We start from the raw sequence: 72,089 nt of genomic DNA, 5'->3' as shown, positions 1-72,089 counted from the left end.
AAATGGTTCATTGTCTCCCAGAAAACAGAGGTAGCAGAAGAATTGGCTCAGTTAAAACTTAAAAGAGAAGTTTGGAAATTGAAAAAAACAAAAATCATACAAAATTATGCAATCTAGATGGTTTCAGCACCGATCCCAGTTGCAGCTGTCCCTAGCTGGCTCTAAACCGAGAACTAATCAATCAAAGACCACTAATCGCTCGGACTGCAAAGAGCAGATGACTGTCAGTCTCCGGCTCTCTGCTCTGCCCCTCCAGTGCTCACTGGAGCACTGGATTGTGGAGGGGGCAGGAGCAGCTGGCTCAGACTCTCAGCGGCATACTGATAGGCTGAACCTGCTGCTGGTTAGGCTTCTGGGCAGATCTCAACATTAAGATTGGGATTTTTCCAGAGTCTGGACCAGTTGTGTGATGTCAGCCAACATCAGGCTTTAGAACTAAATGCACAGGAGAAAACTAAATGACCCACAGGAGAAGTAGGGCCAAATGATCTTTGGCCCTACTTCTCCTTTAATAAAGCAATGAGTCCTAATGGTAGTCATCCCAGATTTCTAAAAAAACTTCAAAGTATAGTTTTTGGAGCATTAACTGATCTTTTTATGCAATCTTTTCTAACAGGAGATGTTCCCCATGAATGGAGAATATCGAATATTGTACCTATCCACAAGAAGGGTAGCAAGGTAGAAACTGGCAATTAAAGGGCCAGTGGGTTTAACATCTGTTGTGGTCAGGTGAAAGTGGTTGTAAGGGAAGATTTTTATTTTACCTTCTCTGCAATAAGGCTAAAAAACCTTCTGTGTCCAGGATCCCCAACCCCCCCCCCCATACTAAAATGAGCTCAATCTCGATCCAGCGCTGTCTACAAGAGCAGTAGCCCTCTCCGCTCTTTCTCTTCACTGGACATGGAGGGAGCAGCAGGGACAATTGTCAATCACAGGCTGTAAGATGCTGGTTTTATCGCATCATGCAGCTCCCTTTTTTTGTGAACTTTATTTAAAGTCTACAAAATGGCACTTCATTTATGTCACTACACAGCAGCGGGGTGCTCAGTGCTTGCCATATGGTGACCTCCAGGGCCATTCAGAGCTGTACGATATTATGCAAACATGCTGCATGATGCTTTCTAATATGCAATTCACAAACAATATAACCAAACATGTAAACAAGAAACCAAGATCACAAAAATTCAAAACAAATGATAGGCTGCAAAAGAGACAACCCTCCAAAATTATTTAAAAATATTAACAGTAAAAAATTAGGTCTGAGCATGGTGGCTGGGGACAATGAGAAGGCTAATCTTTTAAATATCTTCTTCAGCTCTGTGTATACAAAGAAAAATAGTGGAACTCAAGCAGGGGCGGACTGACAACTCATGGGGCCCTCGGGCAATAGGGGATCATGGGGCCCCTGTGTCCTTGCCCAAACTCAAAAAAGCCTATGGAAAAGGTACCAGAGGCGTTTCATGGGGCCCCCTACTGACCCCGGGCCCTCAGGCAGTGCCCGAGTTTCCAAATGGTCAGTCCGCCCCTGAACTCAAGTCCATAATGGGGAGATTATTGCCAAGAACCACGAACAAACCATAATAGCACAAAATTCATATGGTCCAGAAACACTGAAACAAAATACAACTGAAAAAAGCACCTGGAATAGACGGTTTGCATCCAGTGGCATAGCGTGGGTTGTCAGTGCCTGGGGAAAGGCAAGTAATTTGCGCTCCCTAACCCATGGACTTTTAGCACTCCCTGAGTCCCTTCCACTAGTACAGTATTAAACCCCTTACCCCCTAAGCACATGTATTGTATTTTAAGAAAATACTGATATAATTAACGTAAAATGTTTCTAGTACTAGTATACCCAAATTTCAATACTAATGTTAACTGGAGTAGGTGAATGTACTGTTGGTATTCACCATCATGTAGGGCAGTGTACAGAGGTCAGCAGTGTGTAGGACAGTGTATAGAGGTCAGTAGTGTGTAGGGAAGTGTACAGAGGTCAGTAGTGTGTAGGGCAGTGTACAGAGGTCAGTAGTGTGTAGGGCAGTGTATAGAGGTCAGTAGTGTGTAGGGCAGTGTACAGAGGTCAGAAGTGTGTAGGACAGTGTACAGAGGTCAGTAGTGTGTAGGGCAGTGTACAGAGGTCAGTAGTGTGTAGGACAGTGTACAGAGGTCAGTAGTGTGTAGGGTAGTGTATAGAGGTCAGTAGTGTGTAGAGCAGTGTACAGAGGTCAGTAGTGTGTAGGGTAGTGTATAGAGGTCAGAAGTGTGTAGGGCAGTGTACAGAGGTCAGTAGTGTGTAGGGTAGTGTATAGAGGTCAGTAGTATGTAGAGCAGTGTACAGAGATCAGTAGTGTGTAGGGCAGTGTACAGAGGTCAGTAGTTTGTAGGGCAGTGTACAGAGGCCAGTAGTGTGTAGGACAGTGTACAGGGGTCTGTAATGTGTAGGACAGTGTACAGAGGTCAGTAGTGTGTAGGACAGTGTACAGAGGTCAGTAGTGTGTAGGACAGTGTACAGAGGTCAGTAGTGTGTAGGGCAGTGTACAGAGGTCAGTAGTGTGTAGGGCAGTGTACAGAGGTCAGTAATGTGTAGGACAGTGTACAGAGGTCAGTAGTGTGTAGGACACTGTACAGAGGTCAGTAGTGTATAGGGTAGTGTACAGAGGTCAGTAGTGTGTAGGGCAGTGTACAGAGGTTAGTAGTATGTATGACAGTCTACAGGGATCAGTAGTATGTAGAGCAGTGTACAGAGGTCAGTAGTGTGTAGGGCAGTGTACAGAGGTCAGTAGTGTGTAGGGCAGTGTACAGAGGTCAGTAGTGTGTAGGGCAGTGTACAGAGGTCAGTAGTATGTAGGACAGTGTACAGAGGTCAGTAGTGTGTAGGGCAGTGTACAGAGGTCAGTAGTGTGTAGGGCAGTGTACAGAGGTCAGTAGTGTGTATGACAGTGTACAGAGTTCAGTAGTGTGTAGGGCAGTGTACAGAGGTCAGTAGTGTGTAGGGCAGTGTACAGAGGTCAGTAGTGTGTAGGGCAGTGTACAGAGGCCAGTAGTGTGTAGGACAGTGTACAGAGGTCAGTAGTGTGTAGGACAGTGTACAGAGGTCAGTAGTGTGTATGACAGTCTACAGGGATCAGTAGTATGTAGAGCAGTGTACAGAGGTCAGTAGTGTGTAGGGCAGTGTACAAAGGTCAGTAGTGTGTAGGGCAGTGTACAGAGGTCAGTAGTGTGTAGGGCAGTGTACAGAGGTCAGTAGTGTGTAGGGCAGTGCACAGAGGTCAGTAGTGTGTAGGGCAGTGTACAGAGGCCAGTAGTGTGTAGGACAGTGTACAGGGGTCTGTAATGTGTAGGGCAGAGTACAGAGGTCAGTAGTGTGTAGGACAGTGTACAGAGGTCAGTAGTGTGTAGGGTAGTGCATAGAGGTCAGTAGTATGTAGAGCAGTGTACAGAGGTCAGTAGTGTGTAGGGTAGTGTATAGAGGTCAGAAGTGTGTAGGGCAGTGTACAGAGGTCAGTAGTGTGTAGGGTAGTGTATAGAGGTCAGTAGTATGTAGAGCAGTGTACAGAGATCAGTAGTGTGTAGGGCAGTGTACAGAGATCAGTAGTGTGTAGGGCAGTGTACAGAGATCAGTAGTGTGTAGGGCAGTGTACAGAGATCAGTAGTGTGTAGGGCAGTGTATAGAGGTCAGTAGTTTGTAGGGCAGTGTACAGAGGCCAGTAGTGTGTAGGACAGTGTACAGGGGTCTGTAATGTGTAGGACAGTGTACAGAGGTCAGTAGTGTGTAGGACAGTGTACAGAGGTCAGTAGTGTGTAGGACAGTGTACAGAGGTCAGTAGTGTGTAGGGCAGTGTACAGAGGTCAGTAGTGTGTAGGGCAGTGTACAGAGGTCAGTAGTGTGTAGGACAGTGTACAGAGGTCAGTAGTGTGTAGGACAGTGTACAGAGGTCAGTAGTGTGTAGGACACTGTACAGAGGTCAGTAGTGTATAGGGTAGTGTACAGAGGTCAGTAGTGTGTAGGACAGTGTACAGAGGTCAGTAGTGTGTAGGGTAGTGCATAGAGGTCAGTAGTATGTAGAGCAGTGTACAGAGGTCAGTAGTGTGTAGGGTAGTGTATAGAGGTCAGAAGTGTGTAGGGCAGTGTACAGAGGTCAGTAGTGTGTAGGGTAGTGTATAGAGGTCAGTAGTATGTAGAGCAGTGTACAGAGATCAGTAGTGTGTAGGGCAGTGTACAGAGATCAGTAGTGTGTAGGGCAGTGTACAGAGATCAGTAGTGTGTAGGGCAGTGTACAGAGATCAGTAGTGTGTAGGGCAGTGTATAGAGGTCAGTAGTTTGTAGGGCAGTGTACAGAGGCCAGTAGTGTGTAGGACAGTGTACAGGGGTCTGTAATGTGTAGGACAGTGTACAGAGGTCAGTAGTGTGTAGGACAGTGTACAGAGGTCAGTAGTGTGTAGGACAGTGTACAGAGGTCAGTAGTGTGTAGGGCAGTGTACAGAGGTCAGTAGTGTGTAGGGCAGTGTACAGAGGTCAGTAGTGTGTAGGACAGTGTACAGAGGTCAGTAGTGTGTAGGACACTGTACAGAGGTCAGTAGTGTATAGGGTAGTGTACAGAGGTCAGTAGTGTGTAGGGCAGTGTACAGAGGTTAGTAGTATGTATGACAGTCTACAGGGATCAGTAGTATGTAGAGCAGTGTACAGAGGTCAGTAGTGTGTAGGGCAGTGTACAGAGGTCAGTAGTGTGTAGGGCAGTGTACAGAGGTCAGTAGTGTGTAGGACAGTGTACAGAGGTCAGTAGTGTGTAGGGCAGTGTACAGAGGTCAGTAGTGTGTAGGGCAGTGTACAGAGGTCAGTAGTGTGTATGACAGTGTACAGAGTTCAGTAGTGTGTAGGGCAGTGTACAGAGGTCAGTAGTGTGTAGGGCAGTGTACAGAGGTCAGTAGTGTGTAGGGCAGTGTACAGAGGCCAGTAGTGTGTAGGACAGTGTACAGAGGTCAGTAGTGTGTAGGACAGTGTACAGAGGTCAGTAGTGTGTATGACAGTCTACAGGGATCAGTAGTATGTAGAGCAGTGTACAGAGGTCAGTAGTGTGTAGGGCAGTGTACAAAGGTCAGTAGTGTGTAGGGCAGTGTACAGAGGTCAGTAGTGTGTAGGGCAGTGTACAGAGGTCAGTAGTGTGTAGGGCAGTGCACAGAGGTCAGTAGTGTGTAGGGCAGTGTACAGAGGCCAGTAGTGTGTAGGACAGTGTACAGGGGTCTGTAATGTGTAGGGCAGAGTACAGAGGTCAGTAGTGTGTAGGGCAGTGTACAGAGGTCAGTAGTGTGTAGGGCAGTGTACAGAGGTCAGTAGTGTGTAGGGCAGTGTACAGAGGTCAGTAGTGTGTAGGGCAGTGTACAGAGGTCAGTAGTGTGTAGGGCAGTGTATAGAGGTCAGTAGTGTGTAGGGCAGTGTACAGAGGCCAGTAGTGTGTAGGACAGTGTACAGGGGTCTGTAATGTGTAGGGCAGTGTACAGAGGTCAGCAGTGTGTAAGACAGTGTACAGAGGTCAGTAGTGTGTAGGGCAGTGTATAGAGGTCAATAGTGTGTAGGGCAGTGTACAGAGGTCAGCAGTGTGTAAGACACTGTACAGAGGTCAGTAGTATGTAGGGCAGTGTACAGAGGTCAGTAGTGTGTAGGGCAGTTTACAGAGGTCAGTTGGATGTATTGCAATGTACAGAGGTCAGTAGTGTGTAGGGCAGAGTACAGAGGTCAGTAGTATGTATGACAGTGTACAGAGTTCAGAGTTCAGTAGTGTGTAGGGCAGTGTATAGAGGTAAGTAGTGTGTAGGGCACTGTACAGAGGTCAGTAGTGTGTAGGGCAGTGTACAGAGGTCAGTAGCGTGTAGGGCAGTGTACAGAGGTCAGTAGTGTGTAGGGCAGTGTACAGAGGTCAGTAGTGTGTAGGGCAGGGTACAGAGGTCAGTAGTGTGTAGGGCAGTGTACAGAGGTCAGTAGTGTGTAGGGCAGTGTACAGAGGTCAGTAGTGTGTAGGGCAGTGTACAGAGGTCAGTAGGAAGTAGGGCAGTGTACAGAGGTCAGTAGTGTGTAGGGCAGTGTACAGAGGTCAGTAGTGTGTAGGGCAGTGTACAGAGGTCAGTAGTGTGTAGGGCAGTGTACAGAGGTCAGTAGCATGTAGGGCAGGGTACAGAGGTCAGTAGTATGTAGGGCAGTGTATAGAGGTCAGTAGTGTGTAGGGCAGTGTACAGATGTCAGTAGTGTGTAGGGTAGTGTATAGAGGTCAGTAGTATGTAGAGTAGTGTACAGAGGTCAGTAGGAAGTAGGGCAGTGTACAGAGGTCAGCAGTATGTAGAGCAGTGTACAGAGGTCAGTAGGAAGTAGGGCAGTGTACAGAGGTCAGTAGGAAGTAGGGCAGTGTACAGAGGTCAGTAGGAAGTAGGGCAGTGTACAGAGGTCAGTAGCATGTAGGGCAGTGTACAGAGGTCAGTAGCGTGTAGGGCAGTGTACAGAGGTCAGTAGCGTGTAGGGCAGTATACAGAGGTCAGTAGTGTGTAGGGTAGTGTATAGAGGTCAGTAGTATGTAGAGCAGTGTACAGAGGTCAGTAGGAAGTAGGGCAGTTTACAGAGGTCAGTAGCATGTATTCCAATGTACAGAGGTCAGTAGGCTGTAGAGCAGTGTACCAAGGTCATTAGCATGTAGGACAGTGTACAGGGAACACTAGGGCAGAGGACAGGGGATAGCACGGCAAAGGACAGGAGGTAGCAGGGCAGAGGACAGTGTACGAAGGTCAATGGGATGTAGAGCAGTGTACAGAGGTCATTAGAACATAGGGCAGTGTACAGGGACCAGTAGCGTAGAGCTGGGTGTCAACAGGGCAAAGGACTGGGCGTCGGCAGGACAGAGGACTGAGCATCAATAGGGCAGGGGACTAAGGTCAGAAGGGAAGTGCACAGGGGTCAAGGGGGCACAGTGCAGGGGCTGAGTCACCATGGCCACCAAGTAAAGGGGGTCAGGAGAGCGCTGGCGACAGTGCAGGGAGTGAGGAGGGCAAAGTACAAGGGGTCAGCAGGGGGGTTGGGTGGGCATATTACAGGGGGGGTTGGGAGGGCACAGTATGTGGGGGGGGGGGGGTCGGGAAGGTACAGTACTAAGAGGGGGCACACAACAGGGGGTTGGGAGGGCACAGTACAAGGGAGAGTAAAAAACCTAGGGGCAGTGACAACCCTTAAAGAACCCATTTCTCACAGTGCTGCATGAAAAATGAGATGACATTTTCCCATTTCTCAGCTAACAGCACTTGTATGCTGAGTTGCAGTAACTGAGCAGACCTAGCATAGAGGTGCCTGCATGCTAATCCATCATGTACTGTTGACTGAGTTTCCCTCCAGACACACTACCTCTTGCTCGGCTCCCTCTGCTCAGCCTCAGTTCACTGTCACACGGGCGTGATTTCATAAGTCGTCACATTCCCCTTCCCGCCCACTCAAACAGCGGTAACCAGGATGCTCCACCTCAGGGATGTACCTTTGTTTCTGCAGGACAGCACCTAAAGAACTGCTGGAGGAGCAAGTTAGGGGGGTACAGGGGGTGGAGATTTCAGTCCTGATGTGCAGACAGTGGATAGCAAAACATTATACTGAGAAAGCAGTGATCCGTAAGTGGGTCCTGTGCCCCTTTAAATGTTGCATCAGGGGCGACTGCACTGGCTGCCCCCACTGCTACGCCACTGCTTGCACCCACATGTCCTAGAAGAGTTAACCTTTGTTAATTTAAAATGATTATTTCTAATTTCAAGAAACTCTTTATTGACTGGCTTGGTACCAATGGATTGGCACAGGGCCAATGTAGTGCCTTTATTTAAAAAGAGATCACAGTCTTTATCAAGTAACTACAGAACAATTAGTTTAACGTCTATAGTCGGGAAGATACATGAGAGTTTGATAAAGGACCACATAGAAGAGTTTTTTGCTAGAAAACAATATTATACACCCTGTTCCAAATTATTATGCAAATTCTATTTAAGTGTCACAAAGATTAAATATTTTGTTTTTCAGTTTAACTCATGGATGGTGATCACTGAAAACAATCTCGGACACCTGTGATAATTAGATTGGCAGGAGAGCCCAATTTAAGGAAAAACTACTAAAGGAGGGTGTTCCACATTATTAAGTAGAGCACCATTTTCAAGCAATATGGGGAAGAAAAAGGATCTCTCTGCTGCTGAAAAGAGTGAAATAGTTCAATGCCTTGGACGAGGTATGAAAACATTAGATATTTTACGAAAACATAAGCGTGATCATCGCACTATTAAGAGATTTGTGGCTGATTCAGAGCACAGACGGGTTTGTGCAGATAAAGGCCCATTGAGGAAGATTTCTGCCAGATCCATGCATCGGATCAAGACAGCAGCTGCTAAAATACCATTACATAGCAGCAAACAGATATTTGAAGCTGCTGGTGCCTCTGGAGTCCCACGGACATCAAGGTGTAGAGTCCTTCAGAGTCTTGCAACTGTGCATAAACCTTCTATTCGGCCACCACTAACCAATGCTCACAAGCAGAAACGACTGCATTGGGCAGAAAAATACATGAAGACTAATTTTCAAACAGTCCTGTTCACTGATGAGTGCCATGCAACCTTGGATTGTCCAGATGGATGGAGTAGTGGATGGTTGGTGGACGGCCACCCTGTTCCAACAAGGCTGCGACGTCAGCAAGGCGGTGGTGGAGTCATGTTTTGGGCTGAAATCATGGGAACAGAGCTGGTCGGCCCCTTTAGGGTCCCCGAAGGTTTAAAGATGACCTCTGCAAAGTATGTGGAGTTTATGACTAACCACTTTCTTCCCTGGTACAGAAGGAAGAACTATGCTTTCCGTAATAAAATCATCTTCATGCATGACAATGCACCATCTCATGCTGCAAAGAATACCTCTGCATCAATGGCTGCTATGGGGATAAAAGGAGAGAAAGTCATGGTGTGGCCTCCATCCTCTGCTGACCTCAATCCTATTGAGAACCTTTGGAGCATCCTCAAGCAAAAGATCTATGAGGGTGGGAGGCAGTTTACATCCAAACAGCAGCTCTGGGAGGCTATTCTGACATCTTGCAAACAAATTCAAGCAGAAACTGTCCAAAAACTCACAAGTTCAATGGATGCAAGACTTGTGAAGTTGCTATCAAATAAGGGGTCCTATGTTAAAATGTAACGTGACCTGTTAAAATGTTTAAAAAGTTAAAATGTTGTTAAAAGTTTGATTGAAATAGCTTTTGATTTCAGTAAATATGCTGCAAACACAACAAATGACAATTTTTAGTTCTTTACAACCTAGAAAGTGTTTTGAAACTTACTGTGTGTAATAATTTGGAACAGTGCATTGTAAGTTTTATGTTTAAAAAAAAATAGTTATCATTAGGAGGTTTGTTCAATAAAATTTGAATTGTACTCTTAATAGTTGATAACATGAGAATTATGCTGACTGTTATATACATCAATTATTTAGGTAAATTAGAAAAATATCATTTTCAGAATAATTTGGAACAGGGTGTAAGCAATAGTCAGATTCATGAAAGACTAAAGTTGTCAAACAAAACAATTTTCTTTTTATGAGGCAGTAAGAAAAAAATTACACAAAGGAGTGGCAGTAGATATAGTAAACTTGTACTTTGCAAAAAGCATTTGTTCCCCACAGGTTGCTAAAGTGTAAATTAAGGTATATAGGCTTAAAAGATTTAGTCTGTAAATGGATTAAAAAGTGGCTTGAATACCATGTTCAGAGAGCACTGATGGTAAAAATACAATATCTGTGTTTGGATATGACATGGAGTAGATATGTTGTGGAATAAAGACCATACAGGATGTCCCTATGTCACAAACAGAACTGAATGTCCTGAAGAGTCACTGTTTGATTGGGCAACTAGGTGCAAAGTGAGGTTTAATTTTGTTAACAATACATTTTTGCGCTTGGGTGCTAAAAACATGCATGCATCATATAGCCTACTGGGAGTTCAACTGGGGGAGTCAATAACTGAAAAGGATCTGGGTGTCCCTGCAGATGCTAAACCTGCAGTTTCCAAAGAAAGCAAAATGTTTTCATGCATTAAAAGAGGTATAGACTCCAGAGAGCCAGACATAATCTTGCCCAGTGTACAAATCATTAGTAATACCTCATCTGAAATATGCAGTTCAGTTTTGGGCACCAGTTCACAAAAAGGACAGGAACTGAAGAGAGTACAGCTAAACTGATAAGAAGCGTGCTCAAGTTGGGATGACCTGAGTGTTTGTTCTGAACTTAAGTTCAGACAAAACATTCGCTGTTTGGATGTTAATTGGAAAATTTTGGCCATTCGGCATGGATGTCTATGACAGCTTCCTGCTGTCAATGGTTGCTATGTAAGTAGCTAGTGCCTGCACCTGCTACGTTCTAACCACCCATTAACGTAATTTAACCCATTCACGTACATGGTTGGGGATTGCTCAAGCTGGCAGAGCATCCATGCCGTAGCTGCCTTAACCACTTTATATCTTTGAATGTATAGTATTTTGAATGAAGATAATAAGCTATAGCAGAAAAGTAGACTGGATTCCACTGCTGTAAGCTAAAAATGGAGAACAGAAGTGAGCATAGGGTCATAAATATGGATGTCTACAAACAGGAAATAAGTTGCTTGGTTTGATCAAACTCAATATTCTGTTCCAACGTGCAGGTCTTAGAAAGTAACATTCACATCATGAATCCATCTTGTCCCATGTCAGTGGCTCACTCTGATCGTGGCATAGTGTTTTGGAAAATGTTTTTTGGCACACCAACTGAGCATCATTTAGCCCTTTCATGTAAAGGTGCCATTGGCACTTAGATGGCCAAACCTAACATACTCCAGTTAACTTGACTATAACTCTATAACTACTTTCTCGGTTTGGATAGCAGAGTCTGGGAACTAGGAATGGGCAGCAATGTGTTCCTCTCAGTACAGTTTACCTGCACAGGTTTAACAGCACAGATCTTGTACATGTAAGGTTGGTAGGTGAATGACGATGGACCTTTCCTCCATGTTTTCCCATTAACTCACTGGGTGTGAAGTCTGGGTCACATGAGAAGATTACTCCTAAGGTAGGTTTTTCTGGGCTACTGTACACTGGGCACCTGTAACAGGATCACTTTTCTTCACGCATATGGAGTACCTTTATGCTTGTGCCTTTTTCATCAATGCCCTGGGACAAGGCTGAGGCCACCATGGGGGAACACTCAACCTTAAGGTGGGCCTCTACCATTGGAGTTGATTGTACACCATGTACACTTGCACCATAACTGTCCTCCAGTTAACTCTTGGGTCCCCATGCACATGTGCACCTTCCACTATAACTTGCAATTAGGAAGGGCATGCTAGATCTTGTCCACAACCTTCTGTCCAGTGTTTTCCACTACTGTACCCACAAGCAGAGTGGTTCCCACTGTGCACCCAGTGCAGGCTCCACACATGCACTTGTCATGGCCCTTGAGCTTGCGTACCTCTGTACAGAAAGGGGACCTCTGCGGTGCAAGTCTGCTCCCATTGCTGTGGGAAACAGACTGCGGCAGAAGGAGTGCCGAAAACATCTCTCTCGAGGTTAGAGGCTGTTCCACCTATAATGGGTACATGCTACAGACAGGCTGCCTTAAACAGACCATAGACTTCCATTGCCAATGGCAACCGCATGTAGCACTGCACTGCGATGTCCCAATTAGCGCTAACTCTTCATATCTGAATGTGTAGTGACCCACAGCTGTAGACTTAGTGTAGAGTGGTGCCATTTACTTGCAGAAGTTAAAGTTCAACACTTTACTTATATCAAGGTGTCGAAACATTAGAGTTCAGTAGACAAGAACAGTCCTTTTTTAATAGCCCTAATCCCCAATCCTAACTCAGGCTATGTGCTGCCTTGGTATACCTGCAAAAGTAGAGTCCATTTGCTAAAGGTCCATCAGTGGCATTCCCCAGTAGCTGGTGTCTTTGGGATGAACCCCTGGTCCAGACGTCCTCCTACATCGTGAGAGGCTCCCACAAGTTAGCTTTAGGCTTCCACTCCTTACCATCCGGGTTCTGGGTTCAAAGGTTAGGTCCTGCTCAACATCTCCTCGCTCCGGACCACTATCCCTCTTATATATCACAGGACCAGTGGGTTGGACCCAAGGAAACCCGCCAAGCCAAAGACCCAGGAAAACATTAGCCCTAACTCTCCTGTCTGGGGTAGCACCTAATTAGCTAATTTGGAACCCGCTTACATTCGCCCTGTCATTCAGAAGTGAAATACCAACAATACAGAATAATGACTGATCTTCTGCACCGAAAAAACTATCATTTATTGCTTACCTGCCAATACACAGGCAGGTAAGCAATAAATGACAGTTTTTTTCGGTGTAGAAGATCAGTCATTATTCTGTATTGTTGGTATTTTCTTTCTCACCTGATAAATCTCTGGCTTATCATATTTCTGTGACATCCTGACATAACAATGATTTCTTCATACACATATTGCAGGTGTGACATGTGAACATGGTGCATATAAGATTACCCCAGCAACTGAATGAAGTAACAATAACAACACTCCTGTTATCCCACATATCTCTGACTAATCAGAAAGTCTGAGGCTCCGGAGGGGGGCAGCCATTGTTTTCAGAGGACTGGTTTCCTGCTATTTAGGTTTTGGAGATGTCAGGAAATGTGATGGCAGACAGCAACATGTAATGTCTGGGCACAACACTGAATCAAATCTTAACCCCAACTATGCCAAAAGGACTTCAGTAGCATTCATATAGTAAGGCTTAAAGTAGATCAAAAGTTACTTACATCAATCATAAGCTTTAATATGTTAATGTCATTTCAAAAATGTGCTTTAAATATTTTAAATCTGCAGTTAGAAGAGGTAAACAGTCCTCCGACCCAAGCTTTCTCCTGGTGCCAGGCTAGGAAGGAGCCATCTGTGTTTTGAGCACATTGTAGAAATAAGTAGCAGCCAGACAGTGCTGATGTTCACAGCTTTATTCTACTAATGCTTTCAATAATATTATCTCTGTATGATCCCTATTATTAAGCCCAATCAGCTGAAACGCATGAGTGTGAGCGGTTTTTAGCCAGGGACTATTGTTGTGGTCATTTCTCTAATAAAGCTGTGAATATCATGATGTCATCAACTATTTCTACAGCTTTAAATCTGCGGCATCAGTTAAAATATTACCTGGTTATTCTGCCATGAAGGTCCTGGTTCAGGCTTCAGGCACTTCCATTTAGCTCATGAGTTGTCACCTGGCTGTCATAGCCAGGCCACAGCACCTGCTCCTAGCAATGGGGGCAATGGAGCCCTATAAGTTGATGGGGCAGAAGGACTGTAATTGGCCACTGCTCAGCCAGGGGGATTAAGCCTGTCAACCAAGCAGAGAATCTTGGGAGCAAGTATACAGCAGGGTTATGGTTGAGCCAGAACTCATGCTAGGAGAGTGGGGGGTGCCCAGAAAGTGTGTAGTGAGCTCCCGGTAGGAGACTGCTGGGAATCCAAGCAGAGCACTCAGCAAAGCAGCCTGGGAAAAAAACGGTGGTGCCTGGTGCATGCGCTGTTGCAGAGGTGAGCTGTGCTGTAACTTGTCTTTTGGAAGATGAGCCAAAAGGCTGCTGTTAGTGGTGCTGCTGTCTGCTGAGAGCCCAGGTAGTGAGCCACACGTGGGGATTACAGTGTTACAGCTGTTCCAGTGTTCCTGAACCTTGCAGTCAAACTATCACAGCACTGAAAACTGAAACATTTTCTGGAAATGAAGTGGGTGTAACAATCTTGTTTCAAGTAATAGTTATGCCTTCACAAAGTAACTCACCCTCCCACCCTTACCAGAATCGCAAAGATTCCTCCTTCCGCAATCTTCACATCCTTCTTTCCTTGGCTGTGCCTTTATAGTTGATAGATTTCTATGGGTCCATCTCTGAGTGTCTCCTGTATGCCTTTTTTCTTTTTGTGACACCCACTAGTGATGACTCCGATTGAAAACAGGCAAATCTGCCTTTTTTTTCCCATATTATTTTATTAACACATGCAGATTTTTCAATCTACACAGAATCATACAATTCTGTCTAGCGTCTCAAATTGTGCCATTGTCTGCCAATCATACAATGCAATATAAACGTTTCAGGGAGAATCTGGAAAAGCCATGTATAGCTCCTGCCTTTTACTTCCTCAGCATCTCTATTGGTGCTTTATATGGGCAGCACAGTGGCTAAATGGTTAGCACTTCAACCTGGCAGTACTAGGGTAGTTGGCTTGATTCCCAACCACGGCATCACCTACCTGGCCTACGTGGGCTTCCTCCAGGTACTTCAGCTTCCTCCCACACTCCACAGACGGGTAGGTTAATTGGCTCCTGTCTAAATTGGCCCTAGTATGTGTATGTATGAATTTAAGTTCGGAACCTTAGATTGTACACCCTTTCAGGGTTAGGGACTGATGTGAATGTACAATATATATGTAAAGCGGTGCGTAAATTGACAGTACTATATAAGTACCTGAAATAAATAAATATTAATAGACTAATAGGGAGGCTCCAGAATATGGGGAAGGTTACAAGTTTGACTTTTAAATAACTAAATACTGGGACAAACATTTTATATATTGCAGCTTCCCAGTCCATAGATGTGGTGGTATTTTTTTTGTTCAGTCTCAGAACATTTTCAGCAAGTATATAAAATACATGTTTATTTTGCAGAAATACAGTGTCCTTTTTGCTTTCAGTGAGCTGAACTGAAAGCAGAAAACAATGTTATCTTCCTTCGGTAAACTACTCATCCCATGATCCATAGTTCCCACCCAGGCTGGATTTCAAGTATGACAGCTTTTGTTCATCTATTTTAAAATGGAATGATGGAGTTAAGCTGGCCATAGTAGATTTTTGAATGAAGGTTCACGCGAAAATCCTCATAAGTACATTTGATGAGTAGACAAATGTTCTTGTAAAGGTGGCCATAGATAGATCGCACTTCTGCAGGTTCTTAAGCGATGAATTTTGATCCATTTGTGGCCACTGCAGTCTACTGATTGACTTCTGTTCGTCCACCCTGTCAGACAAAAGATGCTCAATAAACGGCTGAAGTGTTGATCTGTGTATCTAGAGTGTTGATCTCTGCTGTCAGAATACAATAGTGATTGTATAATACAATCACCATAAAAGATTGGAATATGTGGATGGGGGAATCAGTTCAGTTTTTTTGTTCAGCCAAAAAAGTCTGAACCATGGCCTCCAAAATGGCCATGTATGGCCAGCCAAAATGTTTGCTTTTACGGTCCGGTTTTGGAGTTACTGGACTTTTCCCTAACAAATACCAGATTCACTGTTAGAAATGTGTTTTGTTTGAGAAAACATTTCCATCCTGTTCCTTCGAATTTTGAGAACATGGTCAAAAATTAACGTTGATTTGACCCCACTAGTAGTTATGAAATTAAACAAACTTTCTTAAAACAAGAATTTTAGAACAAAAGTCTACTAGTGTATGGCCAGCTTTAGTAGTTTACAGAAGATCAAGTTATTTCACGCTTCCAACTCAGTTCACAGGAAGTGCATGTGATCAGCACAGGGCCAATCAGCACTGTCCAGACAAAGGGTCAGGGGTCATGCAGCCTCATTGGACAGACAGAGCAGAATGAAAACTCCTCCTACAAGCTTTAAGCAGTGCTCACCTGGACACTGATAGAAGTCAGTGGCGTCCCAAGGCAGGTGTGGGGGGGGGTGCGGTCCGCACCGGGTGACACCGACCACATGGGGTGACACCAGACCCGCTGCAGAAAAAGGTAAGTTGCAAAGCAAGCCGACGATCCCCGCAGGATGGATATATACTAAAATAATTGCACTTCCATGTTGTGTGTACTGTGGGAGACCAGATATAGTGAATGCAGGGTCCTGGGTTTAGTAACACTTTAATTGTGACAGCTAGCACAAATGACGTGCTGTTTACCACTGTGTTGCTTTTTGCACCCCTTTTCTGATAAATTGAGCTAATTTATTAAGGTTTACTAAAGGGGAAGTAATGTTTTGCTTTTGTAAATTCAGTAGAAAGGACACCACACTGTTATCATATCCTAATGACCCACTTCAGAAACCTCAGTGCTCTTTTATTGCCTTGGGAGTGACAGTAACAGATTATTGCAGTGGCTGCATGCAGTATAGTCTGTTTACAGTAACATTCATTCATATATGTCCTTGGGATGTGTGGGTGGATCTGACATGTATGTTTGAACAAGACAAGTAATAGAGATGAAAACCCCAATATAGAAGCTGTGCATGAAGTCATGAAGAACAATGCAAACAACAATGGTGTAGCTTAGCATCCAGAACAAATGTGAACATCACCTTCATGTAAATTATCACCACCTTTTTGTTAGGCTAATGCTAGACCAAAGGAAGGTGTATATGGCTATAGCTTGGATGATGTGGCAAAAAAAAAATAATAATAATTTGAATCTGATCATAAGTGAATTGCTGCTAATGCTGTGACCTTTTTTTGATTTGCTATTAGCCATGTAACAGTGAGCTACACTCATAACCTGCCAAGCAGGTCTACATATGAGGTCTGAAGTTGTTTATAGACAATATCTTGCCAATTACAGCATGCTGTTCAACTGCTGGCATGTCCATGTCTACCTCAAGCTTAAGGCCACATGCACACTGGACATTTGGCCATCTAGATGTCCTAGCAGCAACTTTTTGGCATGTAAACACGTTTAGGGGCTTCAAGCACTTGGATGTTAAATCATTTAATTGGACAAAATAATAATTTATTCCAGCCACTGAAATGAATTATCATTCAGGCACTAAATACGTTTAGCATTAAAGTGCGCTCACATGCGTTTAGGTGCATGAAGCACTTTTGGTGCCAAAATGCTGCTGCTCCAGTAGGTTTTTTTCCCTGCCTCTAAACACCCCTGCCTTTTAATGCCTATGTGTGCATGGACACATAGGGGCATTGCTCTCTATCTATCCATTCAGTCGTATCCGACCCTTGGCGATTGCATGGACCGTCACTCGTAAGTGACTTTTTCCATAAATTCTCATAGCAATTATAGGGGCATTTAGAGGCAGAAAAAAAACACCAGATGCCCCTAACAGCAGCTTTAAAAATGTCCAGTGTGCTTGAGGCCAAAAAATAATTAGCCAACAAAGGACCAACAGATTGCATTTAATACGCTCAACAGTATTGTGAAACTGTGTACACAGCATATTGGAAAATGGGACACTTTGTTTACTTTGCACTGGAACCTATACTTTTAATTGCTGTTAATATTTACCTACTTGCCCTCCGGAAGATTTACCCCCCTTTCTGACCAGGACATTTTTTGCGATACGGCACTGCGTTACTTTGCCTGACAATTGCAACATTGTACATAAATTAAATTTATGTAACTTTTTTCCCACAAATAGAGCATTCTTTCGGTGATATTTCATCACCTCTGTGTTTATTTTTTGCAATATAAACAAAAAAAGACCGACAATCTTGAAAAAAAAAAATATATTTTTTTTACATTTTGCTATAAAACATATCCAATAAAAAAAAAAAGTCTTCATAAATTAGGCCAAAATGTTTTTCGCTACATGTCTTTGCTAAAAAAGAAATAGAAAGCAGCATATCCATGCTGACAGGAGAGAGACCTGTGTTGTTAAACACAGATCTCTCTGCTCTCAGCTTCGCCGACGATCACCAAGTCCCAGCCAGGAATCGCCAGCTGGAACCCCGTGATTGACATCCTCAGGAGCCAACAGAAGCGCAGGCAGGCCACCCCTCCCACGCAGAAATGCGAAGTCACGTATATTTATGTGATTTTGCACAGCCCAGCCACCCTGTAGCAGAACATCTGCTACGGGTCGCGGGCAAGTTTGTTAAAGAATGGGAAAACACAGTTAGGATGGCCTTACACATGTCAATAATGTTAAAGTACAGCAAAGGTCTCTTGTATTGATCTAAACAAGTAGCATATCAAGTTATGTGATGTGCAAGCCTCATAAAAGTAAAAAAAAACAAAAAAAAAACCAGCCTTCCTTGACTGAACCAAATCCTCCATTTGTTTTTACATGCCCTGCCCAAACATTGCAGCTCACAGTGGGAGGGTTTCTTTGACAGAAGAACTGTTGCCAATCCAGAAAGCATTGGCTGGGACTAGGTGTGGAAAGTGGCTGATGAACAAGCTACAGGCTAGAAAATTAGCACTGACAAAGCCAAAAGCCACATTTTTTCTTCCCAACTATAGTGAAAACAGAGACAGCTTTGCATGGGAGCAGCAACTATGCTCTGAATTTAGGAGCAGTATAGCATTATTGCACCCCATGCATTAGGTGGACTTTAGTGGCAGGATCAACAGGTACTTGTGAAATTTTGCAGAACGACTAAGAGAACATTTAGTGCTGCAGCATGCAGGGACGTGGTCGATGACAGATCACTACACCAGCCCGCTGCCAGTGTCACATGATAGCTGTGACGAATAACAGCAGATCACATGACAGTTGTAAACAATGACTGGCTTCCTTTCATGCCATTTGCTGATTACAACTGTGAGCTGTGATTGGTCACAGTGATCACATGTACAGACTGGGTCAATCACAGTCCATCTGTAGCATGTTATTCACTATGGCTAATCACAGCTGTTCAGAACAAAAACTACTGAATGAATCAGTTTAATTTAGTAAAAATGCTTACTTATACTAATGTAATTTGTTGGTATAAGCAATCATAATGTATAAAAAAAAAAATGCTGATCATTTGCCCAGAGTAGTACAACTTTACTATGTTAACATTGTATTGCTTTGGTCACAGGAGTAGAAACAAATAGTTTTAAATAAAAAAAAAAAAAAAAAAAAATATATATATATATATATTTATACATACTGTTGCCAGTCAGTGTCCCTGGTCATCGCTGTGCCAGTTATATGATGACGCTGTACTGTATTTCTTCATTTTCTACAAAATTATGACAAAAAAATGAAAACTTCAAAAAAAGTTGCCCTGCCTCTTATTAAATACCTCTGCCTGTTTACTTTCTGAGAAGCAGTCATTTTGGGGGTATTTGTACTGTCCTTGGTTTTTTGGGCCTCAAATAATGAGGTCAGCCATCAGGATTTATCAATTTTTAGATATATACCATAGCTTATAGAGTCTATAACTTTGCTACCAACTAAATAATAAACACTGGTTTGGGTTATTTTAATCAAAGACATGTAGCAGAATACATTTTGGCCTAAATTTGTGTAGAAAGATTATTTGTTTGCAAACTGTTATAACAGAAACAAAGAAAAACACATTTTGTTTTCAAATTTTTTTTTTTTTTTTTTATAGTGCAAAAAATAAAAAACCCAGTGGTGATAAAATACCACCAAAAAAAAATCTCTATTTGTGTGAAAAAAAGTATAAAAATGTCATATGAGTACAGTGTTGCATGACCGCACAATTGTCATTTAAAGAGCAACAGCACTGAAAGGTAAATTTTGGCCTGGGCAGGAAGGGGGTAAAAGTGCTCAGTAGGCAAGTGGTTAAAGTACATTATTTTTATTAAGTTATTAAGAGTAAAGTTCTGTTTTACACTGGATTAATGCCAGGAAGTGGCATCCCGATCATTTGATTGCTGTGATTGGCTGTGACAATAGTCACCTGACCAGGAGCTCACCCCACTGGCTTCCATTGGAAACAGTTACATGAATTTGGGGCAACCATCGCATACATACGGACACTCTGCTCTCAGTGCTGCTTAGCTTAGCTCTCCCCCCTCCATTACTACCCACCAACGTGGCCACATAGAGGGACTACCAGCAAGCCAGTATGGCAGAAAACGAACAATGGTGTGATGTCATCAGTGTGTGACCTTCTTTGCATGTTTGCTGTGGAATCAGGATAGGATCATTTGAAAATAAGCTGCCAGATACTGACATCATATTTTTTTTACCCAAAATGTAGTATGCCATGCCTGTCAGGCTAATTTTTTCTTCACAAACATAGATAAATGACGTGATGACATTTTCTGATCTGGCAAACAAAATGCTACTAGAGTCACAAATGGAGTTCTAGGGGATTACCAAGATTAGAGCCGGTCTAAGGCTAGGCATCAAGCTGTCCTGGCCAGTAAATCTCTTTACAACGGAGATATTTATACTTGCTGGTAGTGATGAAATTCAGATTCACTGTACACTGGGTTTGTAGCGAATCCAGGCAGTCCAAGGTTCATAGTTCTGCATTTATGGTCAATGGTATAGTTTATGGACTGAACCTCCCACAAGACATTTTTGCTAGAATTCCATTGTGCCTCAGCACAACAACGCTGCTGTGAGTGAAAGATCAATGTATCGTTTGCATGCTGTGCTCGCTCCAAATTCATGTACCTGTTTCAAAGTAGTATCAAGACTGGGGTGTCCATATGGACTTCCTTATTGGTGCAGCTGAGTTCCCTCTTGCTGCTGCAGCTGTCAGACAGACAGTACAAGGGCTGAGTGGTTTTGTAGCTGGGAGGGCAGATCCTAATGGATAGAAAATGGGAAGAGGTCTAGCGAGCGCACATGCAAGCAGCTAAAGCACTAGAAAAAGGAACCATAATACCTTTCAATAGCAAGCAAAAAGAGGGATACACATCCAGACAACCAATATAACTATCAATATACTAATTACCGTACAGATGACCTTACCAACAGCCTCATTTTTTAGGAGGGGGCAACACACGCAAGAGAAGCGTAACAACAGAGGAAACAGAGGAGGTAGAAGGATCCACTGATCCAAAAAAGAGAAAGACATAATAGGGAAAGGCATTTATAATATAAGTGGGGTCAATCTCACACAACAAGAACTTCTAGTTCTGGATAAGGGCCTAAAGTATGCTCCCAAAGCCAAACTTAAGTTCCAAACTTACGTGGACATTCACAAGTTCAGAAGAAGTTTAGCTATTTAGAGACACTTCATTAGTAAACCATCTAATGCCACTAACACCATCAACACCTCTACTTATTCAAACCTCCGCAACGCCTCTTTATTTAATCCCCCACCACACACACAATCACATGTCAATATCTTTAAAGAACTAGTACTAAAAGATATTCATGCTATCAAAATCAGAAACCCACACAACCCTAAAGACCTGGAAGCAGGCCTCAAGTCTCTACTTAAGAACAAAGACCTGGTAATAAGACCCGCAGATAAGGGAGGGGGGGTGGTAATTTTAAGTAAACTGGATTATATGCTGGAAGCCAACAAAATTCTGGACGATAAGGATACATATACCATATTATCTAAGATTCCTATTGTCACATACAAACGTTCCTTAAAAACCATAATTAATAGGGGCTTTGAACTTAATGTGATAAATAAAAAGGAAAAGGAATACCTGTGCCCCAAGGCACCTAGGCTTCCGGTGTTTTACTACCTTCCCAAAATTCATAAGGACCCAGTACACCCCCCAGGCAGACCTATTATCAGTGGAATTGGTTCCTTATGCTCTAGAGTGGGGGAGTACATAGACCTTTTCTTGCAACCGTTGGTCCTATCCACTCCCTCATACATTAAGGATACCAAACAAGTGCTAATGACATTACAGCCCTTAGTTGGAATCCAGTACTCAGAACCTTCCTTGTCACGACAGACGTAGCGTCATTGTATAGTAACATTGATCACAAAGATGGCATGTACGCAGCCAACTATTATCTTGACTTGGCCGATAATATCTCCTCTAACCATAAATCTTTTATTCTGGAACTTTTAGATTTTGCAATGTGGAAAAACTAGTTTCTGGTTTAACAACACCTTCTATTTACAGACCAGAGGCGTCGGGATGGAGGCTAAGTTCGCCCCCAGTCTTGCCAATCTGTTTATGGCCAGATGGGAGGAGAACGTCATCTATTCAAGAGAGTGGCCAGAGCTACTGTTCTATAAACACTACATAGATGATGTCCTCATACTATGGCAAGGTGAAGAGACAGCCTTGGTGAATTTTTTCGGTACACTGAATAACAACAATTTGAATATTAAACTGGCTTTCGAATATAGTACAGATCAGGTTAATTTTCTGGATATTACAATATTCAACAAAGGGGGATACTGCACAACTGAAGTGTTTTTCAAGAAAACCGACAGAAATGGGTACATCCCCATTACCAGCTGCCATCACCCTAGGTGGCTGTCCAGTATCCCTAAGAGCCAGTTCATGAGGGTCAGGCGCAATTGCACTGACATTAATACCTATTTTGACAAGGCTGACACTCTGAAACAACGGTTCCTAGATAAAGGTTACAATGAGCACTCACTTGACACAGAGATCAACATTGTTGCCAATATGAAAAGGGATGATATGCTTTCAGGTCCACCCACACTCCGTAAGAGCATATTTTGCCCTTTCATCACTCCCTTTTCTATACAACATAAGGCCATAAGCAGGGCAATTATGAAAAACTAGGGCGTACTCAAGGCCAACCCAGTCCTCTCCAAAGTCCTACCTGAGAGGCCGGAAATTGTCTTTAGAAAGGCACAATCACTGAGGAATAGGATCGCCCCGAATGTAATTGACCCCCCTCCTCATCCCAGTTTATTCTCAAACCTTAAAGGTTTTTTCCTATGCAAGAGGTGCCAAATGTGTCTACATAGCAATATGTCCAAGAAAAAGATTGAAACTTTCACCTCAACAACAGGGAAATCTTATGATATCCCCATTTTCATTTCATGCCATACCCGTTATGTTGTATACCTTCTGGAATGCTCGTGCTGGAAAGAGTACATAGGCAGAACAACCAGAAGATTAAGGGACCGCTTCCACATATACAATATCAAGGGGGGTTTTCATTATTCAAACATTTCAGATATTTTCACCAGAAAGACCCATCATCCCTCAAATTCGTAGGGATTGATGTAGCACAACACCACTGGCGGGGTTACAATAGATGCAGGCAGGTCTCCCGTACGGAGACCAAGTGGATTTTTGAAATGAAGACTTTGACCCCCGCAGGTCATAATGTGGAAATTGACATCAACTGTTTCATAGATAACAGCTGAGGGGCCATGGTTTCTATATATGAGGACTGCCTACACAATATCTTCATAATTTATATAGCTATACGGTTTTATATACACAATATTTTCATAATTTATATAGCTATACGGTTTTACATATTCATTTTATCCATTTATTAGATTTAACTAAACGTTTACAGTATATACGTTTATCATTTATAGATTATATTTTATAAGTTAAGTATATTTAAGTTCTTATATAACACACCTCTGATGAGGCTTTTTACATTGATATTTACCCATTACAAGTTCCTCTGAGACGATATGGACACTTGCACATATTAATAATTTTAATTATTTGAGGTGTATGATGTACTATATTAGGAGGAGGAATGCATAGTTCTCAATTTTGTATATTGATGTTTAATTTGACATAATGCTCCTAGTCCAATGTACATCTAGCTTATTTTATTATATTGTTCTATGTGAATTCAGTTGTTGAGGTTTCCACAGACGCATTTGGGTCCACACGGTATTAGTTTTGTCTGGCACCAGTAAAATGGTGAACGCGATATTCGCGAATGCGTGAACCTACATGCGCCTGTGTTTAGAATCTCCAATAAAATGGCGATCTTGGCACCCGCGCATGCGCGGTGTTATACGTACCCACTACATCTGGGATTTCCACGAGTGTGGCGTCCGTACCGCTCACGCATGCGCAATGGCGCATATTCTGGCAGGATGCCGCACGCTCATTTGCGTGCGCACCTGCCTATATATAGACCTATTTAGACGTCAGGCGGCCATGGCATCACCCCTACAGTAGACGTATGGTTATACGAAACACATCTAGGAGGAGCCCTTGCACTCCTTTACGTCACGCCGCCGGATCAAAGAGGTCCGGCAGCACCTATTTGCATATATACTGGTCAATGTATTCAGCGGTACTTACTGCCCTTATACCTACACCTTAACCATCCTGTGCTTTGACATACCTATGTATGTATACCTTTTATTCATGCTCAATAAATACTTAAACTTACTACACTCTGGGTATCCATACATTTGTTGCTAGGATCTGAGCATTTAACCCCAGCCCAGGACGACTCCAGACGTCCCATTGAGACCAGAGGAAGGAAGCGATAGACCTAGGCTGCATCCTACCTGAGGGACCCCCGGAGGACATCAACATCCGATCCAACTGCCCCCTCATCTGACATCCAGCTGACCCCATATTCTTAAATGTGCATAATATTTGCGCTTCTGGTTAGTAGGCAATCTTACCACTTCTTCACTGGATAGCTCACTGGATTTTTGAATAGAATTGTTACCTCAGCACTTCTCATTTCCAGCAAAGGGCCTGTTTACCTAGGACTGTGCTCCATAATTTGCACATTTCAATTTACATAATCATATCAAAGTTTGTGTTGATATATGTTTGTTTTTTAGCGCTGCACTACACCTTTTATCTAGATCCTAATGGAGATTAAGAGATGTTAGTTACCCATCAGGTCTGATGCCCTTGTGACTGACAGCAGAGAGCCTGTAAAGACAGAGGTAGTTGCTGTACTGCATTATATTGTACTAAATTGTGGTGGATTGCAATGTGGTTGACTACATTTCCTTATGTAGCAACCCCCCATCGCCAGTAGACAAACCAGTCCTTTTTAGGACTACCATTTTGTGTGGGTCAGCAACAAATGTAGTTGCTATTTTGCTTATGCATTGCATAACCCTTGCATTTTTTGTTGGGGTTTTTCATTTTCTTTCACTTCATGTTTATTTATTTTAAAAAGGTTTTACTAGGTGAAAAAGTTTGGGAGTGTCTCAGGTTGTTTTATTTCAGGGTCCACAGCATACACGTGTTGCTGAGCACAAAGGCAATAGATTACTGTAAATTCATGTTCTCTAAAGCACCACATATGTATAACCCCTATTGCCACAACTGCCATTAAATGTAGGCAATTCTCTTCCTTAAAAATACAAGCCTAAAGTAAAAGGTAGAGGTTCTTCAGGGGAAAAAAATTGGCACGTCTGCCCTTTCTATCACAGGGTGTTATACATACATGTTGCCACACCACGCACAGGAGGTAGTTGCATGATTGAAAAAACAAAATGTGGTTTCTGCAGCTTCTGGTATATTATGCATACGGTTTGTTGTTTTCATTTGTATACTTTGAAAAAAATCAATAAAAACTAGTGAACAAGAAAAACCTTCCTCCTCCCAGGAACAGAGAGAACCAGTTGCCTACAACATATACTAGTGTGCCATCTTCTCTCTCCTCCCGATCCTCTTCTTCTGCTAGTCCAGTCAGTGTGGCAAACTGACAATGAGCAGTTAACAGAATTATTTGATTACATGATTGTTGACTTGCTGCATGAGGATATTCATGGTCATGCACAGGCATTCGTCCTTTTAAATATGGAGGATGAGGAAGATAGTTCCATGACCATAGAGGTAGAAGACATCAGGCAAGGAGCATGAACAGTCAGAGCTGTTCTAGCAGAGTGGGCACCAAGTAATAAGGAGTGGGTAGATGATGATGACGATGTGGTGGACCGTTCATGGGTGTCACCAATTGGAAAGGAGAAATGTTCTATGGGAGGGAGAATATTGTCGAAGGGCAGGGTCACCTTGCAGAGAACTGTAGTGAGCAGCCTTCCTAATCCATTTGGTGACACTGACTCACAGTTACAGGCCACTGCTATGCCCAGGGATAGTCCACAGAGCTCTGCAGTGTGTCCATTTTCTAATATACCTGTTACTGATAGCATTGTTTTGGCCTGCAGCATGTCAGCCATAGCAATTGTACCAGCCAATTTGGTACCGCATGCATGAGGGAACATATGACGTTGCACCACCTCAATGAGACAAATTGGCAGCAAAAGGCCCACATTCCTCCTCATCATTTCTCACTTTCTACATCAGCCTTCCTTCACAACTTTGTACTGCTGCAATCACTGCAACATCCTCAACCACTGATGAGAGGAAAGTCCTACTTTATCTATCTAGGTCATTCCTGTACCATGGGTTTCATGACAGCATAAAACAAATACTCAAAACTCAATGAAATTATCTCCAAGTGTAATGGATTTGAATTTTATTAATTGTGTAAGCAGGCCATTTCATTTTAAGAACGTTTGCTCAATTTTCTTGTAAGTGGGGTTAAATTCAAATTCACTTTGGACCACAAATGACAAGAACATTTGAAGGAGCAGGATACAAAATCTCTTTCCTGTAATTTTATTTATTTTTTTGTTCAACTCACAGCCTGAAAAAAACCAAACCCCCCCCCCCCCAAAAAAAAACAGGAAAAAAAAAAAACACTAACAGATTTCGCCATCCACACTACAGCACAAATGGAAGATTTTCCTGCTGTACCTAGCAGGCACCAGCAGTTGGCGGAATACCTGAACAGCAGCTATATCCGACTGAACACAGCCATGTTTCAGCTGAATATTTTCTATCCAACTCCTTCGAATTTTTAAGGGTTTCGTGCAGGAGGGGGCCGATAAACCACTCAGTGAATTTTCTTCAGTTTGTCAGCAATCGTCCGAAATGTGTTCATACCTGTCTCTCCATTGAGGTAATATGTTTGTTGCATAAGTCAAATCATTTATTAAAATTGTCTGCCAATACACTACAGCGACTAAGAATTAAAACAAAACAAACAAAAAAACGTACCTACAAATTTTCCTCAACACACCACAAGGAACAGTATTGTGCCATCATGGGTTGCATTCTGCAATAAAGGGGAAAAGTGGAAGTGCATTGATTGTCATTGAAAATATTTGCCACAACAATGCAAGAAACCGTGCAATATTGCAATATGCATTTAGGGTATATCAGGGTCCTACATTTCTTGCTACAACTTGACTTTTGACTTCCCACTTAGTACTTCAGGAAAGTCCACCACCAACTGAAGTGTCATCACCTGTACAAAGTATCTTTAAAACAGACATAGCCACGAGTCTACAATAAACACTTAAAGTATTACTAATTGCAAAAAAAAAAAAAACAAAAACGTTGCAGCATCAGCAGCAATTCACTTGTTGTCAGATTCAAATTTTTATTATTAGCATTTTTTGCCACATCAGGCAAGCTATTGCTATATACACCTTCCTTTGGTCTAGCATTAGCCTAACAAAAAGGTGGTGATCATTTACATGAAGGTGATCGCATTTGTTCTGGATGCTAAGCTACACCATTGTTGTTTTCCTGGTTTTTCATGACTTCATGCACAGCTTCTACGTTGGGGCTTTCATCTCTATTACTTGTCTTGTTCAAACATACAGTTGTGTCCAAAATTATTCAACCCCCACTGAAATTGAGTGTTTTGGCCAGTTTGACATTGCTTTTGATCATTCAGTCATCTTGCTTACATTTACATTAAAGAGGCACTTGTAGGTCAGACAAATATAACATAACAGTTATAATGAAATAACCACAAATGTCTTTTCTGTGCTCACAGCATTATCAGTTTTATTCAACCCCCAAGTGACATTCAATCTTAGTACTTAGTACAGCATCCTTTTACAGTTATAACAGCTTTTAAACGTGAAGCATAGCTTGACACAAGTGTCTTGCAGCGATCTACGGGTATCTTCGCCCATTCTTCATGGGCAAAGGCCTCCAGTTCAGTCACATTCTTAGGCTTGCGCACTGCAACTGCTTTCTTTAAGTCCCACCAGAGGTTCTCAATCGGATTTAAGTCTGGTGACTGCGATGGCCACTCCAAAATGTTCCAGCCTTTCCTCTGCAACCATGCTCTAGTGGACTTGGAGGTATGCTTGGGATCATTGTCCTGTTGAAAGGTCCAACGTCTCCCAAGCCTCAGGTGTGTGACGGACTGCATCACGTTTCCATCCAATATCTCCTGGTACTGAAGAGAATTCATGGTACCTTGCACACGCTGAAGCTTCCCTGTACCTGCAGAAGCAAAACAGCCCCAAAGCATGATTGACCCTCCACCATGCTTCACAGTAGGCAAGGTGTTCTTTTCATCATAGGCCTTGTTCTTCCTCCTCCAAACATAGCGTTGATCCATGGGCCCAAACAGTTCTAATTTTGTTTCATCAGTCCACAGAACACTATCCCACAACTTTTGTGGTTTGTCCACATGGCTTTTGGCATACTGCAGTCGACTCTTCTTATTCTTTGGAGACAGCAAGGGGGTACGCCTGGGAGTTCTGGCACGGAGGCCTTCATTACGCAGTGTGCGTCTTATTGTCTGGGCTGAAACTTCTGTACCCACATCTGACAAATCTTTTCTCAGTTCCTCAGCAGTCACACGGGGACTTCTCTCCACTCTACGCTTCAGGTAGCGCACAGCAGTCGAAGTCAGCATCTTCTTTCTGCCACGACCAGGTAGCGTTTCAACAGTGCCCTTTGCCTTGAATTTGCGAATGATGCTTCCTAAGGTGTCTCTTGGTATGTTTAACATCTTTGCAATCTTCTTATAGCCATTGCCCTTCCTGTGAAGAGAAATCACCTCTTCTCTTGTCTTCCTGGACCATTCTCTTGCCTTCACCATGTTTGTAACCACACCAGTAAATGTCTAGAAGGAGCTGAGTATCACAGTCATTTTAAAGCTGCCTAATTGGTGCTTATTATGCTTGATTGCTGCTCGGTGACATCCACAGGTGTTTTCAATACCTGATGGAAAGCACCTGTATGAACCTCTGTTCTTCAGAGTGGTAGTCTTTAAGGGGTTGAATAATTGTGGCAATGAAGAAACCACATAAGAACCATTTACTACTGTATTACATAAACAATTGATGTCATTTTAGTTGCATTTGGGTAGTTACAACGTCCTTGTAGGATTTGATTCTGAATACAATTCCAAATGTACACTATAGTCCCTAAACCCCTTTACAGCATTGGGGGTTGAATAATTTTGGACACAACTGTACATGTCAGATCCACCCACACATCCCAAGGACATATATGAATGAATGTTACTGTAAACAGAATATACTGCATGCAGCCACTGCAATAATCTGTTACTGTCACTCCCAAGGCAATAAAAGAGCACTGAGGTTTCTGAAGTGGGTCATTAGGATATGATAACAGTGTGGTGTCCTTTTTACTGAATTTACAAAAGCAAAACATTACTTGCCCTTTAGTAAACCTTAATAAATTAGCTCAATTTATCAGGAAAGGGGTGCAAAAAGCAACACATTGGTAAACAGCACATCATTTGTGCTAGCTGTCACAATTAAAGTGTTACTAAACCCAGGACTCTGCATTCACTATCTCGTCTCCCACAGTACACATAACATGGAAATGCAATTATTTTAGTAAATATAAACAAAATAAAATACCTTTTCTCATCAGCAGTCGGTGAATTCTATCAGTGTCCAGCAGAGCACATGTTAAAAGGAATTTTCTTTCTGCTCTAAGAGGATGCAGAATCCCTGACCTCTGTCTGGATAGCACTGATAGGCCCTGTGTTGATCACATGCACTCTCCCAAGAGAAAAAAAAAACCCTCTCTAGCAAACTGAGCATGTGCAGAGTAATTCCACACCATGTGTCTGATTAGGAGATAAGAGGGGGACACTGGAAGAAGGGAAGGATCAGAGAAGTTAGGCTCAAACAGCGTTTTTACACAATACAGAGGATTAACCCCTTAGGTTCCACAGTGAGTATAACAAGCATACTTTACTGCATATACAGACTGATTTTACTGTTGTGGGTTTAGTAACACTTTAAAGTCCTGTCATAGTTTGACAGCCCTGCTTCTCCACAGATCCAGTACAGTGAATGTACCTTTTTAACCTAGGACAGAAATGTGTCACATATGCAAGTTTTAGGTGTAATGCACTGCAAGCATGTTGTATAATTTAGGTGCATTTTACATGTGTCATCAGTGGACTATAAGGAACAAAACAGCTTGCTGGAAACCGCAAAGATATGACATGTGGGGGCACCCCCCCCCCCCCCAACACATCCACAAACTCACTTGAAATGTGCAGATGTGAATGGGGCAAAATACATACATTTTGGTATAAATGACCATGTTTCAGGTATAGGTTTGTTTTTGTTTCTTTTTTGGCCTATATGGCCCAACGTAACAATTTACACCCAGATGTCGACACTTAATAGAATTTAAATAGAGAAAAGACTACTGTGCTGATTAAAGCCTTTTATTGTGATACCTCAAATTGAATACAACAACGTGAAACAATCGCACAAGTGTTGTACAATATAGCTAAGACAGAACAGCAAAGCTATGACATTTCAAAACAGAAAAAAAAATATTGAGTGTAAATGGTGTACAAAAAAAAAAAAAAAAAAAAAAAAGTAAAAAAATGTGAGGTGTCAGCACTAGGCATCACATTATGTGGTAGCAAGTCCCATTCAGAACAGTGCTTCTATCTGAAAAACTAGCTTTATATATAATCTCAGGGGGTGAACTTTCAACAGTCCTGCTCAGCAGACTAAACACTGAAGGGGTTAAAGTTGACTATAAATATGCACAAAAGGAAAGAACTGCCTTTCTACACCACTGGTAGCATAATTGTCTGCCGATTGACTTTTCACTCTAACTTGGAAACAATCATTTCAGTTATGACTTCTCCTGTTTGTGACAAGCATAGCTGAAAAATGACATAACCATTCTGCAGAACAACAAAAATGTGGCTTATTTCACCACTTGCCAGTGACATTATTGAACTATGAAACAACAAATGAGAATGCACATAACAGTATTCCAGATAGAGGGTGTTTTGTGTAGTTCTTAGTTACCTGCTGACCACAGCTGAGAAGCTTCCAAGATGTCCCCCATTTGATGCTTCAGCTGCTGTGTCAGTCCCAAATTCAATGGAAAAATGTTCCCACCACACTATAAATGGCACACCAGCATGATCAGAGATGCTATGTGAACTTTACAGTTGCAGATCAATACAATAGGGATCTAAAGCCAAGCAGAACTCTACACAAGTACCCAAATCACCCTCCACGAACACTATAAAATCTTTGAGGGGCATTCTGCTTAAAAAAGGTCAATCCGACAAAGTGATTTTTCAACTTTTGGTAGATGCTGAACGGAAAAAAAAAAAAAAAAACCCACAAAAACTACCAAACCATTTCTCATACCTCTAAAAGGACAACAACACTAAGATCATTGTACTTTGGCCTGCCTTTGTATTAGGTAAAAGAACCCAAGGTGGAAGAAACACAAAGCTCAGTGATCCTACTTCTGGATTTCCAAAGAGATATAAGAAACCAGCTAGTTCTTTAGCCCATTTTTGGAAAGACTGACCCACGTGTGCAGGAAATGCCAGGTCTACCTCTCCAGCAGAGAATACTTCGCAAGTTTCCACACATTATATTACTCAAAAGTTTAAGAGGGAGATGCAACCAATCACTTTCTACCCATTATTAGACAACTAAATGGTTTAAAGGTTGGACAGGCTTCTTCTGCTTGGATGTGGTAAATGTTGGCCATCTTCACACATGGAATTTACAAGGCTATGTTTATCCTCTTAGTTTACACATGATAATGAGCATAGTTATCCTAGTCTCAGAAGGTTCAATACTGAGTAGAACAGAACCATATACAGGAAAATAGGTTTACAAGAACAGTTTGTCTAATGCAAAAAGCATGTCCCCTGCTATGTGCAGTTACAGGGAACAAAGAACAATGGCAATGCAAAAAACAGAATAGGAGTTTAAGCTTGAAACAAGTAAAGTCCACTTCATTTTGTCACTGTAAATAATTATATTGTAAGTCCACATAATCGCTAAAGTTTTGTTGTATATGAAGATCCACAAAAAAAAAAAAAATCTGCAAAAAAATGTTTTATTTTAGTCAGACCAAGTACTGAGCAAATGTACAATGTCAGAACCCTCACTGTCATGGGGACATAATAATATTGACAACGGAGCACCCTGACCATCTAGGAGACCCACCAATAATGTAGTTCCATTAAGGCCATTCTTGTAGAGCTGTCTTCTATCTGCCAGAGTATAGGGACAGTTTAAGCACTGGAACACCTGAAACTGAAAACGTAGGAACGAAAAAAAAAAAAAAGCTTTTTTTTTCCCCGAACGGCTTATAAAAACAATATACACACAGCCACAAACAGAAATGTGTTAAGTAGCTACAACAATCATAAAAAAGTATGGAGAGAGAGAAAAAAAAAAAAGGGAAACAGCAACCTTACCATAAACACAAAACTTTTAAATATTACCCATATTATGTACAAAATTGGTTAGATGGAAAATGCTTTTTTGTCTTTTTTTAATATATATTTCAAGTTTTATGCAAACTGCTGAAAAACAAACACAAAAATCAGGATCAGTAACCAGACTGTCCTATATTTCACCTTAGCCACATCCGGGAGCCTTTACTTACATGTTATTTTTTAAGCGGGTGCTTTTTTCATAAGGAAAGAGCAGGCTTCTGATGGTGGCTGGATACCTTTGTCTTTTTCTTTAACTTTATTCCAATATAAATTTAGAGGCCAAAGATCATATGAATGTATGCAAAAGTCAAAGCACAGTTCATTGGACATATAGCAAAGTGCATAGCAAAAACTAGGGTCAAGCCTGCCAATCTCACTAATAGAATAGATACTCGTGAAATATTAGTTGCTCCAGTCATGCAATTTCTAAAATGAACCCTTTTCAGGAGCTAAGGGCTACACAAGGGCTTGTTAGATGTAGGCACCTATTGTCAGACATAACTAACCTCTTCACTAGCAGCGGAAAGGCCTAGAAATGGATCTCAATAATCTATAGAACTACAGCAAAGTTGGTTGAGAACGTTTGCTGAAATGGTAGCTCTCCAACTGTATAATCATGTCATTCATAAATAACCACAATCTTTTTTTTCTTTAAGAAAAAAAATGAATGACACTGAATGGAGGTGTTTCTCCTCTATCCATCATAGATGGCAGCTGTGAACTCTATTACAATGCTAACTAAAACAGTTGTTGAAGTTTACCATAAGCATAAAGTGCAGTCCAGCCTACTACTAAATAATGCGTTAAGCAGCAGCATTGCGTCAGTTATTACACTGAAGAAGCTTATAGCAGTACATAGAACATGTCTAGGGAGGTAAAAAGGGGATGGGATATTTTCTATTGCAAGGCTTCCCATTGTATCATTAAAGTCAAAGTGCTTACAGTAGTGGTAGTGTAATATAGAAAAATAAAATGGTCCTGCAAAAAGTCAGACTAGTTTTCTTTGCCGTCAACCCCATTCCTCTGGAAGGTCATCAATTCCTTAAAAAAAAAGAACCAAAAAACGAATCCATCTATAGCAGACGTTTGCTTGAGAGGTGACCAAACTCAGCACCACTGCCAATAATCAGCCATGTAGGGTTCAGAGAAAAATAGTGTCAATAAACCTATATGATAATACTAGCTGATATTAGAGTCAAAGATCTAGCATGGTAGAAAATCTTTGCAGGAGTTTAAAGATGATGGTTCCCCAGGCATGCTCTGGAAAAAATAAAATCACTGTGGATTTGGCATTGGCAACAAAGAAGAGCAGATTTTTCATATAAGCTAACAACATCTGTCCAACTATGGCCAGCCTTGGCTAGGATTGAAAGACCACATCAATCACAAAAGCCTAACACTAATAACTGTGCAAGGGACACCCATATGTTACTAGGGCACAAGAAATGAACGCGGATTGCATTATGGTTCAAGAAGCAGTGATCCGCATGGAGGGGGAAAGGTGAAAGGCTATGCCCAGTTTATACAATTTCCTTCCTACTTTCACAGCAGCTGCAGATGTGCACATGTAACAATTCATTAAGGTAACATGTATTGTATACTTTCATTACTTTTTTAAAAATACAATAAAACCCAACAAACTTTGGAAATGATTTAACCAGCAAACCACCCACACCCCAAAAAGAGTTAAATTAAACATTCTTAGAAAAAAAAAAAAAAAAAAAAAAAAAGAAAAGAAAAAAACACAACACAGGGGATATAGTACTATACAAACAGGAAGGAACTTTTCCCCAGAAAGATTCCCTATATTATGAGTGTGCAAAAAGATGTGGGAGCATGTTTCATGACATTTCAAATGCCCTCTTTGTCCAGTGCATGAAGCCTACAATGGTTTATGGGACCAGCCATAACAACACACTTTAGATGTATGTGGCACTGGTTACACAACTGATTAAGCAAACTTCCTTGCTCCCAAGCAGAGTTTGCCATTTGGCCAAGTTGTTAGGCCACTCTAGAAGAGAAGTCGAAATAATTTCTTAAAAACGCTGGGTTTTTGGATCTCCAATTAGAAGAAAATAATATATCATTTTGTTGAGGAAATATAATTGGGACACTCCCTTCCCCACCAACAAGGCTGAACAATCTTAGCAACTTGGGATTATCTAAAAAGATGTAAACCAAAATGGAAATCATTGGAAGTGGGCCATCTACCCACTTCTCTGCTTTTTTGGAAAAAAACACCCCTTAGAGCAGCGCAGAGGATAAAGTTTTGAACATGCATTGAAGGCTCTGAAAACACCACTGCGATTACATCTGGTCTACCATGCCTTCGGTTCTGTAAACCCCTCCTTTTTTTGGATATGGAACACATCACACTGCAATAAGTTCCATGTTTCAACTGTGCTGAGTTGGTGGGTTGTAATATTTTTTTTTCTTCTTTCCTGGATGCACACTGGGTTCTTCAGCTCTGAACCTGGTGTACCAAGGTGTTGGAGAAAAACAGAACATAGGCATGCACAAAACATATGGCAATCCAATACAGGTGAATCTGGTGTCAAGGACTTGTGAGTGTAGACATCTCATCCAGTGTATGGCAGCAGTATCACCATAACATCCGATCACACATGAGAAAATTCGACATGGGGGGAAAAGGGAGAGAGGATGGTAAAACAGGAGCAGAAATCTTCTAGAACCTGTTGGAATTCAAGTCCAGCCACAACGTGCCCATCAACTACTCTAACAGTCCATGAGGTTACTTTTTAATATATAAAGTTCAGTGATATATTCGGTTGCTCGGTATGAAAATCCACAGTTCAGTTTTACATTGCCTGTAATGTATGATTCACACGGACACAACTCGAAAGGGGAGCTGTGCAAGAGAGCTCACTCCCAGCCATTGTCTTTTATCATGTGAGCCAGTTCAATGATAAACTTTCCTTCCTTGTATTTTTGACTGCTTTCAAAGGCATGCTCCTAGAGGAAGCAAGAAGATGGAATGTAAGCAAATAAACAGCAGAAAAACTTCCAAGTAAATGTCAGCATATGAATAAGGGAGCCGATTTTGCTGACTTGTTTTAAAAGGTGCAAGTTCCAGGGTTGTCCGCTTTAATTTTTCTTCATTGCTTGACAAGTCAATTACCTGAAACAGGTTTTTCCTACCTGCCATACTTCACTGACAGCATGCTTGTTTTTCAATTAACAGAGCACAGGGTAAGCGATGATGGCCCTGGAGTTTGCATCTTTAAAAAACATGTCAGCGCCTATATGTTAATCAACATATTTTATTTATTTAAGTATCAACTATTCAGTGCCAGACATTAAATAGATTTCCTAGTTAAAACGAAGCTATACCCAAAAGGGGAAGCTCCGCTTTAAGGACTGCTCCCCCGCTCCCCATTAAGGATTTGCACCTTTGGGGAGCGGGTACCCGAATTTCACAGGTACCTGCTCCAACTTCCAGTCCGATCGCCTAGTGTCCTCCCTCCCTGCAGTCTTTTGGGACACGTGACAGGTCCCAGAAGACTACAGGACCATTCACGAAGCGCAGCGCTACTTGCACATGTGCAGTGGGTACCCGGCTTTGAAGCGGCAAGCTATCACAGCCAGGTGCCCACACTGAAGATGCCGGCCTCCTGGGATACAGGACGGCCGATGAAATGAGCTGCGGGGGACACACCACGGGACCGAGGAACAGGTAGGTGGCTGTTTTTTACAGTTTTTGGAGCTGCTGACTTATTTTTTGATAGGTTGAGTGGAACTCTGCTATAAGATGCATTTTTTACATGGATTTCTTTTGTATGCAACATAGCATAACAATAAACTAAGGTAGATTTCAGCAGCCATTTAATAAAACACAGGATATACATCCCTAAATTATAGTGACCTTGACCTGACCTATGCCATTGCTGATGTAGAAATCATGCTAAAATGCAGCATCATGTTCTGTCTACAACTACCTGTGTTGGTGTTCAAATTGATGGCCGTTTTATTCCCTTAGAATAGAACCTAGGTCCTGCATGAATCCTTGATCCCTGTCCATCCCCTCAACAAGTCCCCACCCCTTGTCATTATGCTGATAAAGTTCTGCTGCCTACTAAAGTAATGGTGTTGACAGATAAATAACAGGAGCATTGCTTCGTGTCAGGAGAGCAGCGCTTTTTCTTAAAGTGACATTAAAGTTTGTTTTCTTTTGTTTTTAATAAACGTTATGCTAATCTGCTCTGTGCAATGGTTTTGCACAGAGCAGCCCTAATCCTCCTCTTCTCAGGTCCCTCACCAGTGCATCTAGCTCCTCCTCTTAATCCAGTGCTACATAGAGAGCCACTTTCTATGGGGACACTTAGGTGGGCTTGTTCCCGGACCCCACTGCCTGCATCCATAGACAGACAGCGGGGCATGGTGTTCGTCCGCTCTCCATGCCCTGTCATTGTGCTGACAACTAAAGTTGTGGCGTTTGACAGCTAAAAAACAGGAGCATTGCTTAGTGTTAGGACAGGCAGCACTTTATCTCAAGGTGACATTCAAACTTCATTTTTTGTTTTTTTAATAACAAACATGTTATATTAATCTGCTCTGTGTTCTGCACAGAGCAGCCACGATTCTCCTCCTCTCGGTTCCCCCGCCAGCACTCCTGGCTCCTCCTGTTTATCCAGTGCCCCATTTGTGGCATTTGTGAGGGCTCGTTCCCAAGCCCTGCTACCTGCGTCCATAGACAGAGGGGCACAGGCCCCCTCCCCTTAGAGTTTGATTGACAGCAGCGGGAGCCAATGGCTCCCGCTGCTATTGATCTGCCCTGTGCGGAGGGACAGAGCCAGGAGAACCACTGCTCTCATGCACAATTGCTGGATCGCGATGGGGCTCAGGTAAGTATAAGAGGGGGATGGAGGAAATCTCAGACACAAAATAATTTTTGCCTTAATGCATAGAATGCATTAAGGTAAAAACATTAAGGCTTTACAACCAACCACTTTAACTTGGACAGAAATGGAGGTCTACACAGACTGGGCCTTGGACATGATGGGATTGCACCAACATAGTTTTGTAAACTTAAGGCTGGTATACACACACTGAATTTTCTCTGTGTTTACCATGGTCAAATGTGTCCAGACTTGGACATCTGCAGGTAACCACTTGGTGTATGGCTACACGCAAACAGCGGCAGCTGATGTCAGCCTCTCATTTGTTTATATAGGCTGAGCAGCCACTACTTTTTTTTTTTTTTTTTTTTAAAGCTTACTCGTCAGTGGAAAACTACCATCTTACTCTATAAAAGGGTATTGAAACTCTAATGAACTTCATATACGTTGCCCATTGGTCTGTTAAATATACCATTAAAAGCAGTTTGTTATAGAATTTGATTCTGCCAGATATCTTGTACGCTGACGATTTCCTGTTCTTTTACTGTCCTATGCTACCGGTTATCAATTACACTGTCCCCAGCTACTACTATGTTATGTATCTATAGATACAGTACAGTGAACAACAATTGTCACCCTAGGAGAGGACATGTGTTACTGTCAGGATCAGCAGGTGCAAATAAAGTGGAAAAAAAAACCAAATAAAATTAAATATGCTTTAAAATGTCCTGTATGCTTCAAAAATTTGGTTGAATGGCACCACAATTTTAACAAGTACAATCAAAATGAACTGACTGTAAAAGCACCATTAAAGCAACTTCCAAGATTCAAATCACCATCTGAAATTTCCTAAAAAGGAAATATATTAAAACCTATGAAGAGTTTACATGGGCTCTAAAGCAATCCCCCTACTGGTGCTTTCAGCCTGCATTGAGACAGGATACATGCATCAGGTCTGGCCCCATAAAAGAATAACAGCTATCATCGGTGGTTAATATTCTCTATGGTCAGACTTGGAGTATGCACTACATTTCAAAGCAGGAAGATAGTACTACAGTAGAGCATCACTACTGCAGCCATGGACAGGTGAAAGTTGGCATTGCACATATTTCTGATGTGATTCCATGTAGAATTTTTTTGCACCTAGCACGTACAAAAAAGAAAAAAGAAAAAAAAAAAAAAAAGCTGGGCAGTCACTTAGTAAGCATCAAAGTGCAGCCGTTAGTTTTTTGTTTTTTTTTTTCATTTAAATACTCACTGAACCAAAAATCAATAGCAGCACAACAACGGTCCTGCTAATATTAAACAAGAACGACATTAACACTGGTACAAATACTGGCACTCTGTGTGAGAAGTACAATAAAGTAGAAGTCAAGCCTAAACCTACCCCATGGACATTCTAAGCCCTATACGAAATACCCTGTAAAAGAAAGTTGTGCACACTTACCTACACTAAGGGCGCACCAATCTGGTCACATAATTGACTCCTAGCGCCGGCCTCAGGGGAAAGGAGGGACAGCAGACAACAGATGCCCCATAGTAAATCTTTAGGTGATGTCATAGCACAGACACTGCAGCTGTTGTCACTGCTTTCTTCTCCCCTGAAGCCAGGCGCTGGGGAGATCACATGACCAGACCGCCCTTAGATTAAGTAGATATTCAGATCGTTCCTTTAAAAAGCTAGTTAGTATACGGCTTAGAATGGTAGTGGGAGAAGATTTAAGCTTAGATAGGTTTAGACCAAAACTTCAACTTTAAAAGTTGAGAATCTTAAATTAAATTATTTTTACAAAATATGAAAAAAGGTGTAAAAAACTCACGTATTTCCAGCCAAGCGTGGTTTTACAGTTCTCACAGTATATATCAGCAACAGCATGCAAACCAGTTAAAAGGACCCTCTCTTCTGCTGGACCACAACCGACATTTACCCTGCAGGACAGAAGCAGTCTCTAATAAACACTTGATATCTAAAACTTTCTGGAATATTACATTGGAAAGCATAAAAAGAAATCTAAGGCAAAGCAAAACCCTAAATTCTGTTGCAGATATTTTTATTCTTTTCTTGTTTGCCCAAAACATTTCTCTACAACTGGCCTAAATAGGGTTAATACATGTAATCCACGTGGAATGAGGGCACAGCGATACCACTTAGCTAGATTCCAACATAATCTCTTGGTAAAAGTGAAAGAATACTAAAAGGGTTTCAGATTCTTTCCACTTGGCCAGGGAAGGACACACACCCAGTGGACATAAAGCTCTCTAGAAATTCCAGTTTTTAGAATGTACAGACAGATACAACCGTAGCAGATGTGATCTGCACCAGGTGCTCCGACGCAGCACAGCTACAACCTCGCTGCAGCATTCTTTCCAAGGGAACCTATTTATAGCCCACACTCTGGACAGCTACTCACAAGGTTATAAATAAGGATGTGACCTGAGTGAGAAGAGCTTTGCACTCCAAACTAAAATAGCTCGAGCTTGGTGTGATCCAGGATTGTAATACGTACTCCATGCTGGAAGAAAAGTTTTCTGATTTGACAGATGGTAAAAATGTCCAAATTCCTGTTATGCAGAACTGTGTACAGCATGTACGGAAAGTACATTTTGTATTGTTAATTTTCTCTAAAAGCATAAAAACTTGATCCACATGTTCTCCACAAGCCTGAGCATAAACATTACTCAGGATTCACTCACATACTAGACATGTCTTCATTTTTGTAATATTATACTTATGTGAAATCAGTTGGTTGCAGTTTGCACAGAGAACATTTGACTGTGCATGCTCTACCAGCTATTATGAACTCGGAATATCTACAATCCTATTCAATAATGCAAAGGATAACAGACAAAACACAGTAAGGTTGATCATAAAAACGGTCCATTCCTACCCTCCCATCTAATATTTATGGGTACAACATCTGAAGTGTTTTCACCAACAGAGACTTTGCAAGGACCTGTGTTGATAGACTTCGGCCTTGTGCTGATGGTATCAGTTTGAGCCTTGGGTGTCTATGATTTAGTATACAGTAATACCTCGGTTTACGAATTTAATTCAATCTGCAGGACTTTTTGTATAGCATTGAAAATCAATTTGTTCCGAAGGTCAGAAAAGTAAAATGCTACTAAAATACCGCATGAGTTGTTTTATCAAGTCATGCAATATTTTAGTAGTGACAACCATGTGGTAATGTTTCAGCTGTCAGCAGGGTTCCCCACTGACAGCTGAATATAAAAGAATTGCCGGCAATTAAAATAATTTAATTTAAAAAATGGTGTGGGGTCCCCCCTCCCATCCATACCAAGCCCTTCAGGTCTGGTATGGATTTTGAGGGGATCTCCCATGGCAAAATAAAATGGTGTGGGGCCCTCCTCAAAATCCATACCAGACCCTTATCTGAGCATGCAGCCTGGCAGGTCAGGAAAGGAGGGAGGGAGCGCACCCCCCACCCCCTCAACATGGAAGGGGGGGGGGGGGGGGTCGGTCTGCTTCTGAGGTGGCTTGGACAGTTCTTAAATATGTAAGGGGTGGGGTCACATGCGTGATGTCCCCAGGTGGCCCCGGCCCTTACATATTTAAGAACTGTCCAAGCCACCTCAGAAGCAGACCGGAGCAGGCAGACAGGTGGAAGCCATCGTTGGGAGCGGAGCCTTTTTTAAATTTTATTCTTTTTACGGGTCAGCGGCAGGCATCGCGATTGACGTTGGATCTACTACGGGGGACATTCTTTTAATAAAGGACTTGTCAAATACCGTGTCCTGTATTTTTTTTCACACTACACTTTGTTTTTTGTGAATGAGAAGGGGGGACCATGTACCCCATACTCATTCATATAGGGGGAAAGCGGGATCTGGGGGCCTCCATTGTTAAAGGGGGCTTCCAGATTCTGATAAGCCCCCTGCCCGCAGACCCCCACAACCACCGGCCAGGGCTGTGGGGAAGAGGCCCTTGGCCCCATAAGGGGATAAGGTGCTTTGGTTGGGAGGGGGGAGGAGGGGGGGACCCTGCCCCAAAGCACCCCCCCATGTTGAGGGCATGGGGCGTGATAAGGTTCAGGACCCGCTGGGCTTCATGCTCGGATAAGGGTCTGGTATGGATTTTGGGGAGGGCCCCACACCATTTTATTAAATTTTGGAATGGGAGTTCCCCTCAAAATCCATACCAGACCTGAAGGGATGGGAGGGGGGACCCCACGCCGGTGTTTTCTTTATTACGGTGCCGGTTTTTAAATGTAATTACCACTTTTTTTTTTTTTCCTCTTCACTATAGCTCAGAAATTCAGCTGTCACTTTTTCCCCAGCTAAAATAAAGAAGGTTTTCTTTTAGTTTATTTCCCCGAGTTAAGAGAAACACTGTTTCCTTTTAGTTTCTTAAAAGAAAGTTTCCATTAACTCCGCGGAAAGTGACAGCTAATTCTGTGAGCTATGGTGAAGAAAAAAAAAAAAAAAAAAAAATTGAATATATATATATATATATATATATATATATATATATATATATATATATATATATATATATATATATATATATATATATATATATATATATATATATATATTGGCACCGACATACGCTTCGTATTGCGAAAAAAATTTGTAAACTGAGGCATTATTTTCATTTGTAAACCGAACATTACGTTAACTGAGGCATTTGTAAACTGAGGTATTACTGTATTACATTGGCAATGTTATATTATACGCTCCCCTGTACGTAGAGCAAAAGGGAATAGTTCTGTGCTGCACACTTTATATAAACAAAACAAAAAAAGGGGCGATTTCATCTTTTAAGAGAAGAAAACCCAAAAAAAAAAAAAAAAAAAAAAAAAATGGAAAAAAAAAAAAAAAAAAAAAAAAAACACCCCCTACAAAAAACAAAGACAAGAACAAACTCCTCATTCCTCCTGTCTCCCCCACTCTACTAACCTCCATGAGTGATGAGCTGTCAGTGCCCATGCAGCTGGTGCAGCGGTCTGGTGAACTGAAATACCTGCTATTCGCCCTCTTTCTGCCAGGCTTCTTGGACATATCAGAGCGATTCGGTTTAGTCAGCTTTGGCACAGAGCATCACTTTGATCCATCCCAGAAGTGCCACAGAAAGAAGGGGGAGAAAAGAGGGGATTTCAAATCCTCAAACTGCTGCGCTGGCTGAATGGGCACTGACAGCTCATCACCCAAAGAGGTAAGTAGAGTGGTGCTGGGGGAGAGTGTAAGGTGTTAGTTCACCTTTTCAGTTTTTCTGAAAAAGGTGAACTTACACTTTTAACAGAGGTTCCAGCTGCCTTTATAAAAAGTGTAAACCCGCCTTGTAAGCAATAAAACACAAAGTTAAAACATCGCTGCTGAAAGGTCAGAACTACTTACACAGAGTTAAAGAGGTAGGCTCTCCCCTGACTTCCCTGAAATGACTGCAGAGGAATAGAAAAAAAAGATAAAAAAAATGAAAAAACTGCACATGAACCTCTTAGTCACAGACACAAGTAAAGTCATAATCACATTAAGAAGGGGAGATCAACTGAATGTTAATTAGGCTATTTAGGGATTAGAGCATAACTTCTTTTACTGGTCGTAATTCAGTTAAATATTTTATTCTTCTATGACTAGCAGTGTAAAAGAAGGTTAATCCACCAGGCATGAATGTAATTCTTACTGGTCAAGTGTCATTGACTCATTAAAAACTGCTGAAGCAGCAGAACAGCCTTGTATATGAAGGGGAAGGCAAGGTAGCATTTATCTGAATCAGTCTTACCAACCCCCAAAAAACATGACAAATACAGGAATTGGTTCCAAAATGCATCATGAACTAAGAGACTGAACTGCACAGGAAAAACATATGCTAAAAAAAATAAATAAAAATATTATAATAAATACCGGAGTTTCTGTTTCTACCTTGCACTACAAAACATTTACTTTTTAAATGGAGGTCCAGCCTATTCCTAACCAAGCTTAAACATGCTCCCACTCTCCTTCTAAATCCTATTCTATCTGCCCTGTGAAAGGAAGATGTGCACATTTAACTATTCTGAGAGCAACCTGGTCCAGTCACGTGATCTCTCCAGCAGCCATCTTCAGAGATAGTCAACAACAGCCACAGAACCTGGGTGCGGACATCACCCACAGGCTTACAATGAGGCATACGTTGTCGGCTGTCCCTGCTCCACACTGAAGTCGCCGCCAACTGGTCATGTGACCGAACTTCCCTCAAATCATGTAAGTATACACATCTTCCTTTCACAGGGTAGATTGAATAGGGTTTAGAAGAAAGTGGGAGCAGATTTAAGATTGTTTGGTGGAAGACCAGCCTATTCCTAACTAAACTGATGTGAATGTATTATGTACACACACACACACACACACACACACACACACACACACCGCGGTTTACATATGTGATTCGTTCTGCGGGACTTTTCGTATAGCGAAAAATTCATAAACCTAATCGTTGTTTCTAATAGGAATGCACTGAAAACCAATTAATCCGTTCCAGAGGTCAGGAAAAAGTAAATGCTACTAAAATACCACATGAGTTATTTTATCATGTCATGCAGTATTTTAGTAGCGACAACCATGTGGGTTCCCCACTGACAGCTGAATGTAAAAGAATTACAGCAATTAAAAAAATTATTTAAAAAATGGCGTGGGGTTCCACTCCCGTCCATACCAAGCCCTTCAGGTCTGGTATGGATTTTGGAGGGGAACTCCCACGCCAAAACAAAAAAAACGAAAAAAAAAAAAACACTGTGTTGGGACCCCCCCCCCCCAAAATTCATACCAGATGTTAAAGGGGGCTGCCAGATTTCGATAAGCCCCCTGCCCACAGACCCCCACAACCACCAGCCATGGGGACAAGGTGCTTTGGAGGAGGAGGGGGGGGGGGAGCCCCCCTCCCCTAAAGCACCTCCCCCCATGTTAAGGGCATGTGGTCTGGTATGGTTCAGGAGGTAGGGGGCTGCACCCTCCCCCATGGGGGCATGTGGCCTGGTATGATTCAGTTGGGGGGTCCTGCTCGCTCGACCCCCCCCCCCCCCCCCTTCCTGACCTGCCAGGCTGCATGCTTGAATAAGGGTCTGGTATGGATCTTGGGGTGCGGAGCCCCACGCCAATTTTTTTAAATTTTGGCATGGGGGTTCCCTTCAAAACCTATACCAGATCCAAAGGGCTTGGTATGAGTGGAGGGGGGACCCCGCGACATTGTTTATTTATTATGGTGCTGGTTTTTAAAATGTAATTACCGCTTATTTTTCTTCACTATAGCTCAGAGATTCAGCTGTCACTTTCCCCCAGCTTAAAGAAACAAATGTTTCCTTTTAGTTTCTTAAAAGAAAAAGAAACAAAAGTTTCCTTTAAGTCCAGGGAAAGTGACAGCTAATTCTGTGAGCTATAGTGAAGAAAAAAAAAAAAAAAAAAAGCCGGCTATTGTTTTTAAAAATCAGCATCAACATACACATCGTATTGCAAAAAAAAATTTGTAAACCGAGGCATTTTCAATGGATTTTAATTCATAAACCGAAAATTACGTTAACCAAGGTGTGTACACACACACACACACACACACACACACACACACACACACACACACACACACACACACACACACACACACACACACACACACACACCTCTCAAAAAAATGTAAAGGGACACTTTTTAAGTTAGATTATAGCATCAAGTCAATTAAACTCCTGGGATATTGATCTGGTAAAATACATAGCAGAGGGGGTTGTTAATCAGTTTCAGCTTCTTTGGTGTTAATGAAATTAATAACAGGTGCACTAGATGGGCAACGAGACGATCCCCAAAACAGGAATGGTTTTATAGGTGGAGGCCACTGACATTTTTTCCCTACTCATCTTTTCTGATGGTTTTTCAGTAGCTTTGCATTTGGCTAGGGTCAGTGTCACTACTGGTAGCATGAGGCAATACCTGGACCCTACAGAGGCTGCACAGGCAGTCCAACTACTCCAGGATGGCACATAAATACATGCCATTGCCAGAAGGTTTGCTGTGTCTCTCAGCACAGTTTCAAGAGCATGGAGGAGATTCCAGGAGACAAGCAGTTTCTCTAGCAGAGCTGAACAGGGCCATAGAAGGTCCTCAACCCCACTTGCGTTCCTAAACACATTACCCAGTTCATATCAGTATACAGTCAGGTCCATAAATATTGGGACATTGACACAATTCTAACATTTTTGGCTCTATACACCACCACAATGGATTTGAAATGAAACGAACAAGATGTGCTTTAAATGCAGACTGTCAGCTTTAATTTGAGGGTAATTACATCTAAATCAGGTGAACGGTGTAGGAATTACAACAGTTTGCATATGTGCCTACCACTTGTTAAGGGACCAAAAATAATGGGACAGAATAATAATCATAAATCAAACTTTCACTTTTTAATACTTGGTTGCAAATCCTTTGCAGTCAATTACAGCCTGAAGTCTGGAACGCAAAGACATCATCAGACGCTGGGTTTCATCCCTGGTGATGCTCTGCCAGGCCTCTACTGCAACTGCCTTCAGTTATGCCATTGCATAACATTCCACTTCTTTCCCTTAAAAAACTCTTTGGTTGCTTTTGCAGTATGCTTTGGGTCATTGTCCATCTGCATTGTGAAGCGGCGTCCAATGAGTTCTGAAGCATTTGGCTGAATAGGAGCAGATAATATTGCCCGAAACACTTCAGAATTGATCCTGCTGCTTTTGTCAGCAGTCACATCATCAATAAATACAAGAGAACCAGTTCCATTGGCAGCCATACATGCCCACGCCATGACACTACCACCACCATGCTTCACTGATGAGGTGGTATGCGACGGATCATGAGCAGTTCCTTTCCTTCTCCATACTCTTCTCTTCCCATCACTCTGGTACAAGTTGATCTTGGTCTCATCTGTCCATAGGATGTTGTTCCAGAACTGTGAAGGCTTTTTTAGATGTCGTTTGGCAAATTCTAATCTGGCCTTCCTGTTTTTGAGGCTCACCAATGGTTTACATCTTGTGGTGAACCCTCTGTATTCACTCTGGTGAAGTCTTCTCTTGATTGTTGACTTTGACACACATACACCTACCTCCTGGAGAATGTTCTTGATCTGGCCAACTGTTGTGAAGGGTGTTTTCTTCACCAGGGAAAGAATTCTTCAGTCATCCACCACAGTTGTTTTCCGTGGTCTTCCGGGTCTTTTGGTGTTGCTGAGCTCACCGGTGCGTTCCTTCTTTTTAAGAATGTTCCAAACAGTTGTTTTGGCCACGCCTAATGTTTTTGCTATCTCTCTGATGGGTTTGTTTTGTTTTTTCAGCCTAATGATGGCTTGCTTCACTGATAGTGACAGCTCTTTGGATCTCACCTTGAGAGTTGACAGCAACAGATTCCAAATGCAAATAGCACACTTGAAATGAACTCTGGACCTTTTATCTGCTCATTGTAATTGGGATAATGAGGGAATAACACACACCTGGCCATGGAACAGCTGAGAATCCAATTGTCCCATTATTTTTGGTCCCTTAACAAGTGGGAGGCACATATGCAAACTGTTGTAATTCCTATACCGTTCACCTGATTTGGATGTAAATACCCTCAAATTAAAGCTGACAGTCTGCAGTTAAAGCACATCATGTTCCTTTCATTTCAAATCCATTGTGGTGTTGTATAGAGCCACAAATGTTAGAATTGTGTTGATGTCCCAATATTTATGGACCTGACTGTAGATATTAAGCATGATATTTTACCCCCATTGAGATCTCTTTTTTTTAATCTAAAGGAACAATTAAAAAAAACATCAAAGACACACACACACACTTCCATTTGGACACAGGCACAATTTTAGTTTTTTCAGTTATTTACCAAAACATATTCAAGCTATAGTTATATAATGGATATGGGCTGCAAGTGCACACTCCCAGGTTTAATATGCGGGTATGTACATCCAAATTGGAGGAAGGGTTTAGGAATTACAGCTCTTAAGAACCATCCCCCTTTTTCAAGGGACCAAAAGTAATTGGACAATGGAATCAAAAGCCGTTTCATGGCCAGTTGTGGGCTACTCCGTTATTTCTTCATCAATTAAGCAGGTAAAAGGCCTGGAGTTGATTCTAAGTGTGGTATTTGCATTTGGAATCTATTGCTGTAAACCTACATCATGCATTCAGGCGAGCTGTCCATGCAAGTGAAACAGGCCATTGTAAGGCTTCAAAAATTAAACAAATCCATCAGAAATATCAGCAAATATTAGGAGAGGCCAAATAAACAGTTTGGTACATTCTGAGGAAAGAACGCACTGGTGAGCTCAGCAACATAAAAAGACATGGACGTCCATGGAAGACAACAGTGGTGGATGATTGCAGGATCCTCTCTATGGTAAAGAAAACCCCATTCACAACATCCAGACAAGTGAACGACATTCCCCAGGAGGTGGGCGTATCACTGTCAAAGTCTACAATCAAGAGAAGACTTCACGAGAGCAAATACAGAGGGTTTACCACAAGGTGCAAACCATTCATAAGCCCGAAGAATAGAAAAGCCAGATTAGACTTTGCCGATAAACATCTAAAAAAGCCAGACCAGTTCTGGAAAAGCATTCTTTGGATGGATGAAACTAAGATGAATCTGTACCAGAATGAAGGGATGAAGGGAAGAAAAAAAAAAAAAAAAAAAGTGTGGAAAAGGTTTGGAACAGCTCATGATCCAAAGTACACAACAACATCTGTAAAACATGGTGGAGGCAGTGTGATGGCATGGGCATGCATGGCTTCCAGTGGCACTGGGTCATTTGTGTATGATGATGTGAATGAAGCAGCCAGATGAATTCTGCAGTGTTTAGAGATATACTATCAGCCCCGATTCAGTCAAATGCAGCAAAGTTGATTGGATGGCACTTGACAGTACAGATGGACAATGATCCAAGACACACTGCAAAAGCAACCCTAGAGCTTTTGAAGGAAAAGAAGTGGAGTATTCTACAATGGCTGAGTCAATCACCTTATCTCAGCCCAATTGAGCATGCATTTCACTTGCTGAAGGCAAATCTAAAAAGGCAGAAAGACCCACAAAGAACAACTGAAGACAGCTGCAGTTAGAGCCTGGCAAAGCATCAGAAAGGAGGAAATCCAGTCTCTGGTAATATCCATGGGTTCCAGACTTCAGGCAGTCATTGCCAGTAAAGGATTCTCAACAAAATATTAAAACTGAACATTTTATTTATGATTATATTCATTTGTCCAATTACTTTTGGTCCCTTGAAAAAAAGGGGGAGTGGCTGCTCTTAAGAGATGTAATTCGTAAACCCCTCCTCCAATTTGGATGTACATACCCTCAAATTAAACCTGAGAGTGTGCACTTTCAGCCCATATCCATTATATAACTATAGCTTGAATATGTCTTGGTAAATACCTGAAAAAAAAAAATCAAATTGTGCCTGTGTCCAAATATATATGGACACACACACCTGAAGGTGCTATAAGTATCTGTAATACATTTTTCATAAACAGGAATGTAGTGTTTTGCATATCCTTTTATACCACTATTTTTAGGTCTAAACATTTTTATTTTACCTTTAAGTCATGTAAATATTATTGATTCAAAATAGATGCATTTACAACTCATAGACTGCAGGTGTAAAGCTTTAGCCTCGGTTCACATCAATGAGGCTTTAAGATCACGCGACTTTGACAACCAGCTATTCTGTGTGACTTCATTGCGGCTTGCTGCCACTAAGTGCAACTTCATTAACAGATGTCAATGCAAGTTGCAATGAAGTTGCACAAAGATAGTGCAGTAACATTTTCAAAGTCGCTGCAACTTGATGACACCAATTTGAACGGTAACATTGCCGGTAACAGGATGCAACTTGTCATGCGACTTCAAAATCACATGACAAGTTGCACTGATGTTAACTGCGGCTAAAGCTGCTCTTCTGGTTTCATACAGAGAAATGTACTGCTATGCTGTGGATAACCTATGTTTTGAATAGACTTGGATAGCAGGGGATCAAGTTACACACACAAAACTGAATAACTTAGAAGTGGGATATACCCAGCTCCATAGTTATACAGGTTGAAAATGTCACATGCCAATCTAGCATATATGGATAATATGGGCAAATGGAGGACAGTTTAAAGGATTACTTTACAGCTATAACAGTCTTGCTCAGGGAAGAGTCCCATAAGTTTTGGTCACATGACCAAATGCCTAGGCATTTATCTACTGAGGAAGAAAAGAAAGTATGAACTAAATCCAAGAGTAGAAGTGAAAGAGAAGTAGTAAGAATGGAGCAGCTCTAGCAAGAATGAAGCATTACCTCTTGACTGGTGTAAAGAACAGTCCAAAAGTAGCTTTGCATATTAAGAATAGGTTCACACTACTATGATAAGATTTTTAGTGGACTTTCAATGTGATTATGTAGTGCTAATTGGATGCAACTTTGATGAGGTTTGTATTTTCTACAGAGCCAAAATTGCACAGTTGCACAGGAACCTTTTCCAAAATCGCTCTGCGATGAGTCGCATTGATGTGAACACACACCACTGAAAACAACCAGGCCAAAATGGATTACATAGACCCTTTAATAGAACATCATGGAATTCATTTTCTCTGTAAGGCCCCTTTCAAACTGGTGTTCAATATGTCGGTTTTTCACCTGTCCATTTACATATGAAAAAACAGGCACCCATGTATTTCTATGGACTGGTGGATGTAAACAGATAATTATCTGTTTACATCCGTTAATGTCCGCATCCATTAACATCAGTTTTTTTTTGACTGGAGGAAAAAACGGAAAGGGCAAAAAACTAATGTAAACAGAGGAAAAAAAAAAAAAAAAAAACCATGTTTAAAAACCTAACGTGAACTGATCCTTTTTTTTTTGGGAAAAAAACCTGACTGAACTGATGAACAAAAAAAAAAAACCCAGAACGCCTGTGTGAAAGGGGCCTAACAATAATCATGCAACATGGTTGGTGTGGGGGGGGGGGGGGGGGGGGGGGGGGAGAGTTTAGGCCTCTGTGAAAGCAGTTATTTACACGTGGCTGGTAAGACATGATTTATGAACAAAGCACTGACTCTGCGCCTTTGTGTCATCTTTACAAATGATGCTTGTCACCAGCACTGGTAAGAAGTTCAAAGTGGAAGGCCTATGAATCAACATAATAATATTCAACTTGCAGACAAACAGAGAGAACACATTAAAAGTTGAGTGAAAAATGGGAAAGAGGGGGCAAAACTTAGTTTTAGAAAGACGACCAATGTTATTACTGCTCAGAAAGAAGGGTAGGTCACTTACCTTGGATATCAATTCATCATGATTGGCTAGGTGTGCTCTACAATGAATACAACTGTAAGTTCTATGACAATTTGGCAGGTAAGCCTGAAAAGTTTTGGATTTTGTCATTTTCACCATGTCTGTTGGTGGATCCTCACTCAGCTCAGGGCTGGCACTTGAAGAATTACAACTTTGTTGCACTCGCTGACAGAAGAAACACTGGAAAATGCAAGCAAAAGCCGTTGTTGGTTTGGGGAGTGTGTGGCACTTCCCACACTGACGCCAGGGGAGAAAGACAACCTGGGAAGAAAGAAAAAAGTGTAAACATGGAGTGTGTGTGTGGGAAAAACGCCACAGCCTTAAATCAGACAGTACTGCAACACTGATGAAATACACACATATTGGTAGTAATCAATGAAGTTTATACCCTGAAATAATGACATATACTCAAACTTAAACTGGCAACTAAAGAGCTCAGTAAGAAATACTGCAGAAAATAAATCAATCGGATTGTATTGTAATCTAGAACTACAGAGATATATTTTAAAGTGTATCTAAACTCAAAATAACTCATTGTAGCTTACAAGTCCTTAGATGTGGACTTTCCCCCTTTATTTTGACTTGATGAATCTACAAAAAAAAAAAAAAAAAAAAAAAAAAAAAAATTCCTTTCATTTTATGTCTACGCTCATTTCTTTATTGCATCTATGGAGGGAGCCATGGTTGTCATACAGGCTGAATGTCAAACACACCTGCTTTTGTTCATGTAATATATGGCAGATTGATTGGTTTTGCATTTTACACAAGAAAATAAGGTTCTTTGTGCTTTCTGCTCACCTCCCAAGACACAAAGACACTGCATTATTGGCAAGATCAGTTGTTTTCTATACTTGCTTGAAAAATTAAATCGAATGCAACCATCACATCTAAAGACTGGCAAGCTGCAATATATTCATTTTTTAGCTGGTCAATCAACGCTTTGTCACACATAGTCCTGCCCACTTCTTTTTCATTGACAGCAAAGTCACCATTGTGATCTGAAGTATTGGGGGGGGGGGAGCCTGTGAGACACAATGACAATGGATTTGGCCAAGTACCTTAAGGTAAGGAATTTTTGTGTTTAATTTAGGAGGTCTGTGCATCACATAAAAAGTGAATTTAGCACTTGCTTAAACTGTTATACAGAATCATTAGTTCTGCTTCAGGTGTATAAGGGTTACTTTCAAAAGGATCAGTGGTTGAAACTGAATGTCACTGACATTGTGCCTAGTACACAAGAATATTGGACCAATGATTGTCCTTTTTTTTTTTTGCATGCTAGTCTCATATCGAAAACAAATGGGTTGCTAAGGTTACAAACATTTCCTTAAGACAGAATACAACTTTGGAAGTGATGTAATGTATTGTATTATAATGTATTCTTTATAGTTTGAGCATACGCTGTCTTGGTCACTCAATTATTTTACGGACAAATACTGTACTGATAAGAAAATAGTTTGTACGGTTATTGTACGAGAAACATTTTTGTGCTTGTCCCTTGGATATTTTCACATGAACTGTCATGATCGGCTCTCAAAAGCAATGTACTTAAGAACAGATTATCGGACGATCACTCCGAATGCATTTTTTTTTGGCCTGATTGTCTCATTGTGTGCTCCAACCATTAGAGGTTTAACATTCATTAAAAAAAAAAAAAACCCACATATCTTTTCAAAGTCTAAAAAAACAAAAAAAAACACACAGAAACAAGAGCAAATAAGGAGGGGGAGGGGGGGTCTTTAGAGGAGGACACCTTGCAAGGTATGATCAAATTTTTCTAATGCAAAATGTATATTTGCATATTGGTACAGAATGAATCTACAGAAGCAATGAAAGAATCATTATGTTCCACTGTAGAGTAACAATAACAGTGCACTCACTGGCTCTGCATACTCGTCAGCGAACAGAATGCTAAACAGCAACTTGCAAGCAGAGCAAAACCATATCTGGGTTCAGTATCTAAGAATAGGCACGTAAACATACAACACATCAGTCACTGTACATGTAAAGCAAGCACTACCATGTGCCATTAGCAGATGACCAACAAAAGCTAATGTTGCAGATTGGCAAATGAAAGCTGCATAACCATTTTTAGTTGTGAGTGGTTAGAATCTGCATGGCTGTGGCCAGTTCACACAAATTCGAAATAATAGTATCAGGCCAGAAACATTGATCAATCATTGGCGTAAGGCCAATGCGGTGCCTATATTTAAAAAGGGGTCAAAATCTTTACCAAATAATTATAAACCTGTTAGTTTGACTTCTATAGTTGGGAAGATACTGGAGAGTTTAAGAAAAGACCACATAGATGAGTTCTTGCTGTAAATAAATATTTTAAGCAACAGACAGCATGGATTCATGAAAGACAGAAGTTGTCAACCAAATCGGATTTCTTTTTATGAGGGGGTGAGCAAAACCTTGGACAGAGGGGTGGCGGTGGACATGGTATACTTGGATTTTGCAAAAGCGTTTGACACAGTTCCCCACACACGGCTAATTTGTAAGGTAAAGTCTACAGGCTTGGGAAAATCAGTATGTAAATGGTTAGAAAACTGGCTAAAAGATCGTATTCAGAGAGTAGTAGTTAATGATTCATACACTGAATGGTCTGGGGTCATCAGTGGTGTACCCCAAGGTTCAGTGTTGGGATCCTTACTTTTTAATATATTTATAAATGATATAGGGTCTGGGATTAAAAATACTGCTTCAGTCTTTGCAGATGACACCAAGCTGTGCAGTGGAATAACGTCCTTACAGGATGTCTTCAATTTACAAGCCAACCTCAATGCACTGTTTAATTGGGCAACTATGTGGCAAATGAGATTTAATGTTGATAAATGTAAGGTTCTGCACTTGGGGGCCAAGAATATGCATGCATCATACATACTAGGGGGAGTACAACTGGGGGAATCAATGGTGGAGAAGGATCTGGGGGTTCTGGTAGATCACAAGTTTAATAATGGCATGCAATGCCAAGCTGCCTCTTCTAAACGAGCAATATCCTCTCTTGTATTGGAGAGGGAGCGATCACTTTACCCCTGTACAAATCATTAGTAAGACCTCATCTGGAATACGCAGTTCAGTTTTGGGCACCAATTCACAAAAAGAACATTGGGGAACTGGAGAAAGTACAGAGAAGGGCAACCAAACTGATAAGAGGCATGGAGGAGCTCAGCTATGAGGAAAGATTAGAGGAACTGAATTTATTGTCTCTTGAGAAGAGGAGATTAAGGGGGGGTATGATCACCATGTATAAATACATCAGTGGGTCATATAGTGAACTCAGTGTAGTTATTCACCCTGAGGTCATCACAGAGGACAAGGGGCACGCTTTATGTCCAGAGGAAAAGAAATGTAATCTCCAAACAGGGAAAGGTTTCTTCACAGTGAGAGCTGTGAAAATGTGGAATAGACTCCCTCAAGAGTTGGTTCTGGCCAGCTCAGTAGATTGCTTTAAAAAAGGCCTGGATTCTTTCTTGGATACACAGAATATAACTGGATACTAAAATTTATAATTACAGTTGACCCAGGGAATATCCGATTGCCTCTCAGTGGATCAGGAAGGAATTTTTTCCCCTGCAGGAGCAAATTGGATCATGCTTTGCTGGGTTTTTTGCCTTCCTCTGGATCAACTGTGGGTATAGGATTATAACTTTTTTTTTTTTATGGTTGAACTAGATGGACTTTTGTCTTTTTTCAGGCAGACTAACTATGCAACTATGATTGCATTCAATGAACTCAAGAGTTTTTTTCACTGCAAGGTTGAATATTTGGAGATTATTTGGGTAATCGGGTATTGTTGGTCAGTAATTCTGTAAATCTCATCGTAATCGCATTAAAAGTGGAACTGTTAAAAAGAAGCACATGGAGTGAAAATGTGCAGTAAAAGAACCCGGCTTAAATACCAGAATGATGATGGGCAACTTAGTGTTGGTGCATACTTTTGTTATGGGAATCACAGGCCATAGGACTGTTACTAATCACCTCTGTATTTTCAATGCATTTACTGATGTAAATATTGTTCTACTTAACATGGAATGTGTAACATGCAGATTTTCTGCAGTATTCTGAAGCTGCTGCATAAGCACTTAAAAGTGTCTCACAACACTATTGCACAACAAACAATTTTCTGTGTAAAACCCCAACTATTAACTTCTCTTATTTGCTCCTTTTTTTTGGTCTGTTTATATTAAACACATTTTGTTATAACTGTTCAAAAAAAAAAAAAACAAAACAAAAAAACCACAAGTGGTTGATCATGTCAGAAATTCGGAGCCGTCTTGCGTTTATTTTTCCCAACACGTCCTGTGTCATCGCAAGGAAAGTTACTAACACTAGTAGTTCTCATCTTGGAACCACAGAATAAGCCTTTATATTATTGAGATCTGAGAGTGGGTGGGGTCTAAGTAGTTTAGCAAAAAGAAAAACCATCAGCAAGTTTATTCATGTAATTCTTGGTTCACACTGGTGCGACATGAATGTCGAGCAACTTTGCCTGTACTACTTCCCATTGACCAGGTGCGACTTCAAGGTGACTTTGGTTGTAGCCAACATAGCGATACAGAGTATCAGAAATGGCTGCCGAGTTGCGCAGACATACAGCGACTTCCTGGTGATTTTACATCGAAGTATATGGAAGTCATGGTGCACTTGTGTTGCCCAAAAGTAGTGCAAGAACTAAAATCGCTGCAATTAGGACAGCATCCAATAAAATGTATGTGTTTTTACTTGACCTGCAATTTTATGTGTCGCCCAGAAGGTTGCTGAAATATAGTGGTAGTGTGAACCACAGCTAAGGGTGACAATGCTGCTGCTGTATTGAATGGCAGTGTGTGAATGTTGTCATTCTACAAGAGATATATATATATATATATATATATATATATATATATGGAACAGAAGAATTAGAAGGTAATATCCAGGATAATAGGAATGTAGACAAAAAATGCATAAGAACTTTAACCTCTTGCCGACCGCGCATAGCCGAATGACGGCTTCACCGCGGCCGGCCAGTTCTGAGTGGACGTCATATGACGTCCTCCCAGAACGCGCTCTCCTGCGCGCCCCAGGGGGCGCGCACCCGGCGATCTCCGTGATCGCTGTGTCCTACGGACACAGCTGATCACGTGATATGGTGAAAGGCCGATCCCACCGGCCTTTTACCACGTGATCAGCGGTGTCCAATGACACGCTGATCACAGGGAAATGCAAGTGCCGGTTCTCGGCTGCACTTTCCTCACGCTGTCAGATCGTGAGGAAAGTACTGCCGAGAACCGGCAGTTGTCAGAGCGGGGATCGGCACCGATCATCAGGGCACTGATGATCAGTGCCCTGATGATCGGTGCCCAGCAGTGCGCCCACTAGCCCCGCCCACCCGTGCCCAGCAGTGCCCCCACCTGTGCCCAGCAGTGCCCCCACCTGTGCCCAGCAGTGCCCCCACCTGTGCCACTCTGCAGTGCCACCTACCTGTGCCACTCTGCAGTGCCACCTACCTGTGCCCAGAAGTGCCACCTACATGTGCCCAGCAGTGCCACCCACCAGTGCCACCCACCTGTGCCCACCAGTGCCGCCCACCAGTGCCGCCCACCAGTGCCGCCCACCAGTGCCGCCCACCAGTGCCCAGGGGTTGTGCCAGCCAGTGCCGCCAGTCAGTGCCCAGAAGTGATGCCAGTCAGTGCCGTCTATCAGTACCCATCATCAGTGTCACCTATCAGTGCCGCCTATCAGTGCTGCATATTAGTGCCGCCTATCCGTGACCCCTAATTAGTGCTGTCTATCAGTGCCGCCTATCCGTGCCACCTCATTAGTACTGCCTATCAGTGCCCTTTAGTGCTGCCTATCAGTGCCCATCAGTGCCGCCTATCAGTGCCCATCAGTGCCGCCTCATCAACGCAAATCAGTGAAGGAGAAAAAATACCTGTTTGAAAAATTTTATAAAAGAAACAAATAAACTTTTTTTTTTTCAAATTTTTTGCACTTTTTTTAATTTATAGCGCAAAAAGTAAAGCGCCCAGTGGCGATTAAATACCACCAAAAGAAAGCTCTATTTGTGAGAAAAAAATGATCAAAATTTCATATGGGTACAATGTTGCATGACCGCGCAATTGTCAATCAAAGTGCGGCAGCGCTGAAAGCTGAAAATTGGCCTGGTAAAGAAGGGGGTATAAGTGCCTGGTAGGCAAGTGGTTAAAAGGAGCATAAAGGATCATGAGCAAGCATTTATATAAAAAGGTTATGGTTGACGAACACTTTTAATCAATAATAGCTGCTTAAAGTGGTAGTAAATGCTATTGTTTATCTTTTAGCTACATGTAAGCATATAATAAGGCTTACCTGTAGGTACTGTAAATATCCCCTAAACTTGCACCGTTCAGGAGATATTTACTTGTGAAGCTGCCAGTGATGGCACCGGCACAGCCCTCTGAAAGAATGGCATACCCGTGCCGTTCCTTCAAAGCCCTATGCCATAAACAGACTCCCCGCACGCATCTGTGGGAGTGACGTCATCATGGCTCGTCCATTCAAACGACCGGAGCCTGTGAACCCGGAAGGCAAAATGGGCGTTGGTGGAGGTGGAAGCCCTGTCAGCAGTGACAGCGCAGTGTTGCAGGGCTTCGCTCAAAGGTGAATTTCAGATAATGTGCTAGTATGCAATGCATACTAGCACATTATAATTTTACTGCTTTAAAGTGTTACTAAACCTATGACCCTGCATTTACTATATCTGGTCTCCTACAGTACACACAACATGGAAATGCAATTAGTTTAGTAAATGTAAACTGCTAAATACCTTTTCCGTCAGCAGCATATAGCAGACGTGTAACTTCTATCAATGTCCAGTTGAATACTGGTTAATCTTGTAGGAGTTTTTCATTCTCCTATGAGGATACATAACCCTTGACCCTCAGTCTGGACAGCGCTGACTGGCCCTGTGCCGATCACATGCACCCTCCCAGAAAATATAAAATACACACTAAACTGAGCATGTGCAGAGTGCCCCACAGGGCTCTGCACCATCAACTGGTGGATTGGGGACTGTGGAATAAGGGGAGGATCAGAGAAGACAGGCTCAAACCGCCTTTTAACAGAATGCAGAGTATTAACCCCTTAAGTTCCACAGCGAGTATAACAAGCATACTTTACTGCATATGCAGACTGTTTTTACTTTTGTGAGTGAGTTAAGTAACACTTTAAGGTATCTCCAGATGAAAGCAGATCACTGTTCTTTCTAGCTGGTTATGTGAAGTTTGTGGAAGTTCTGCAATCTTACCCACCCTCTGGACAAATATTCTCTGCTAAAAATTGAATAGGCCAGGCTGCATTTTCCTGTACAACTGCTACTAACCCCCTACTCATCTTCCTCCATAGACAACTTTGCATATTCAAGCAATTGAAGTGTTCATATTTATGAAAAAAGGAGAAATCTATCTACTCCACTACTACCACAATGCTGATTGCCAAGGCCTCCACTGAATGGCTACAGCAGCAGGGAAAAAAAATGGATTGTGCAAATTTTATTGAAACAAATTTTTCAAAGAGCAACGAAAAAAAAAAAAAAAAAGCCCACATAGGGGACCAATCTTGAAATGGCACACTTATACCTTTAGCTAAAAAACAAACCAACAATACATCCTAAATGCAGAAGCCGGCCATAAACAGTAAAGGACTGTTGTGTGACAGAAGAACATGCTGTGCATTTATGTTACACAGGACACATGTATTTGTAACAAAAGACTTTCCTGTTCGAGTTTGTCCCCAGTTTTCATCTACCTTGTGCCACCCTATGGTAAGATCACCTGACTTGAACCTCACAGTGGATACAGTAAAGTGAAGAACAAATGAGATCCTAGACCACTTTGGCACATCTATGCAAATCGTACTCAGTGTGGTCTCTCCTCATTCTCCATTGTAGTGCAAGGTTTACTGAACTTGGCCAATGTCTTCTATTTCAGCAATACTGTACGCTCCTGTAAAAGTGGGTTCAGCACAAAAAAAAAAAATAAGGGAGATTCAGAGCACAAACAAGAAAGAAAGGAAATGCGTGGTGAAAAGCAGGAGAACTCCCCAAGCCTAGAAGTTCCATGTGCACATCTATTAAACATGAAACTTCCTGGAAATCAGAAAATGCCGACATGCCTAAAGCGAAAAGAACGAGTGTACTCAGTTCTCTTTATGGCAGTATACATGAATGAGATCAGCTGTATAAATAACACCATTCAGTGGAGGTTTCCAAGGTTACACATGCAGGAAACATATCAAAAACCTCTGGATAATATGACCAGAACCACTCTGATACAGAAACGGAGCCGAGACAAAGATGAGCATGAGCAGATTAGAGAGACGTGTGCTTGGTACCAAGGTAACCCCCCCCCCCCCAATAATGTGACGTCAACCATCTAAAGGCTCCTTCGAATAAATACAGCAAGTAGGTAGCCAGAAGAGAGCACAGTACTGTTTGAGCAGGGACACAATAGAACCCCACAGCTGTACAACAGTCTAGACGCTATGACTGTATGCTTAACCCCCTCAGTAAACAGCAAAGAATAAACCTACTAATGTCAATGAACAGTTACACAATTGGTTTTCTATGTATGTGAGAAGTAGCCTGAGGTCTATCAGTTGACATAACAACATGAAGACATGACAACACTACATGCTTTCATGTATGTTATCTTCTCAGCAAGTCTGCCCTTCAGGACTGTTGACATTCAACAGATACCAAACAGACCAGGGGACTTCTCTGTGTATATATACATAGGAACTGTATGTATATAGCTCACAACATATTTGTTTGCACAATATACACAGCCAAAGCCCTCTTCTAACATTTCGGATGGAAGAATCATGAGCTGACATAAACACAATTCGCTTAGTCTACTCTTCAAACAAAGGAGTGAGCACATGGCTGTGAAGCTTTCGCCTTTGTTTGTGCAAACTTTCCAGTTACACCAGATACATTCCAGAGAACCATTTGTGACCTTTTAAGCCTATTGCATAAAGGAATTAAAAGTTGGAGAATATTTCTGTATGACATGACTAAAGGGGTCATTTTCTGCCTTGACTGGCAACTTTAGGACTGCTATAATACATCACCTGTTAGCCTTGGTTTTAATCACTGATATGCAAATTATTGCAGAAAATTGTACATGAGAAGGCCCTTCAGGACAGGGTGCTCAGCTTTAATATAAAAAAAAAACAAAAAAAAAAACCCAACAACAAAAACAAAAAATCAGTTACTGCAAGTTTGTTTACACAATCATGCAGATTACAGGAACATGCATGAAGTGTTAAAGGATAAAACAGAACATAACACAATGGAGTGTCGCGACAGCAGTCACCCATATATGTTGCCAGAATTTCTGGACCAAAGTCCATGGAGACCTTTGTTTCCCTACGCCAGAGAGCGAACACAACAATCAAGGCACGCGGTCGACAAAAGCGACTGGTTTCAGAATCTCTCTGCTGGCTTCAGTCTAAAAATAGCAAGTGTTCAGTCTCACTGACAGCTTGGGGTAATTACCCTATGATACATGGACAGTCCACATTCACACAACCCTATAAAGAATTGCATGCACAGGCTCTGCCCAAAAAGGCAAGATGAAACAAAAAAAAAAAGGAAGAAACAAAAGTGTATGGAGGGAAGGGGCGGACAAATTACTATATACACAATGAAACGAACGCGGCCAGTAGCAGAAACAGGAAGTGGGGAAGGAACTCGCAGACGGGAAGGTTAGCTTTGTTTGGCTGAATAAAATTCAAAATGTTAGCCAGAAAACTAAAAATCCCGATGTGGTCATAATACTGACATCATGGGAGTAATCCAGGCACAATACTACACAAGGATTCTGAGCACGCTAACACAGATCTTAGGCTGTGTCCCGACACCTTCCTGACAGCCAGACAGCCTTTACCACAAACTATTTCAGACTACTTGGCAGTGGGTGAGGTTAATCATATCACTTTAATCCCTTTTAGACCAGTGAATCGGGCAGAGGATCAGTTCTTCATGTCGTCACAGGAAATCAGCTGGCTACCTGCTGAGCAGATGAAGCCTCCTAGAATATGATCTGCAGGCAAAAACACATTGTCAATCAAGAGAGTGAAGGCGTCCCCTATGGCTGAGAAACACAGAGCTCTGAGGAGGCTGTGACGTAAACAAAGCATTACTCCAGTTACAGGCAAGTTAACCTACAGCTCACTTAACCTTTTCAGTGCCGCTGCTCTAGGACTGATGAGCTGCTGGCTTGTCACCGTGTTTAATAATGGTGACATGTTATTATATGTGTGTGTGTTACCAATCACCAGGGAAGATAATGATCCCTTGCCTTTAGTAAACATCCTGGCATCTCCGTCCTGTCATTATCTCAGTTTTACTTGTCAAGGAGCATGATAAATATTTACAGCAAAGGTGAAAACAAAGAATCTCCGACATGGGGGAAGGAGATGGCTTGGCTTATGGGAACTTTAGGCCCAATTGATGAACAGAAGATGATGTGGCTACAAAACACTGAATATTAGAAGATGGGTATTGTATCCATGGCAGCGGTCACTGGGGATCATAAGGAGGGGGGGGGGGGTCCATGAGAAAGCAGAGAGGCTGTTTCATCAAAGCCTCCAGACCAGGAGCTGTTTTGTTTGGACAATGAGGAAGTCAAATAAATAAGAATGTAAATCAAGCTCTCGCACTACAAGCGGCCAGTCACGGTGTATTTCTGCGTGCACAGCCAGTGTTGGTAAATACTGTGTGATGTAGAAGTCAGGTCTGTTCTGATGACAGAACACAGCACTGGGCCTGGAGCAGCCAGAATCTAGAGACAGCCAATCAGCTCCTTGTTTTCATTTTAAAAGCTGAAGTGAACAAGTGGAAGCTAGAAGCTGATTGGTTGCCCTGCACAGCAGCTCCAGTTTTAGGAAACTCCCCCCAGCCTTGTCCATGGAGCCCTAGGGTCATCAGTTGAGTGTGGGCAGCCCTGGCAGGCAATGTTTCTGGGGGGGAAGAGATGGAAGGAGTGGAGTGCACTGCCTGGGACTGCTGAATGACAGGCTCTGCCTTCCCCATACAGTGCTGGACACTGTGCACGTTCCATAGACAAAGCTGGACCTCCTTTGCCCCCCACATGCCCAGACACAATAGTCTCCCCTATTTCCTCTACCTTCTGCTTCCCCTTCGCCTCACACGCCGCTGGCTTGGCCCTCCTCCTCTCTTCTATCTTCTTCAGTGTCCGTGTAGTTCATTCTCCGGGCGGCCTTCACTACCCACCACCGCCGCCTCCTCCTCCACCTCCTCCCGCCGCTTTTGTTTTGTTTCTGACTGGAGAACGATCAACGGCGGTTTAGGAGCAGAGGGGGAGCCTACGTAAAAACACTGCCCGTTCTAGCCAATCACAGCGTGCTTACCGTCACCCATCACAAAGTTAGAAACCAATCACCCGGCGGCACTGAACACTACAGCAGGAAGAACCTATCAGGAACAGAAAGCTCGTGCGTCACGGCCAATGTGCGCTCTTCTCCTGTGATCGTCCACCAATAAGAAGCGTAGGCTGCCTCGAGACAAAGGATGTTTTGGTTGCGGTTGGGGAGGAGACTACAAGAGGAGGCATGGTTTAGGAGGACAGCACATGCTCTATTGAGGCGGCTTAGACATTGGCTACTGTCGGTGACAGTTCTCCTCCGCGACCAATGGGAAGAAGGAGGCGGGAGTCTGGGCTGTTGTTTGGGTTCTGAACAACAGGCGCGAGCTCGGGTAGCACGCGGCGTGGAGGAGGGGCTTCGGGTGCGCGCGGACGGGGCATAAACAACAGGCGCGTGATGAATGTATAGGGGCCACTGCAGTGAGATTAACCGTATGGATCCCGGGCGTCCCTGACACGTCCGCTGTCATCCTCTGCTCTGCTCGCCTGCAGGTCCTGATAATCAATACACGTGTGGCAAATGTTTGTGGATTTCAATTCTCAGAATAGAACACACCTGGACGAGAATTCCAAAAAGTGACCGTTGTACCCTCACCGCCCACTGAGATGTGAACATTCCGGGCACGTGATCCTGTGAAATGTGCCTGATCGGAGCCCAATGAGTGCCTGGGGCTTTGTTCTATACTCAGTATGTGGTGTGACATTTATCAATAATGGATCAGTGGCCCCAATCTACGATGCAGCCTGCCTCCAGCATTAACAGAACAGGCTTTTAAAAAAGAATGATTTATTTATAACAGGTACTTATATAGTGCCGTCAATTTATGTAAATATATATATTATATTCACATCAGTCCCTAACCCTTAGCCTGGGTTTACACTGATGTGGTGCGGAATTTGCACTGGTTTTTGTGCGATTTCTTCACCACATCATAATCGCACCCCCATTCATGCAGACTGCTGTGGGTGTGTATGTTAACAGCACCCCAAAAACAGTTTGCAAAACACGTGCGATGTGCAGAGTCGGATCGCATAGGTTTGAGCGCTCGTGTGATCTGATTCTAGTGCGGACAAAAAAAGGGTCCTGCACTATTTTGGTGTGGATGAAGTGTGAACTGAGCCATACAAAATGTATGGCTGAAATTACACCGCACAGAAATCGCACGTGATTTGCACAGGAATGAGGTGTGGTTCCTGTCCGAATCACAGGCGATGTGCCGCACCGCATCAGTGTGAACCCAGGCTCAAAGAGCATACAATCTAGGGTGCCTAAATCACATTCATAAATACTGGGCCAATTTAGACAGGATCCAATTAACTTACCAGCATGTCTTTGGAATGTGGGAGGAAACCCACGCAGGGAGAGCATACAAACTCCAGGCAGGTGGTGCCATGGTTGGGAATCGTACCAACAACCCTCGTATCCCCTGTGCGCCTTAGTTCGGGTTCACACTATGCAGTGCAGGACACCGCATGTAATTTGCATAGGAATTGCACTGCATTCTGTATGGCTAAAATCGCATCACATCAGCATCAAAAAGGTGTAGGGCCCTTTTTTTTTAAATTCACACCTGAATCGCATCGCATGGGTGTTCTTACCCATGCAATGCTATTTCTGGCAATTGCGTTGCGTTTTGCAATCTGTTTTCGGGGTGTCATTAATTTATCATTGACATCTGCACCAGATCGCATGAACGTGATATGATTGCAATGTGGTGCAGGAAATGCACAGGATTCGCAGCATTTCATTTCATTTGGTGTGAACCTGGGCTTAAAGTAGAGTAAAACTTGCCTTTCCTTCAACGGCCCCTGTCCCTTGCCAGTAATAACATCTGGGTGTCAGGCTTCATCTTCATTGGCTGGCGTAGGTTGACGTCACTTCTGTCCATGTGCAGGAGGCTGTCATCCTGGCAGTCGGTGACTGTGCCGGAATTGTAAGTTGAGCTGCGCATGCAACTCTGTTTATATCACCAGAGAAAGAAGACAGCCAGCAGGTAGGTGTATTTATTGCAGAAGAGATGATGCTTGTCTGCTCTGTAATAAAGAGCCTGTTTGCTCACTATTTGTGACTGTGGAACTTTAGTTCTGCTTTAGAGTGATACAAAAGGTTCAGGTTTCTTTTTTTTTTTTTATAACAAACATGTTATACTTACCTTCTCTGTGCAATGGTTTTGCATCTTCCTCTTCTCTGGCCCCCTGCCAGTGCCCCCACCCCCCACTGAGTACTTGCCCTGTGACCATGGACCCATATGTGTAACGGATGGGTATAAATGTCTACCTTTCTTGCTCCCACATATTATTAATTACAGGTACTTATATAGCACCATCAATTTATGCCGTGCTTTACATATATATTGTACATTCACATCAGTCCCTAGCCATCAAGGGGTGTACAATCTAAGGTCCCTAATGTCCATTCATACATACACATACTAGGGCCAATTTAGACAGGATCCAATTCACCTACCAGCATGTCTTTGGAGTGCAGGAGGAAACTGGAGTACCTGGAGGAAACCCACACAGGTACAGGGAGAATATGCAAACTCCAGGCAGGTGGTGCCGTGGTTGGGATTGAAACCAACAACCCAAGTGCTGCCAGCCAGAAGTGCTCAACATTTAGCCACTGTGCTGGCCCATATGTATAAATGCATTACTTCAGGGGTGGGTAACTGCAATCCTCCAGCTGTTGTGGAACTATATCTCCCTTAAGGCATTGCAAAACTGACAGACACATGACTCCCAGAGGCATGACGGGACTTGTAGTTCCACAACAGCTGGAGGGCCACAGTTGCCCACCACTGCGTTACATGGCAAGAGGTCAACCCTTTTGCTTGCCAGAGCCATTTTTATACACATGTAAAATTACACATTTATGCCTGAAGATTAGTTAAACTCTCCAAACATATATTTTCTGAAAAAAGAGACCCTGGCCAATAAAATAGGGATAGTTGCAATTTTTTGTGTCACATTGGTGCTATGGTTTATCAAATACTTATTTTCAAGAACAAATACACTAATGTACAGTATAATAAAATATGAGCAAATAGATACAACCTGCAGTATAAGTCCCCATCCTGTCTGTCTGCCAAGCTCAGTATTTAGCTGTGACCAACACCTGTTGTTTGAACATTAGATTAATTTCCTAGGTCCTTTGAGCAGGAGGAACAGTAGGTTCAATATAGATGGGTACTATGCGGCCTGGAGGAGGGGTGTATTGGCAGGCTCGATATAGATGGGTACTATGCGGCCCGGAGGAGGGTGTATTGGCAGGCTCGATTTAGATGGGTACTATGCGGTCTGGAGGAGGGTGTATTGGCAGGCTCGATTTAGATGGGTACTATGCGGCCTGGAGGAGGGGTGTATTACCAGGCTCGATATAGATGGGTACTATGCGGCCTGAAGGAGGGGTGTATTAGCAGGCTCGATATAGATGGGTACTATGCGGCCTGGAGGAGGGGTGTATTAGCAGGCTCGATATAGATGGGTACTATGCGGTCTGGAGGAGGGTGTATTGGCAGACTCGGTATAGATGGGTAGTATGTGGCCTGGATGAGGAGGAAGAGGGGACATTAGCAGGTCCAAAATACAGAACCTGGCTGCTATGCACCCTTGAAGTGGAGAAGGAAGACCTAGAACTTTCTGTTGGATTATATGAGAGGGGATACAGTGCAAAGAACATGTATAAATAAAAATGGGTGCTGTGTGCCCTTGAGAAGGAGGCAATGGGTGCATTAGCAGGCCCCTAGAAAAGAGCTGCTATGCATTGTCTTGGAGCAGGTGAAAGAAAAAGGGTGTATTAGCAACACACTAAAAGAAAGTAGCTGCTATGCTCCATTGAGGAGGAGTGGGCAGTTTTTGCTACCTTGTCTCATTGAGGTGCTCTTTGATGCCCAGTGATATGTAGTCATATGTTTCCTCATGCATGTGGTACCCAAGTGGATGGTACTTTTGCCATGGCTGATATACTGCAGGCAGAGGGTGCAGTCCAAAATGGTGCTGTTGGCACCAGATGTGTTAAAAGGTCCACACTGGGGATTCTTTCCATTTTCTGCCTATTCAAGTGCTCACATACTTTCCTGACTCAGCTAATTTCTACCAAAAACATACCTGAAGTCCATATTTTGATTTTTTGTCAATAATTGGGAATACGGGGTTGTAGGTTTGAAGTGTTTTTCAAATTTTATTCAACTTTTAGGACAATGCAGTAAAGTACTGTGAAAAAAAGAAGCTTACAAACTATACTACTAAATTGTGCAGCTGGTCAATTTATATGACGTTGATGGATTTAGCTTTATTTTTGTAGCTTTCACATCTTTTTGTAGCTGATCCTTTCACCGTTTTGTGAGCAGGTTGAAATTTGGTGCTGCCCCAGACAGGAAGGTTAGGGGTTAATGTCTTTCCTGGTTCTTTAGGTTTTGATGGGATATTTCCAAGTCCAACCCACTGAGCCTATGATATAAAAGAGGGACAGTGTGTGAAGTAGAGAGAGAGACCCTGTACAAGGTGCCTAGCATAGCCCAGAAGAACCCACTCTGGGGTAAGCCTTTCATGTGACTCTTGCTTAGCGCCCAACAAGGAGGGAAAACATGGAGGATGTAACCAGCAACCACTACCCTACTCCTTATATTTGGTGCCCAGCACGGGGCTATGCCTACTGCATGCACCTGAAGACCAACCCCAAATTGACAATGGCATAGCTAGCTAGTTAGAGACTTGTTCAGGCTTGCCCAGCAACTATCCACGTGAACAACTCGTGACTGTCTCCTGATTAGCTCCTGAAGGGGGATAAAGGGGCATACACTCACTGGCCACTTTATTAGGTACACCTGTTCAATTGCTTGGTAACACAAATTGCTAATCAGCCAATCACAAGGCAGAAACTCAGTGCATTTAGGCATCTAGACATTGTGAAGACGACTTTCTGAAGTTAGCTCAGCATCAGAATGGGGAAAAAAGAAGATTTTAGTGACTTTGAACATGGCATGGTTATTGGTGCCAGACGGGCTGGTCTGAGTTTTTCAAAAACTGCTGATCTACTGGGGTTTTCACGCACAACCATCTCTAGGGTTTACAGAGCATAGTTTGAAAAAGAGAAAATATCCAGTAGGCGGTAGCTGTGTGGACGAAAATGCCTTGTTAATGTCAGAGGAGAATGGGCAGACTGGTTTGATATGATAGAAAGGCAACAGTAACTCAAATAACCACTCGTTACAACCAAGGTATGAAGAATACCATCTCTGAATGCACAACACGTCGAACCTTGAAGGTTCCATATGGGCTGCAGCAGCAGAAGACCACACCGGGTGCCACTCCGGTCAGCTAACAGGAAACGGAGGCTACAATTCGCACAGGCTCACCAAAATTGGACAATAGAAGATTGGAAAAACGTTGCCTGGTCTGATGAGTCTTGAGTTCAGCTGCAACATTCAAATGGTAGGGTCAGAATTTGACATAAACAACATGAAAGCATTGATCCATCCTAAAACAAACAGAAAGATATGTAGTGAGCGCTTTATCCTAAAAGCAGCTATGCACTCAAAGCAACCAATATATGCAGTAAATCAAATAATATAAATTAGTGCAGCGCTAGAATCATATATAAAACTATAAATAAATTCAAACAATGTCCACAGAGTCTATGAAACTGTGATCGTAGAAATTAGTAAGTACTGGTGGTGCTCCTTGGGAAATGATAGAAATGCGCACTCACCAGAAATAAGTAAGATATGAGCGTTGTATAAAATCCCTCATCAGAGGTCTGTTCAAAGGTCTGGTCAGCTTGGGCAATCCTCCCTTCCGTGTGATGATAGGACTCAATGAAGAAGAACAAGATCCAGGTAACCAGAGGTTTCCTCAGAGGGGCTGGCTGGAAGGCACTGCCTGTTTACAGGAAATCTTCCACCTCTTGGTATGGTGCCTGGGTATGTTAATCTGCACTCCTATGCACTTGATATTGCACATCCAATTGCTTGGGTCACTGCATCCTAGTGCTGCCTTTGTCTGTTTTCAGACACATGCCATGAAACCTCCAACTTCAGAAACACCATTTATTCTCTTCTACGGAGCTTTGAGCAGCACCACAGAACATGTATTTTCTGGAGCAATTAGATAGAATTCCCTGTAATGTCTGCTGGGAGCATTCAAATGGTAGGGTCAGAATTTGACATAAACAACATGAAAGCATGGATCCATCCTGCCTTGTATCAACAGTTCAGGCTGGTGGTATAATGGTGTGGGGGATATTTTCTTGGCACACTTTGGGCCCGTTAGTACCAACTGAGCATCAGTTAAATGTCACAGCCTACCTGAGAACTGTTGACCATGTCCATCCCTTTATGACTGCAATGTACCCATCTTCTGATAGCTACTTCCAGCAGGATAATGCACCATGTCACAAAGCTCAAATCATCCCAAACTGGTTTCTTGAATATGTCAATGAGTTCACTGTACTCCAATGGCCTCCACAGTCACCAGATTTCAATCCAATTGAGCCCCTTTAAGATGTGGTGGAACTGGAGATTCAGATCATAGATGTGCAGCCAACAAATCTGCAGCAACTGCATGATGCTATCATGTCAATACAGTACAAAATCTCCGAGGAATGTTTCCCACCGCTTGTTGAATCTATGCCATCAAAAGTTAAGTCAGTTTTGAAGGCAAAAGTGGATCCAACCCGGTACTAGCAAGGTGTACCTAATAAAGTGGCCGGTGTATATAGCAACCACACCCTGAAGACGCACAAACTGCTTCACGTGTGTTGCTAGCTGATACTATGGGCGAATGGACTGCCTTTGATGAAGCCCCCAGTACTGACTGATACCGGAGCCCAGTATGTTTCCTTTCTAGGTTTTGCCTTCTGCCAGGTTTGTCCCAAAGAATTGCAGATACTCTGTCTGCTATGCCGGAGGCACTTTGGCACCCTTGCCAACTGCATCCACTGCTTGGTCTGTGAAGTGCCGTTGTTCCAATGGATGGTTGAGAAGGAGAAGCCCTGCATCATCGGGCTAGATCATCTTCAAGAGACTGCTGCTGCCACCAGAGAAGACGGTATCCCTAAGCCTCCAGCAAAGATACTGAAACTTGGTTTCAGTCCTGCACGTGACAAGTTGAGCCGCCATCCGGCATCACTGCTACAGAACCTGCACCTGCTCGAGAGGAACCCTACTGTCCTAAGGAGGTCTTCTTTGAAGAGTTTCCACCTCCACCTTTTCCAGTTGTGGACTTCAGAGATGAGGAGGATGGACCGGATAGTTCAGGCTCACTCCTGGACTTGCTAGCACCGAAACATTGACCAGCCACTCCTAATGGAATACAAACCAATACGGGAGACCCCGCTTGTTAAGGCACCACACTCCCAAGACCGATCAAAGGGAATTTCATGGGAGAGATTGGTCTTTGACCTGGATGAGGAGCTGCCCAAGATCCCTCATCCATGTCCCTCTTTGTCACAGGTACTGCCAGCAGCTGCTTCTGCCCAAATAGAGAGTATATGGTAAGGACACCCAACGCCTATTTGCTGCAAGAGTCGTTACATTACAAAATGCAGAACACCCACTTAACACAATTACAATATGTACGCACCCAGTATGGGAGGAAATTTCCTTATGTCCCGAAAACAGTTGTTTTTGCAGTTGGAGGAGGATAAAACTAAGATCGATGGAAAAGCTGTTTGGGAAAAGATATTGGTTCCTGAATACATGCGGGACTTTGCCAAACAAAATGAATACATAGAGGCAGAATTCCACAAACTCTACCAGTATTACAATGTGGGGAGGTACATCTATATGGACTGGGTAGAGATTGTAAATCCTGACTGTTGCCGCCCTGCACCGTGCTAGAGGAGTTCACAGGTAAATCAGTGTTCCTGCCAGATCCTGACTTTTATGTGTGATTCTGTTTATAGAGTGTTATAGTGCATGTGCATTTATTGAACCCAGTTACTTCTAATGTTTTTGTAAACCCTGTTGTGATTTTATAGTTTTGGGGGGTTTAGATGCTATCTGGCAGTGAGCATCAGAGGGGGGGGGGTGGAATGTAAGCATGCTGAAATTAAATAGGTGCTGCCCCAGACGGGAGATGGGATATCTCTAATTCCAACTCACTGAGCCTGTGATACAAACTAAATCTTTCCAAAACTGAGCTCCTAGTTTTCCCCCCAGCCCGCACCCCCCCCTGACCTCTCCATCAAGACCAACAACACCACTTTCAGTCCCTACCCTCAAGCCAGAGTACTAAGTGTAATCCTAGACTCCAATCTGTCCTTCCAGCCCCAAGTCCAATCGCTGACTAACTCATGTAGACTTCACCTCAGCAACATCTCCAAAATACGTCCGTTCCTAACCCCAGGAAACCACTAAGCAACTCATTCACTCCCTTATTATTTCACGACTTGACTCCTCCCTCCTCATCGGCTTACCTCACCGCAGGCTATGCCCACTTCAGTCCATCTTGAATGCTGCAGCCAGACTCGACCAGCACACAAACCGCTCCGTATCCGCCACACTCCTCTGCCAATTCCACTGGCTTCCGATTGTCCAACGGATAAAATTCAAAATGCTAACAAAGCTGTTCATAATACTGCCCCATACTACATCACCGATCTGGTATCCAAATACCACCCAAAACGTACTCTATGCTCCTCACGAGACCTCCTACTCTCTAGTTCCCTGGTCTCCTCCTCCCATGCACACCTCCAGGACTTCTCCAGGGCTTCCCCCATCCTCTGGAACTCCCTACCCCAATCCATCAGACTATCACCTACTCTCCTCACCTTTAGGCGCACCCTGAAAACCTATCTCTTCAGGGAAGCCTACCCTGGCCTCAGCTAATTACTGAACTCCTCCACTCTTCCTACCACTCCATCCCCCACAGTTATTTCCTCCTGTACCACTATCCCCTCCCTCCTAGATTGTAAGCTCCAAGGGGTAGGGCCCTCGAACCCCTTGTGTATTGAATCTTATTGTTATTGTACTGTCTCGTGTACTGTCTCCCATTGTAATGTAAAGCGCTGAGCAAACTATTGGCACTATATAAATCCTGTATAATAATAATATTATAAAAGAGTGACTGTAGTTCGGAAAAGAGACTTCCCCAAGGAAAGCCGAGAGCCCAGACTACATCTGCCTGCTGGATGGGAGAAAGGACACAAGATGAGACACAAGGTATATGGCACAATCCCAGAAATACATAAGTAGATAACTCCCTAATAAAAGCTTAGTAATGAAAAAGGGCTGAGTTCATAATTGTCCATAATAATAAATATAGTCCTTAGTAATCTTTTGCACAAAGCAGGCAGCTCCACCAAGAGACAGGAATAGATCTCTGAAAAGACAGTAGGGAAGACAAGGGGGCGTCATTAAGTGCACTATTAAAAATCAGCTTTAATAAGGTAGCCAAATGTGCATTCACATCAATCCACAGAAGGAGCGCTTGTATTTACAATAGCATCTGTGGAGGGATTGTCCACACACCAGGAGGAAATGTCAGCAGTGGCTAACAGCATGGAAGGATAAGCCAGGCAGCCGCATGTCTGCTTCAATAGACGAGCATCTGAAACCACTGTGGAACACGGAACCGGAAGTGATGTCAGGCTGGGGGGTAATCCGTTGCCTAGGTAACGTGATTCGGAGTGCCAGTCAGCTCCTTTGTCAAACCACTGTGGTGCCTCTGGTGCAGGGGCCTTGCCACACATGTACAGGAGGTTCATAACAAAACAGATTCAGTGGCAAAGGCGGACCGACCATTTGGAAACTCGGGCACTGCCCGAGGGCCCGGGGTCAGTAGGGGGCCCCATGAGATGCCCCTGGTACCTTTTTCATAGGCTTATTTTGAGTTTGACATATATAAACCGTTTTGTAAATCTCCCAGTGAATACCCAATAAATAATCAATCAAATGTTCAATAAATAAATAAATAAATAAAATCTTCAATCAATATGTGCACAATTCATTAATCCATAATGTGTCCAATGAAGTAGAAATCTCAAATGTGTCCAGTAAAGTCCAAAAATCCAAAATTTAAACTTAATCCAATAGGAAGGATTTGAATCCTAAATAGTCCGTGAAAACCTCAAAAGAAAAGAAACAATCTATAGTGCATTAACTTCAAACATATCCATAGACCCACTCCAATCCGTGCAAAACAAAAACCACTCCAAACTGTGTTATTAGTGCAAACACACCACAAAAAAGAAAAAAAAACAAAAACTATGAATAGTAGATTATATAATTATTAAATGCTACATCCGTGAATACTCCAAAATTGTGAGCACTCCGTGTCCACTCTGATACTGTGTACACTCTGTGATCCTCTGTGATCCAACCAAAATAATTACTAAATACTATTACCCTCTGCGAGTGATCATATGCATAACCAATATCTCA

At 42.5% G+C, this 72,089-nt stretch overlaps 1 protein-coding gene across 1 annotated transcript; it reads right to left on the bottom strand.

Moving 5' to 3' along the window:
- Positions 1 to 30,093: 30,093 nt before the first annotated feature.
- On the bottom strand, positions 30,094 to 61,634 carry YPEL1 (yippee like 1). The gene is made up of 5 exons (XM_089690603.1): positions 61,450 to 61,634; positions 50,279 to 50,557; positions 42,367 to 42,410; positions 38,829 to 38,937; positions 30,094 to 35,125 (listed from the first exon to the last, which is right to left on the bottom strand). Exons 2-5 carry the CDS (start codon positions 50,393 to 50,395, stop codon positions 35,036 to 35,038), a joined length of 360 nt encoding a protein of 119 aa, XP_089546729.1. The 5' UTR covers positions 50,396 to 50,557; positions 61,450 to 61,634; the 3' UTR covers positions 30,094 to 35,035.
- Positions 61,635 to 72,089: the final 10,455 nt, after the last annotated feature.

The sequence above is a fragment of the Staurois parvus genome, unplaced genomic scaffold (assembly GCF_062004578.1).
Source record: "Staurois parvus isolate SC_StPar_1 unplaced genomic scaffold, SC_StPar_1.0 ptg000535l, whole genome shotgun sequence".
Lineage (NCBI taxonomy): Eukaryota > Metazoa > Chordata > Amphibia > Anura > Ranidae > Staurois > Staurois parvus.
Note: the sequence above shows the minus strand (reverse complement) of the source record. Positions and strands in the feature narration are given on the sequence as shown.

Coding starts and splice junctions, on each gene's coding strand:
- YPEL1 (XM_089690603.1), bottom strand. CDS start 50,395: ATGGTGAAAATGACAAAATCCAAAACTTTTCAGGCTTACCTGCCAAAT. Junction 38,938..42,366: donor GCCTACCTCTTTAACTCTGT/GTAAGTAGTTCT, acceptor TCTGTCCTGCAG/GGTAAATGTCGGTTGTGGTC. Junction 35,126..38,828: donor CCACGCTTGGCTGGAAATAC/GTGAGTTTTTTA, acceptor TGCTTCCTCTAG/GAGCATGCCTTTGAAAGCAG.